Here is a 61,111-nt window from a genome sequence, read left to right on the forward strand (position 1 = left end):
AAAAATTGAATTTCTCACAGTGAAATCCGTCAGAAAAATGGCAAAGTACGACTTAACCACGACCTACACAGATGGTGGCGTCGGATTGTAATTTGAATACGAGAAAACCTAATTCTGTTACGAGGAAACTCAAACACAAACCCCTTTTCCAGCATTTTTACCATACCACCAGCGGCGCGCTCGGGTAGGTTACTTGCGAAAATCGTATCCAGATGGCGCTTGCATCCTCGGCAGGGCAAATTGGGACTTAGCCTGCCTAATGCGTTTTGGACACGCGCGTGCGTCAAAAAAATTTAAAAAAGGTTCTAGGGTGTTCACATTTTAATATAAGACGACTTATATTGCCCCCTAGAAAAATATATTCCCAGCAATGTATTTCTGTTTAAAAGTGAAGCCAACTTTAAGGGGATTGGTGTAAGCTTGGTCTTTGTAAGCTGGCTTTCCCATGTTCTGTGTTGCAGTGAAGCCTACTCATAAAAAAAATGCGCTCCGAACGGGGCCCGATGACGCCATCGCGTTCCACTCTTAAAGGCGAAGCTTAAGCGTCCTCCAATTTTTCGTGGAAGGGGCCTGGACGACGGGTAGGGGGAGGGGGGGGTGTCTGCTTTGCTGGAGGTCAGTGAACTATTGTGTCTGAAAGAGAGAATAAAAGTAGTGGCAGTAAAATGGTGCTCATGGGAGAAAAAAAAAAAAAGGTGGGGGTTAAATAGATAAATAAAACAACGAAAGGAATGAGTGAAAGGAAAGGGAGGTTGGAATATTATTGACAATCGAAAAAAAAAAAAGCTAAGCAATGCGATAGAAAATAACTAAGTGCTGTTGCCTATACTTTGTTTAGCATAGCGGATAGATTTGAAAGCTCCCTTTGAAACGTTCATGCCTATTGGTTGCAATGTCTTGAACCTATGGATGAGGTACAATTCTCTCTATTTTCTGTCTCGTGCAGAACGAAAATTTGACTGTAGTATGTAGAGTTTAAGTTCTTCAAAATTATGACCTGGTTGGTTGAAATGCTCGGCGACGGCTTTTGGAAGCTTTTTAGCTGTGTCCACGCGATGTCCGGGCCGTTGAACCGTACGTTCATTGATTGTCCTGTTTTGCCGATGTATTGTTTCTTACAGGAAGAACATTCAAGCATATAAATTACATCGGAACTAGTGCAAGTAAAGCTAGTCCTCACTTTGTGTGTATAGCTATTCGCGGTGATTTTAATTTTGAGGTCACTTTGAAGGTGCCTGCAGGTTTTGCACCTGGGGCGAGAACATACATTTATTAAGGGGGAATGATGTTGGCTGACTTTTGCATGCACTAACATGTCTTTAAAGTTTCTGTTGCGGCGATAGGTAACCCTGGTGCATCCAGGAACGCTTTTCTCAAACGCTCGTTACTTGATAATATTGGGCGGTATTTTCGTAGGATGTTGTTTATGTTTGGGAGCGCATTAGAATATTTTGCTATAGAGGCTGGCGGTCTATCAGATTGTGGTGTAGGTTGTTTCTAAGCTAATGCGGACTGCCTCTCTAATCTTGACACGACGTCATAAGCCCGGTCGAGAGGAATTTGTGGATAGTTTCGTTTCGCTGGTGTTACTTTAAGGTCATTTGGGTGGTTGATATAATCGTTGTCTTTGCTACAGATTCTTGTTATTCGCTTCGCTTTTCGGACAAAAATGCCTCGCTTGCAGTGTTGCGGGTGATGACTGGTGTAGTCTAAATATTGCTGGCTATACGTAGGCTTCCGGTGAAGTGTTGTTCTCAGTTTTCCATTTTCTATCTAGACCGTCGTGTCGAGGAAGTTGATCTGACTAGGAGAATGGTGAGCAGTAAACTTAATACTTGGGTGAAAGTGGGTGAAATGTCGTCAATGTAACGCAGGTAGGTGTGGGGTGTTAAAGGGTATGATTTTATCAGGCTTGCTTCAAGCTGACCCATGAAAATGTTGGCATACCTGGGAGCGAATGGTGTTACCATGTTTCTTCTATTCTTTTCACTACCTACAAACTTTCGGCACAATAGACGCGATATTCAACTGACCTCCAGTGGAGCAGATACCCCCCCCCCCTCCCCGCCATCCAGGCCTCTTTTACGAAAAGAGGAACCTACAATGACACGTCAACTGGCTAACACACAGCGCTGTCTCAAATTCCTCCACCGACTATCAGTAGCGCATTATCTTGTCAATTCTACAGCCTTGCCGCTAACACACCCTCGCCCACCCGCCTTACCTTCTCTCCCCTTTAGAAGAACCCTACCTATATATACTGTGCCGACGAGAGCAGATCGCCTTCAAAAAGACAAGTCAATGAAGGCATATGTGAGCACAAAAACAGACTAGAATTGTTGCGAATTGGAACACCATGCATCACGGCACGAATTATAGGTTTTAGTAAGCAATCAACCTTATTGCGAATCAACCAAAACACTGAACAAAAGTAAAAAGAAACTCCGTATCGCAGCACACCGTATGCTAACGCATGAGCTATCATTTTCCTTACATAAATTGGACATAATGATTTGATAGAGTATAGCAGATGCGCTACCTTGCGCAGCCATTCACAAACGTTAGCCAAATGACGTTCCCAAGGCATGCTGGAATCGAAATGAACACCCAGATATTTGACACTTGGAAGGTATGGAATAGGAGAGCAGGTGCATTACACTGAGGATAATAAAGAAAAAAAGAAATAATGACAGGAATACGTTTCAGGAGATTGTTCAAAGATACGAGTTTAAGGAGTGTGCTGGTCTGGGCTGGTTGGTACATCATTAGGAAGGGAACAAACAGCACTAGGACGGGACGAAGTGAGCAGACAGACAAGGCGCTGAACTAACAACCATTGGTTTATTGCTGGGAAAGCAATATATACAAAGCACAGGTTCAGCGCAGAAGGCCAGAAAAACACGGTTTCTACGCTGGGAAGGGAATAAAATCACATCACGCGCGTCGTAAAGGCAGGTTATGTTTTTAACAAGTAGTTAATCTCGTAGCTATGTAGAAAAACAGAGGGTACGCTGACGCAGGAGTTTTCGTGCGATTGAATGCAAAATGCTTCCCAAATCTCGCGTGCTCTTTGATCTTTATACCTACCTAGTATTGTGCAATCTTCAAAGAGAGGTTTGCAGCCACATTCTTTGGAGTGCTGGGCTAAATGGCTCGGTACAGACCCTTTCATTGCGTATGCATGCTCCCTCAGCCGGTCATTCAAACATCGGCCTGTTTGGCCAATGTAGCAGCGTTTGCACTTGAGCGGGATCTTATACACAACTGCACATGCGCATTCAACATGAGGTTTGAGGGAGCATGCAACACGGCTGAGGGAGCATGCGTACGCAATGAAAGGGTCTGTACTGAGCCATTTAGCCCAGCACTGCAAAGAATGCAACTGCAAACCTGACAACCATGACTATATGAAGTTTACAAAGTAAAAAATAATTGTTCATGGAATCAAAAGCTTTTGATAGGTCTAAAAATAATGTGCAAGCAAATTCGCTGTTTTCGAGAGTATTAAGGAAATCAGTTAGGCTATCTAACGCTAGCCTAGTGCCACGCCCGGAGGTAAATTCATATTGGTTACGCGATAGGAGGTTATGAGGATCAATGAAGCTTTGCATTACATGAAAAATGTGCTTTTAAAGTATCAGAGCAATGCACGAAAGTATCGAAATAGGTCTGTAGTTTGTGACAGAATTAACCTGTCCGCTTTTGAAAAGGGGAACTACAAGAGCTTCCTTGAGGCCAGGTGGCATGATTTGTGTTGCTATAATGTCGTTGCTGTAAGCTCACAATTACAACACTTCTTAATGTTTTTATGCGAAAGCATTATATGCCCTATTTCGCGAAAATTCGGCGGTGGCAGGACCAAAACATGGGCACCAAAAATGGCCGACGACGCAAAGAGTAAAAACATGTTAAGAAATGCTCGGATTGACGTCAAATTTCTCAGTGTCTTACAGAACCCAGCATCGTGTCTTCCCTTTTGATGGTGTGCTGGTCACCGTCGTCATCGTCTTCTTTCACGCGCTAATGATCCTTCAATACGAAATGGCACTGCGGTCTGCGTGTCCATTTCTTAGAAGGCCAATCCCCCATAGTGGGTAGGAGCCACATACACGACAGGAAACAACAACAACACTCTCGACACCAAATCATGAGTGTATAAAATAAGGTGTACCACTGCTGTCACATCTCAATAGGAACACCGTGCAAATTTACAATGTGCACGAGGACATGCGGATGAATAACTAAGCGAAAACATTTCACCAAAGCGTCTACAATGCTTTCGCATTCTCACGTGTAAGCCGTCTTAAGTGTCTCTGCCGAATGTTTAGATAAATCTTGGCATATATAATTAGGAACGCCTTGCCTAAGCACCTGCAAATATTAAGAAATGTTTGTTTAGAGGAACTTGAGAAAATTACAAATATCTCTGTATGTACCTACCATCCCCACTTAAACCAAGTGACGGAGTAGGAATGAACTTGCATTTTCCACAGGCGGGATAAGAAGAAATGCTCTGGAAGAGCAATTACTGCAGCACAGGACACTTAATCAAACCTTTACAGCAGTCATTTGTAATAAGTCATGTAGTCAAGCCTTGTTATAACGAAACGGGTATGACGAACTAATGCATACAACGAAGTGAACGTAAGTTCCTTTGAAATTCCTATAAAAATCATACTTTTAAGATTAGTTTTAAATGCTTACTGACATGCCTTTTTTTCTTCTTTTTTTTTCTTTTTTACTTTTGGAGGTATAGTTGTCGACTCCATGATTACGGTACGAAGCCTCAATTCCTCGAGATCGATACAAATAACTAATTACAGCAGATTTTTATACGACCCGTTCAAAATACACGTCAAGTGCAGCGCAGCTTTGGACGTAACAAAGGAGACTCAACACGTCACTGAAAGCGGAAGTGGCGGTCACGTGGTGTCACAAACAACTTGGTACGTGGTCAGCCTGTTGCGGGTGTTGAGATGATCGCGACGCTGCCGGAATGTGTGCGTTAGGAAAGAAGCGAGTTGTTTGCGCAGCAGTTCTCATATGTATATGTTATTGTGTATGCAGGGAAACGATAAGATTTTGCAGTAACTGAAGAATCGTGAATGTATCAATGCACCCGCATTAAACACTTAAATGCATAGAATTGTAAGTACAATAAGTGCAGCAGCCTGTTGCTTCGCCAGCGCGAGAGCACTGACGGGATATTGTCGTAAAGCATACAATTATCATGCATACGGCCAAGTGCGAAAAATCCTTGGAGAAGCACTGTGCTGTGCTCTTGCCTGAATTGCACTCCGCAGCTCATAGTGTTATAGTGACAGTGCTCAACGATGGTCGAGGACTGTCAAACTTGTCATCTTTTGTCGCAGTGTATTACGAGTATGAAGTGAAGATGAAAAGGACGAAGTGCTCGTGTAAGCGAACAAAGTAGTCAAATAATTACGTTTTGCACTTTGCAAAACGTAATTATTTGACTACTTTGTTCGCTTACACGAGCACTTCGTCCTTCGCTGCGCGCTCTCCTCGACGAAGGTCCCACCAAGACGCAGCAACGGCAACACATCCGTCGATTAGCACACAACTACGACGGCTCGGAGGAAGACCTACTCCGCGAACTATGCAACAAGCTCCGCGGTCCCTCCCAACCAGCGGCAACCCCGCCACTCAAAGAATATGAAGGCAGACCCAACGCTGACTTGGACCGGCCCTTCACACCAGCAGAGCTCCAAGCAGCCATCTCCAAGCTCACGAGAAACACGAGCCCAGGCAAGGACAGAATAGTGAACAAGCACCTACGACAGCTGCCCCAACAGGCCTTGACGGCTCTCCTCCGGTATTACAACGAGTGCTGGGACAAAGGAGAGCTGCCGGCCGCGTGGAAGCACTCGGAAGTGCTCATGATACCAAAGCCCAACAAGCCCACAGCTCTCGAGAACCTGAGACCAATCTCTCTCACTTCGTGCGTTGGTAAGCTGTTTGAGCATATGGTCCACGACCGGCTCACATCGCACCTCGAAGAGAATGGGCACTATCCAGACACTATGTTCGGCTTCCGCCAGCTTCTTTCTACGCAAGACGTCTTTCTTCTCCTAAAGGATGACCTCATTGACCACCTCAGCAAGAATAACAAGTCGTGCGTCCTTGCCATCGACGTGAAGGGCGCATTTGACAATGTCAGCCACAAAGCGATACTACAAAACCTCGAGGAGACCGCCTGCGGTTCAAAGACCTACGGCTATGTCCGTAACTTCCTCACCGGCCGGACGGCCACGGTGGGGATATCTAACTTACGCAGTAAGGAATTCAAGCTGCCGAACAGGGGAACGCCGCAAGGCTCCGTCGTGTCGCCCCTACTATTCAACGTGGCACTCCTCAAGCTCCCCCGGCTTCTCGAAAACATCCCAGGCCTGCGTCACGCCTTCTACGCGGACGACATCACGCTCTGGACGCGAGGAACGAGCACCGGAGAGCAAGAACGTTGCCTTCAAGAAGCGGTTGATGTTATCGAGCACTACCTTGATAGCTGCGGCCTCCACTGCGCACCTGAGAAATCGGAGCTACTCGTACTCAAGGCACGCACGAGGGGTAGACCTCCCACCTACGAAGCTCCAGACCCATGCGTCACGCTCAACGGGATCCAAATACCGAAGGTCGCCTCGCTTCGAGTACTCGGCTTGCACCTCCACCGAGATGGATCAGGAGTCGCCACGCTCCCACGGCTCCAACGCACAATCTCCCAACTTACACACCTCGTAAGGAGAGTAGCTAATCGACGCAGTGGTCTCAAGGAGCAAGACACTCTGAGAGTCGTTCAAGCTCTACTGACCAGCAGAATAACGTACGCAACCCCGTACCTGGCTCTCAAGAATTGCGAGGTCGACAAGCTCAATGTCATCATCCGCAAAGCTACGAAGCTCGCCATGGGTCTACCACCTGTGGCATCTACCACCCGACTTCTCAAAATGGGTGCTCATAACACCTGGCAAGAGCTGGTGGAAGCCCAGAAAACCAACCAACTCGAGAGGCTGAAGCTCACGCCGACGGGCAGATCAGTCCTTGCGCGCCTCGGCTACGCAGAACGCTACATCTCCGACGCGGACCGCAAGGTCAAGATACCGCCATGCTTAAGAGAATCCCTGAGCATCGGCAAACTACCGCGCAACATGCATCCCGAGCATCATCGGGGACGCCGGCTCGCTCGAGTCGACGCCATCCGAAGACGCCATAAGCACGATCCAGATGCTCGCTACGTAGATGCGTCCAAATACCCGGGAAAAACCGCTTACGCCCTGAGTGTGGTTGACTCGAGAGGCAAAGAACTGACATCCGCCACAATCAGGGTGCGGAACTCGGAGACAGCGGAAGAAGCGGCGATCGCCCTCGCCACCACCACGAGCACGAACGCGGTCGCAGTCTTCACGGACTCCCAATCCGCAGTGCGCAATTACACGAGAGGCCGAATATCGGTGGAAGCAGTCAAAATTCTGCAGAAAAGAAGCACTCCGCTCCCTTACACCTGCGTCACGTGGGTACCAGGGCACGAGGGGCTCGAGGGAAACGAAGCGGCACACGCCGCGGCCCGCGACCACGTCAACCGGGCCTCTTTCGACGCCTCGCGAGACCCCCGACCGCCTGGTGACGCAACAGAAACGGAGACAATACCCCCCACGTATAAAGCCATCCTCCAACACTACCGATTGGGACGCAGGGTGTACCCGCCACCTCATCCAAAACTGACGAAAGAGGAAAGCACCGCATTGCGAAGACTGCAGAGCAATACGTACACCCATGGGATCCTCATGCATCGCATCCACCCGACACTACACACATACAACTGCCCGATCTGCGCCGTGCCAGACACTCTGGCGCATTTGCTACTAGAGTGCCCGTGGCGCCCCGAAGACGCCGTTACTAAACATACAACGTCTGAAGACGTGAACCTCCTAGCCGAGACGTGGGAGGCCAAGATCTCCACCCCGGCCCTGGACGAACAACGACGTCTTGTCGCCAGAGCCCGGGATGCTATCGCGGCCAGAGGATTCCTGGAATGAGGGACCCTCCCACCTAGAGTGATCCACAGCTCAAACGCTCGGGAACACCGTCTCGAAAATTAAAGTTTATATCATCATCATCATTGCACTTTGCCACCGAACCGGAAAAGCGACTATGGAGGCATATCCGATCCCGGGCGATGTGTCTTTATTGCGTTCCCTTTCGCAGGAAACAGCCGAAGACTCGGACAAGTTCTGCAGTGCACAAAACCAGTGCAAGATCAAAATATAGTGATTTTTAAAAAAAGTTGCCCTGCTGTTCGATTCTACTTTCTCGGTATTTGAGGAACACAACGTAAAAAAAAACAATAAATGGGGTCTTACATGCTACGCCCGCGATCTGATTATGAGGCACGCTGTAGTGGGGGACACCAGATTAATTTTTACCACCTGGGGTTCTTTAACGTGCTCCTAAAATTAAGTACACGAACATTTTTGCATTTTGCCCCCATCGAAATGATGCTGCCGTGGGAGGGATCGGACCCTCGAGCTCAGCAACGCCATAGCCGCGGTGCGCGTGTAGGAATACCAAAGACAATAGAGAGGGACGACAAAACAGTGGGAGGATACGATATAGCGGCTGCGGGAGATCTGAAGGTCGGGAATTGTAGGAAAAGTACTTTATGGTCGATTGAGACTCGAAATAATACGACGGGCCATTTCAACACAGTCCTTAATTTCGTGTGGCGCACTGCATGTAGCAGCTGCGCGTGACTTTCGTTCCTCCTCACTCGATGTTTGATAATTATTTCCTACAATTTAGTTCACAAACTAATATATATATTCTCACAGGCTATCCCGCACTTATCCTCTTTTAAAACGGTATTGACATGCAAGTTGCCTACGCTTATTTCTGTTCATGACGAGGCAGCAGTGGCCGGTTCCGCAGTAATGTTAGTTAGTTAAATGGGGTTCAGTGGCGCAAGAGCTACTAAGGCTATGCTGCACCAAACACAGGGTGTTATAAACTAAGATTTAAAATCAGAAAAAGCTGTGTTGATCTATAGCTTGTGTAAAAAACCGGTGTCATCTAAAAATTTAAGCATGTCAGGTAATGACACTAGTGGATCATCTCCTAAAACTAAAGTAGGGTGTAAAGGTATGTGTGATTTGTATAAGTTCTGCAACAGTTTTCGTCTGTATGCTTCAATACCTGTACATGTCAGTAAAATGTACTCAACTGTTAGCGGTTCCTGGCACTTCTCGCATGTTGGTGGGTCTTCTTTTCTACGTAAAAAGAATTGTGTGTAAGGTGTGTGTGCCCAATCCTTAGACGGCATAAAACTACTTCAATAAATCGTTCCTGGTGATTGCATGACTCCCACTCGCCAAGTACGGGTTTAGTAAGATGTAGCTTGTTGTTTACACAATGGTCCCATTCGTGTTGCCATTTTTTCATTAAGGCCTGCCGAATCGCTCGGATACTATCTTTGTATGGAAGTGTTTTGTTCGTTATGCCATTGTACATTGCTATGGATGCGCATCTTTCTTCTACTTCAATACCTGGTATTAAGTAAGTTTCGGTATATCCCCTCTTGTCACATCAAGTGCTGAACGGTCACGGCTTTTGGCAGCACGGCCATAGTGTGTGCGTTCACGTGCTATTGGTATCTGGTACCACTAGACAGCCACAACAGGTTTCGATGATGTGGCGAGTGCTTTTATACGTCCGAAGCGCGACCCTGTATTTGACGCGCGTTTTGAACTGGGGTACTATTCTGGATTTTGTTGAATTCCGCTATATTGTCAAATTCTGTAATGGCGGCATTCTTAGCCAATCGGAGAGGCCGTAGCAGCCCTCTAGGCGCCTCTGATTGGTTCCGCCACCAAAATTCCGCCATACAGAATTTGACAATGTAACGGAATTTGACAGTGTTCAGAGCAGTACCCCTGGTCACATTAAAAGGTAACGTAGTTAAATATTTATTGCGCTTTCGTGGAATAGGGGCTCCGTAGCATAATTACTGGGTCGACGGCTAATCCAATAAAGCAATAAAAACGAGATAAAAATGTTCTGTCAGTACTCCTTTAACGAAGCAAAAATTTCCTACAAATGGATATAGTGAACCTTTTGCATCGGCTTTTGCAAAGAACCTTTCCTGTAGTTAGGGTTTTTGCACCGGCTTCGGCTCATTTTTCATGTTGTGGATGTTTCACACGCAGTTTGACAGGAGGTTGTTAATTATGATGACCAAAGTATTGTTTTGGATGAGGGCTTTTGAAAGCTTGGATTTGTTGCGATGTTTGTCATGATGTGCTGTGAACTTGTGACTGACCCAGCACGTTTTTTACGCTGCTATGACTGAGGCGAATTGACATGCATATTCCATGCATCCCTGAGGTTATCACTGTAATGCAACATTGATGAAAGAAATATTCCTTACATTGTTATATGGAATACTAGTCCAAAAATTACATAACAAGAGGTACGCTCAAATTTGACAACAGTACATGCATTATATCTTTTCCACTGTGCACACCATATTCTGAGTATGCAGTTGAAAGTTCTCTGTGCATTTTGGATAGATTGTTTTCTTTCTCGGAAAGTCTGTTTATGTTAAGGAAGACAAATGATGTGGTGGTGACACAGAACGATCTTAATTGCCAACAAAATGGTTTACTAAAATTTTGTTACATATGTTCATCGCTAAACAATAATTACTAAAGAGCGAAACGCCTTACTGATTTCACTAAACAGAAGCCCGTGCTAAGGCTTTATCTCGGTGCGCACCTTACCTGAGCCTGCTCCTCATCCACCTCTTTGATAATGGCAAGCCTCCGCTGCTTTGAAGTAGCCATGCCTCCGCTCGCTGTCCATCTCCTAGATTTTGCAAGAACCTGCATGTAAAAACACTTAGCTTAACGTCGCTGTAATAGGAATTCTGTTGAAAAAAAAAACACTAAAAAATTGAAGTGCAATTTGAAATGAGGAATTTGCGGGCGTGATGGCTCTGTATAATGGTAACTTCTTCTACTTAACCCAGAAATATAATGCTGAATAAGCGGGACTCATGAATGCACTTAATTACAGGAGGTCATGAGCCGCACTGTATCCATTTATAACTTCCCAGTTTACCCTTCCAGCCCTTCTTTTAAAACCCGTCATCTGTTTGACAGTGATGCGTACAAAGCGCGTCATTGAACATGGCTGCCACTTAGCCATAACGGGCTAGTCTGTTTTAACGTGCCCTAGGTGACAGAAGTCCCGTGCTTTTCGAACTGTGACGTCACTGGGGATGTCTATACAGCCCATTAATATTATTCGCGGGCCTTGGTGGCATTCAGCAGAGTAATTTTTCCCCCGAGAGTGGTTTTCAGTGGGAGCAGTGGCCTTCTCGTATGTCACCACAGTTACCGAGTTTGCAGGCCTTTGTTATGAGCACTGTTGCTGCGAGTGGAGGAGGCTGGCATTAACCAGCGTTACGGGTCTGTGTGAACTATGCATCAACGCATGACACGTGTAAGAAATTGTCTGTTTTAGAGCGCAGCTCTTAGGCGCCCGTTCCTGCGTTGAGCGTCGGCGTGCCTCGGCAGCGTAACCGAACGAACGAGCACAGCGAACGCGAAGCGCAGCGGGGGATGAAATACGGCGAGAGCAAAGAGAGCGCGAGGAGGAAAGCGAAGGAAGCCTTCTTGAAGCACCACCAGATGACGCTCACGTGCGCGCATCCGTACGCATCCGCGGTACCGGCGGTGCGGGCGGGGGGGGGGGGGGAAGAAAAAAAATGAGCGCAGCTTCAACTAGTGGTGCAAGGCTGGAGCAAACAGCGCGGAGCTTGTGATCGACCAAGCTACAGCCAGGGTTGCTATCCCGACGACGCTGAATACTCAAACGCAGACTCTCGCGTTTTCGTTCTCGAAACTCGGCATCTTCGACTCGACGACGCCTCTTCCCGGCTGCAGCTTCGGCACGGTATACCGGATCGGCTCGCCGCCGACGCACAGATTCTCGCTTGGCCGCACGACGCGCTTCAAGACGCGGCCTGGCGAAGCGTTGACATGTCTAGGCGAAGCGAGGCACATGTGGTGGTTCTAGGCGACGCGAAGTGACGTCATGGCTAGACGGAGCAGGTGCACGGTAGTAGCAGCTCGGCAAGGCGGTGCGGAGCGGCGGCGAAGCGAGGCGCAGCTGTGCGAAGTGGTTGCTAGGCAACGCGCGGTGACGTCATCGCCAGGCGCAGTTTCTGGTCTACGCCATACGGGCCAACCTCCGGCTTAAACAGCTCCGCTGTTAAAAACAGAACCAGAACGCTCGCCTTCACACATAGCGTTCGCCGCAAGCGCTTCCCGGGGAAGATTACGGTTGCATAAGCTGCAGTTGCCGGGACGCGGCAACTGTGTGGCCGGTTTATATATAGCGCCGCGCGTCGTGGCTCTGCCAGTCGGGGCGGTGATCCGTGCGATGTTGCAATATGTCGCGAAATGAAAACACGTATACAGCTGCGCTCAAATTTCGCATTTGGGAGCATCGTGATCGTCGCCATTTTTTTTTTTGTGACTACTTTTATGAGTGATTTGAGTATTAATCGCGGTCTGGGGGTAGGGGGCATTATGAAAGTTGTCTCAGTATGGTCATATTATAGCCCACTCCAAGTACATCTTGGAGTGGGCCGAGCAGGTTTTTCTAAGGGATGGTGCTTTTGCCAAAGAACACTTTTATAAAGAAAAGTGGTTTGTTTATAGAAACACCCATATAATCAAATCAAGCCAAACTTTATTTTAATTCTGCTGCGATGCAAATTGAAGGACTGAAAAAAAAGGAGTTGTATTAGAACAGACTGATTGGTCCGCAGCCCCTGAATAAATTACACACATAATACTGACAACGAGAAGGGTTTTTCAATGCTATAAACACCCTTAAGGATGCGGTTCACAGTGTATATGGCTGGGCTGTATGAAAATATACGAAAGGGCGAACATAATGCATCACGGCCGCGATGGTTTGCTCAGCTTATTAAGGAAAATGTCACGAACTTTTGGAATGAACGAGTTCAAAGCAAATATTGCACATTTTAAGGCTGTAATTTTTCACGGCTATGTATTCTGTGTTGCAACTTTTTCTTTTTTGGCGCGATTGTCCATCAGTATATGTTTTATCCGTCGTTAAATTTGCGGTCCAAATTGTTGAACTGACGCCTTCTGAAAGGGCGACGCACCATCTTTGTGCATCGTCCTCGATTAGTAAGGTCTTTTCAGCGTCTCTTGTAACTCTCCTTATTCAGCTGCGCTTTTTATTCCCACGCATAGCCGCCTAGCCGTATGTACCTCTCGCCTCACTAAGGCGCGAGACACGCTGATAAAAAAATTACAGTTTAGGATTTTACGTGCTAAATTTATGATATGATTATGAGGCACACCGTAGTGGGGGACTCCGGATTAACTTTGACCACCTGGGGTCCTTGTGGCAAAACCACAATATTGACCACCTGGTGTCAAAACCACAATATTAGTGCACCCAATGCATGGTACACGGGAATTTTTGTATTTCGCCCTCATCGAAATGCCCGCCGCGGCCGGGATTCGATCCCGCAACCTCGGGATTAGCAGCGCAACACCAAAACCACTACGCTACCACGGCGGGTACGCGCTGATTTCGAAACGAAGCTGATGCACTGCAATCTTTAGGGACGGAAACCTTGACGCAAAATATGCAGTATACGCATGCACTAAGAACTTGGTAATTAAAGAAGCCGCAGCAGTGTGTTGTCAAATTTATCATTGCGATTTGGGCCACGTTATGTCCGTCTCTCCGTATAACCCAGCTCTAAATACGGATTTTTATTTATGGACACTCCAAGCGCATTTCTGTCGTCGCCGTCGCCGTGAGGTTCCGTATAAAGTCCAACGGCTATAAAATCGTCGCCGCGCGCCGTACGCTGTGTGTGCGAGTGAAAGTGTACGAAGATGAAGCGTACGGGGGTGCGTTCTGCACAGTCGGCTGCTGCTCACAGCGCGGCCGCGCAGGCGCCGTATCTTGAAAGCGATCTGCGATGTGGACGTAGTGCGCGTCCGCGCGGGCCTAATCTCCAAAGCGATCTGCGATGTGGACAAAGTGCATGCGCCGAGTGCCGGTAGCTTTGTATGCACCGTGCTTTCGACGTTTAGTTCGTGTTGAAGCGAGACGAGAGACATCGCGAAGGTCAATTTGCCTGCTGCTGCTGGCGCGCTTTCTCACTCCGGCGTTTTGACAGCGAGTTTCCGGGCCATCGAGTGAGATGTGTTCATGTTTACGCGTGCGCGCGTGACACCGTTCTTGTCTATTTAGTTAGTAAGCGAATGTTTACAACTTGTACAGCCCATTAAACTATCTTTGCTTCGTATAGCTCTCTACTAATTTGCTATCGCAATCGATGCTTCGCCTTTCGGGCGAAACTGCGACTTAAAAAAAATTAAACACTTTTATTCGCTTGGGCTGCCACGCGGCGTAACTTTAGGGCGAAATTAAATGTAAGCATTAAGGCCAGTTTCATGCAGATACAACAAAAGCGGCTTATAAAACGTGTTGTGTGTGATCCATCTTTCGTAGTGTTCAGGTTGGTCAGTTCTTTACTTAACACCCCTAAGTACACTTTCGCGGATTGTCTTTGTCCCAGGGCACGTCTAAAATAGATGACGGGCATCCGCTGCCGACATAGGAGCGGATCACTTCGAACTCTGGGCTTCGTCTTCGCAAGGTTTACCCCAAGCACAAGTGACGAGGTCATGCGTCACACCGAAGGATAGGTTTTCGGGCAATGAGAACTGACCTGGGGTCATAGGGAAGGCTACAATTAAATTCTGGGGTTTTACGTGCCAAAACCACATTATGATTATGAGGCAGGCCTTAATGGGGGACTGTGGCTTAATTTTGACCACCTGGGGTTCTATAATGTGCTCCCAATGTTAGGTACGCGGGCGTTTTTGCATTTCTCCGCCATCGAAATGCGGCCAGCGCCGCCGGGATTCAATCTCGCGCCCTCGTGCTTAGCAGCGCAACTGGTGGCGAGAAAGAGTGTGCGTTGTGATCGGCAAGGACAGCGTTGTGGTCATCACCATGCGCCTGCACCCAGTTGACAGTAACGTTCACATGTGAAGTGTTGCGAATTATGTGGACCTGCTCACAAATGCCACTGTGGAATGCCACTGTTGAAGATTGTCCAAGGTCGTAGTCGTGGCAAGATCTACATACAAATAGGTTGCACGGTTGCACAAACTTCACTGTCATTTTGGCGTCCGTTCAAGTAATGTCGCGGCGCGTCAGCCTCTGTAGTGCTCACCATCAGTTGGTCGAGGCTTTTGGTAGAGAACCGCTTGCAAAGCCTTTGGTAGCGCGTCTTTATCATGTGGTCAGTGCGGGAGGTCATTTCGCTCGCAATGCGGGACCACTTGCCTGAAAGAGCACAGGAGAAAAACAAAGCATGGAATGAACTATTCGGCCTTATCTAAGCTTGTGCAGCAAATAAATGATAAAATTACCGATAATTTTGGCGCTGAATGCGCGAAGCTCCGCGATTGAGGTTCATGGGATTCGGACACACAGGTTGACGTCGCTCTTTTGAGGTCAACCCCGGTCCCGGTGGTGCGTTAACCGTGCCTCTAAGGGATTAAGCCCTATAAGCAATCATTTAAATAATGTATACCTGCGTGAGCAATTAGCTGTTCCCTCACCATTTATGGCACGTAGACGCAAGGGGTGGCATCAGCCACGGTTTGCTGCAAGGACTCAAAAGGATCTGCTGTAGTAGAATGCTTCACAAACGCGTAAACAAAACGGGGTAATAGAGTAGTCGGGTGTTATTATTCCGTGCCCCAAAACAATGGCGTGTACCCGCAGTGAGGATGAATGACCAAGAGGTGGGTGACAGATGCGAGATACGAGCAGACATTCATCTGCTTTCACCCGCGCGCAGAGAGGTAAGAATCGTCGGAAAGTGTGAGGGCGAGGGAGGGCGACTGAGGAGGCTAAATGAGGAAGTCGCAATTCGAGCCGCTACGGAGTGCTATAAGGCAAGTGCTTTGCATTTAATCGTGAAGGCGTGGTCACACTATATATAGGATGACAACTCGCCGATTTCTGTCGGCCGTCTTCCGGCAATAGTGGTATCGCCCCTGGCAATGCACCGACGCTCACAGTCCGCAGACTACCCCGCTGACAACCATGTTGGCAGATTCTGACTGTCTGGAGACATGTAAGATTTTGCTTTAACGCTATACAACGACGCGACCGCCCTATTTCCTAGTTGACGCATCTGCCTTGGAGTTTCCTGCCCCTGATTTGTACACATGCTACTCGCTTTTTTTTTTTTTTTTTTTTTTACGTGTTGCACACCTTCTCAAAAACATATTTTTACCTGCTAACTCGAGCTTTACCCTGTAAATCATGATGTTACCTGGTGCGTAAGTCTTTTTTTTTTTTTGAGCTTACGCATCTTACCGTCATGTAGTTACCGAGAAACTATGTATAAATAAAATTGGTTCTGCCTTTACGTAACTTCCTCTTCTACGCGCACCACGTCTTGTAGAACAGCCGGCTGACATGAGACTTGGAACTGTTGTAGGTGTTGACTTAGGTGTAGACAACCCTTAAATTTTGTGTCAATAAAGTGTGGAGAAAAGAAGATATATAACGCGCCAAGTCTTTCTGACTGGTACGTTTTATTTTTTTTTTCTTGGCACATCAGTGGCATCACACAGGTACGGTTTAAAAATAATGCGCGGCACCGGGGCACGGAATACGATTGCTTCTCCGTCGGAAATTTTTTTCCCCCATAATTTGGGCTGCCAAGTTAGGGGTGCGTTCCTGACACGGGTGCGGTCCTTGCACGAGTCTATACGGTATTTGATGAACCGCTTCACTAATGCTTCGTTTCACATACATAGATGCCTACATGTGCGTTGAATCTGCATAATTTTTGGGAGGCGTACCTGCTGGCAGAATTGTTTGACAACAGGTAATACATATGAAGAAATTGCGGAGCTATCAAGAGAACACTTCGTGGCTGTAAAGTTTTCTCAAGCAGAATGGAATTAATGGCAGTGATTTAGTAACGCGCCCGAGTAAAGCGGCTCCTGGAGTGCCTTTTAACTTCGAGCTTCGGTTGATTTCGGCTTGTTCGGCGAAGCGAGGGTCCCCCCGGGCTTCACCTTCGCTCGAACATCGGTTGTTTCCGGAATGGACATGTGATACATTGCTGCTAATTTAATAACGTTAAAGGCCCGCTTGAGCGGGCGCATTCAGTTGCGCTAACTTACCATGCATCGAAGAAACGCGGAAATTTTATGTTTGATTGATGCGTGTCATCACAAACAACAATAGTAACATAAAGAAAGGACGCACCCACACAGCTTTCATTGCCAGACGCATCTAAGGCTTGTTTGTTTGTTTTTTCTTGTTTTTTTTTTTTTTTCACGCTTTTAACAGAGAGAGCGTTGCATGAAGACAACAATAATAGCTCACCTACGCCATGCTTTTGGACCATCATAATCAGCCGGGCATCTTCTTCCGGACTCCAGTTACCAAACACGATGTTTCCAAAAAATGAATTCATGTACCTACATACGAGTTGGAAAGAGTAAACGGGAAAAAGTAAAGACGTGCATCAGCTGGGCATCTTCTTCCGGATTCCAGTTACCAAACACGATGTTTCCAAAAAAATGAATTCATGTACCTACATACGAGTTGGAAAGAGTAAACGGGAAAAAGTAAAGACGTGCATTAGATAGTTATCTGGGGCCCAATTCACGAAGCGTTTTGTTCGTAAGTGCTGCTTGCCATTGGCCAGCCGTCTTCGCTAATATGTCGAATAGCAAGGTTGGCTGACACTGGCTTCTACGAACACTTTTAGCGTAAGAACGTTTTTGTGAATCCGGCCCCTGTTTAATATATCGACACCCTTTCGTAAACTTAAGAAATAACGTTCCTCTTGCGCCCATTCTGTCATTTTGTAAACCCAAAGCTTTGAACAACAGTAATGCGCGCAAACTCCTTTTCTTCTTAGCGTACACAAACGCTGATGACGTTTAGAGCCTTTTCGCGGGGCAGTTTGCTCTAGAGGAACGAGATGGCGCTTTCTACGACGCGCCACACGTTGCCTCAGGCGAAAGCCGGACGAATACAAAACCATTACCGCTTCTGCCCTGCTTCTGTGCTATCATCTGTCAGAAACATAGAGTTAATATAAACAACTACTAACTCTATGTTCGGAAGCGCAACTGGGTATTCGCTAACGCACTCTGCTACATTTGTGCCACGAAATGTGGAGTGGCATATAGAGGGAAGACGTGCGCTGTAGTTGGCTGCAAGAAGCAGTGACTGGCATATAAAGGAATGGAATGAATCTGTGGGACCAAGCTGATGGACTGCGGCTACATAAGGACTGCCTGTGTTGCCGGGCCCTTTGTGATGCACTGCTTTCCTCGAGGATAAAAAAAAAATCACCGTCCGTAGCGTTGTATCGCTAACCTCCAAAGAAAAGATGTGGCGGCGCGTCAGCATGCGCTCGTCCTGCAGAACACACCCTACAAACAATTTTTGGGGTTTTACGTTTTAAGTCCACGCTGTGATTATGAAGCATGCCATGCTGTATTGGGGGGGGGGGGGGGGGATCCGGAATAATTTTGACCACCTGGGGTTCTTTAACGTATCCACCCAAACCAAGGAACACGAGCGGTTTTTTTTTTTTTTTTTTGCATTCTGTCCCAATCGGAACGCGGCCTTCGCGGCCGGGATCGAACCCGCGACTTCGAGCTCAGCAGCGCAACGTCATATGGCCACTGTACTACCGCGGCGGGTGACCCTAAATCACGAAGCCGCGCTCCATGTAGCGTGCGCTTTGAACTGGCCGCATTAAATAATGATAAAATGAATGATTTGTTGCGCGATCGAGAAGTTGAGGCCCCAAACAGTGATTACGAGTTCGATAGCTATCTATAAAATAAAAATACTGACGCAAACCTTTTCTGCCAGTATTCCATTACGAAATGCAGTAATAACTACTTTGGCCACATAATCGGTGTCATCATATATCTAATGAATAAATTGCTTATCGTACCTATAGTGGTAAAATTGAGATGAAAAATCTTCATTGCTAGAGCCGCGCTGCGTGATGGAAATTCCAAAAAAAAAAGTGCGACCAATTTGCACCGGTGGTTTACCAAAGCATAATTTGTTTGCCTTTTCATGTGGAATATTTACAAAAAATTATACGAAGCCAGCAGACAATAAAACCACGGAAAGCATAGGGTAAATTAATTTTTTTAAAAACTGAAATGTAGAAATGGTAAAGTAAAGGAAAAATGAACGTAAAAAAATTACACCGTCTTCCCGTAGGGGAACCCTGAGTAATATGCGAAGCAGCCATGGGGTCGACTTAAGTTCCCATTAGTTTTCAGTTCGTCGTTTCCGTTAGGTTGAGGTACGTAGCTACCGTTATATTTACCGTGCGTTGCGGGAGGAGAATGAGAGGAGCGGAGCGCGCGCGCGCGTCATTATACCGCGAGCTACAGTGGCGCCCCCCAGTGGAGTATGCAGCGCCTACCGTCGCGCCTCTAACCCAAGCTGCTTCGCATTATAGCGCGCGGAGCCGCAGGTGTTGCCATTAGTTGCACAATCCGGAGAGGAGAGGAGCGTCGCAGAGGAGAGGAGGAATGCCGAGAGGAGATGAGACAAGGAGAGGAGGGGGAGGAGGATGCGAATGCGCAGTGCGGGTGTGGACGCCGCACGGCGGAGGGAGGGAGGGAGTGACATAGCCCCGACCATAAGCTGCTTCGCATCTACAAACAATTTGCCGTAGGTGGTAGGTAACGCAGGTAATGCGAAGGGAAGGCGAAGTTGTGGGTTCGGTTCTCACCAGCGGCAAGTTTTTAGATGCGAAGCAGCATTATGGTCGGGGCTATATCACACCATCCCTCCCTCCGCCGTGCGGCGTCCACACCCCTACAGCGCATGCGCATCGTCCTCCCCTCCTCTCCTTCTCTCATCTCCTCTCCTCTCGGCATTCCTCCTCTCCTCTGCGACGCTCCTCTCCTCTCCGGATTGCGCAACGAATGGCAACATCTGCGGCTCCGCGCGCGATAATATATAGACAGTTTTAGTATAGCGTACGCTATACGACCTATAGCGTACAGCGTACACACGCTATTTCTCAGATTTAGCGTTACCGTCTTTGCGCGGTTTGCGTAGTTTACGTAAAACATGGCGGCGGTCCCCGCTGCCCGCTTCGAATTGAATTTGACGTGGCTTTTGTAGAATTCGCTTCGTTCGTAGCAAATGACTGCGTAAACAGCTTTCGCTTAGTCTCACGCCGTTTCGATGACAGTGTATTATGGATAACCTTGCGGAGTTTTCGAGATCGCTTCTCGTTTCAAACGACACGAAGCCTAACGAGGGCAAACGTGATGATGATGATGATTTATTGGCGTCCCCTTTGAAACGGGGCGGCGACAAATAGTCACCTAGCCTGCTTGATTTAATCAGGTATACTATACATGTTCTTTATCTAGCATGTTTGTATACCTCTCATTATTATTTTTCTTTTTCCAAAAATTTACCTTGTGCCGCTGCCTATGATTTTAAGAGATCAGTTCGTATCCATCTTTTCCCTGCTTTTTTTCCACCAGTACTCCAATCGTCTCTTGCTGATCTCTACGGCTGATCTGTTTATGTTTCCTTCAACTTTGAAACCAAGCGCTTCTGGGAGTTGCACGTCACCTACGGTTCTCGCTGGGTGGATCCCGTCGCATTCCATCAGGATGTGCTGAGTGGTTTCCGGATCTTTACTGCAGCATGCACATGTCTCATCTAGTTCCGAATATTTGTTCCGATATGTTTTCGTCCTTAGGCAACCGGCTCGAGCCTCAAATAGCAAGGTACTGCCCTTTGTGTTATCGTACAGATTTTCCCTTCTAATTTCTTTCTTCTCATTCTTGTAAATCTCCATTGTCCTTTTTGTTTCCATTCTTTGCATCCAATTCACGGTCTCTATTTCTCTCACTTTCTTTCTGATGACTCCTGGTTGTCTATTTGCAGTTTCGATTATCCTGTACTTGGTTGCCAACTTCCTTGACCTCTTCCTCCATTCTGTGTCCACGTTTTTCATGTAGAGATACTTGTGCACTTTAGCCGCCCATTTATTTTCATCCATGTTCCTGAGCCTTTCTTCAAAACTAATTTTGCTCTGTGCTTCTCTGACTTCAATAGAGGTCCAACCCATGTCACCCTGCACTGCCTCATTTGTGGTATTACCGTGGGCTCCCAAAGCCAACCGGCCTACTGATCTTTGGTTAACTTCCAAACCCGCCAATATATCCGATTTTAAGCATATAATGGCATTTGCGAATGTTAGCGCTGGCACCATTACTCCTTTCCAGATTCCACGCACCACCTCATACTTATTGTGGCCCCACAGTGCTCTGTGTTTCATTATTGCTGCATTCCGCTTCCCCTTTATTTTCAGATTATCTTGGTGGTTGTTTGAGTAATTCTTTCCTTCGTTTATGTGTACGCCGAGGTACTTGTATTGCTTCACTATGGGTATTAATGGTGTAATTAATTCACTTGCTGTTGAATTGACACCACGAAGTTACTCGTGTGTTCATTAAAGATCATAATTCCTGATTTCTCTGTGCTAAACTTAAGGCCTAGATTTGTCGCTGCATTCCCACAGATATTCGCAAGTATCTGTAAATCTTTTTTATTGTCCGTTAGTAGCACAATGTCGTCTGCGTACATCAGTCCGGGGACCTTCTGTTGCACCATTTGTCTATTACGCATGTAGGATAAATCAAAACCTAATTCGCTGTTTTCCAGTCGTCGTTCTATACCCTTGACGTAAAGCGTGAACAACAATGGTGACAGAGGGCATCCTTGCTTCAATCCTTGGTGAATTCCCACCATTTCATTTCCTTTTCTACCTTCCCATACCACTTGTACTTGGTTGTCTCTATATATCTCCCTCAGCAGCTCCACGAAATCGTCATCTATTCCTTCGTATTGAAGAATATCCCACAACAATTCCCTGTCTACATTGTCATAAGCTCCTTTAATATCTAGAAATGCTATCCATAAAGGTCTTTTCTGAGCTACTGAAATCTCTATCCACTGAGTTAGTACAAACATATTGTCTTCTAAGCGTCTGCCTGGCCTGAACCCATTCTGTAGTTCCCGCAATACATCGTTTTCCTCCAAGATATGTCAAACTTCGAGATATGTCAGCGCCGCCTATCGGTGAAGTCGGGAAATAGGCGCGACGATGGCATATGGCCTCTGAGATCTGAAGATCTCGCAGAACAACTAAAACTGTAATAAACGTGCGTTGCTTAGCGTACGCTGTACTATAGCGTATACCGTACGGTATTAGTTGCGTACGCTATGCTGAAACTGTCTAATGCGAAGCAGCTTAGGTTAGAGGCGCGACGGTAGGCGCTGCATACTCCGGTGGGGGGCGCCACTGTAGCTCGCGGTATAATGACGCGCGCGCGCGCTCCGCTCCTCTCATTCTCCTCCCGCAACGCACGGTAAATATAACGGTAGCTACGTACCTCAACCTAACGGAAACGACGAACTGAAAACTAATGGGAACTTGAGTCGACCCCGTGGCTGCTTCGCATACTACTCAGGTTTCCCCTACGGGAAGATGGTGTAATTTTTTTTCTCCGCTTTGATTTCTCTTTTCTTTACCATTCTACATTTGAATAAAAAGAAGAGCAAAATTAAATTCTGGGGTTTTACTCGCAAAAACCACAATATGATTATGAGGCATGCCGTAGGTGGGGCCGCTGGATTAATTTTGACCACCTAGGGTTCTATAAAGGAACACTAAAGGCAAATATTAAGTCAACGTGGACTGTCAAAATATCATCCCAGAAACCTCGCAGCGCTTGTTTCGTGTCAAGAGAATATTTAGTTCACGAGCTTAGCCTAGCGCAATTCAAATCGCGCGCCCCCAAGCGGGGGAGTGGTGACGTTGCATACGCCATCACCGCCCTTTACTGCCGTCGGTGAGCGAAACTACAGTGAACTAGATATAGTAGACTATAGTAAAACGGCGCCCGACGGACGGTTTATTGGGCTTCTTGCGCAAAACGCAAGCGCGCGGCCATGGAGCAACCGAGCCAAGACAGAGCGGTGGATTCGCCGCTGCAGCTGCTTTTTGTCAAGTGGCGTGGACCGTTCGGGCATCCCACGCCATCACATGGACGTGGCATTCTCTGCTACTTGCAGTTTGTGCGAGTTTCGCGAATCAGCAAAACCAGCGCTGCACTACGCGATGCCGACACTACTGAAACGAGAAAGCGCCGGAGGCGCATATTCGAGCGAAAACGAAACGTTTCGATCGCCCGCGTTCTTGTCAAGAGTAATATCAATGATTTATTATTTCTAAACATTGAACATACTGGACAAGTAGCATTTATTCCCGTCCTATAATGCAATGCAATGATCTCTTTATTACGAGAGGTTGAATACTAGCAGGGTCCTTCAATACTGGAGAAAAGTATTGAAGGACCCTGGTACTAGTGACAGAATTATAATGAGGAGTGCCTGCGTCATCGGGCTAGTACTTGAATGTCCCGGGTGAGTCGCAGATCGTGTGCTGTATTTACCTTAATTTCTCGATTACTAAAACTTTGTTTGCGATAACATTGACGCCTTGGACGTTCTCGAAGATTTATATATCACTTCAGCTTGACTTATTATTTGCCTTTAGTGTCCCTTCCAAAGCGCGCTACGCGAGCGTTTCTGCATTTCGCCCCCATCGAAATGCAGCCGCCACGGCCGGGATTCGATCCCGCGACCTCGTGCTTAGCAGTGCAACGCCTAGCCACTAAGCAACCACGGCGGGTACAAAAAACAAAAAAGTGTTAATCTAGGCTGCTGTCGTTTTTGCTGATATGCTACGTGGCTAGGCGGACATTAGCAGCAAGAAAAATCTAAACGATAATTTTGCTAAATAACCACAACATGCAACTTTTTAAATTATTGCCATTAGGAAACAATTGCGAAATTGACGCCGAGGAGTAGTGAAGTCATGTCTGCATAGCAAAAATTCTAAGACTAGTACGACCTTCGAGATATGCGACCTTAAAATGTGCTACGAAATACATTGCCGTTCCAGTTAACAATTTCCAAAAGCGTGCCCTCTAACAGTTCGATGCCATCTTAAATAAAACGCCGAGACATTTTTTTTTTTTTTTGCAAATTTTGGGGACGAATATCTCGAAAGGGTGCTAGTCTTAGAATTTCTGCTAAACAGACATGACTTCACTACTTCTGGGCTTCAATTTCGCGGTTACGTGCAAGCTAAAGTTAGCAATTAAAAGCTAATTAGCATATTTTAGATAATTAGCAAAGTTATCATTGTAATGTATATTGCTACTAATGTCGACTAGTGGCGTAGATATTAGTTCTTTGTTTTTAAAGTTGTTCTGCATAAATATAAACACCTGGTATTAGTCGTAACCACCACATGACAAGGGAATGCGGGCTAACAAGGAGAATATGCCGCTGCCATTAGCACAGCAGGGCACTGAAACGTTGGCAGTCTCTATGAAATGGTCACGTCAGTTGGTTATATAATTCGCCTTTGGGTGTTTCGCTCGGGACAGATGCTTTCAACCACTTCACGCTACTGGGGCGCGCGAAACGCGCGCTGTTTATAGGAGCCATCGTCCTGAAAACACTGCTATATAGGATACAAGCTGGAACGCTTCCGCTTTGCCTCACGCTGTGATCCTGCATAAGAACACGCGAAACGACGTACGGAGTGGATGTATTACTACACAGAATAGGCAGCAATGTTATTCGGGCGGTGTACTGAACCTGCTGCATTTATTTTTTTTTTTCCGCGGGGCGTTTCCAGCCCGCTTTGTGTAGCCTGCTTTTTCTTTCTGAAAAGGCTGTTCTCGCGGGTATTAATTAGAATTACGAGGCTTGTTCGCGTACCGAAACAGCTCTCTTGGGCGAATTCTGTTTACAGACTAGCCTTAATATTACGCTAAGTGCGGTTAGAAAGCATCCATCACGAGAGGCTCCCCACCCGAGAGCGCAACTCAAGTCCGCTTGTGTGGCCTCTCGCGTATACGCGAGAAAGTTTATTCACTTGCCTCTCGCGGCACTGGTGGGCAGTTCTTCCTGGCAGGTACTCCTTGACTGTGACCCAGTCGTGGCCATATGCCTCCACAGCGATCACCAGCATCTGTATGGATGACGGAGTGCCAGAAAGGAGCGTGATGAGAAGGGAGCACCTTTCACTCGGTGCACTAAAACACCGGAATGACAGGCGACCTGAGACGTGGCACGCAGCTCTACTCATCCCAACTGGTGTATACAGTGGAGGAAATGGGTTATGAGAGCACGGCTCGCCCCCATGCATGCAGTCACCGCTCACGGGTGCACATAAAACTATGGATACCAACTTTGACTGCTGCATGGTAAAATTACCTTTCGCTCCCGTTAACAACTCCCCGGTGGAGAACTTTATCGTAATCCACTAGGCGCAGAACTTACGACGCTTAATTCAAATCTTGGGACGCTTTTCGTATGGTTCTTCTGAAATGAAGGTGACCGTCTTTGACTGAAGTGTTCTTTGAATGTTTTATTCTTGTTGACCTTCCCGAAAAGCACGTGGTGACTTGAGAGTGCCCGTCCCTATGTTGTGCCGCGCTGCAATAACAGCGCTGTCTTTGCGCAATTACTGCACCGCGGCGCTGCGCTATTGAAGCCCATTAGCGGAGTGATAAAAATAGGTACGTGAGCGTGGTGGTGTAAAAATTAGAATAACTTGTGAAGTATGTTCTCCTGAGCAAACGTATATGAACTAGGGACTCCGTGACAAAGCCGATTTTCTTCTCCGTTTATGGATTTAGGCTGTAAATTGAGCACTGCAGCCCAAACTTGGCATTGGGGACATTTCAGTGCACTCTTCATTTGCAGATTGTGCATCTTAATTACGAATAAGTTCAGTTTTTTTGGCAAGCCTGTGGTCTGCATAATTTTTGCTCAAGGGTGTACATTACCCGACGAAATAGCTCAATCTTGGAGAGAAGAGAAAGACAAGGGGATTGGGGTTGAGACTAGGAGTCGCCGTTATAAACATATCAATATTTTAGCCCACACCTCTTTGTCGCTCTCCCATTAGCCATGAAAAGTGTCGTGGACGCCCGCTATGTAGGGGTGTGCGAATATTCGAAACTTTCGAATAACACATCGAATCGTTTCCTATTCGATTCGGTCTTCGAATCGAATAGTCACTGTTTATAAATGCGAACATTTGAGAGCGCAGCTCTTAGGCGTCCGTTGCTGCGGCGAGTGTCGGCGTTGTCACTCGTAACCAAGCGAACGAGCTCAGCGAACGCGAAGAGCGAACGCGGAGCGCAGCGGGAGATGTAAAAAGCGGCGAGAGTGAAGAGAGCGCGAGGAGGAGGGTGCAGCGGAAGCATGGATGGGAAAGCGGTGGAGGGTATGGCGAAAGCGTGAGAAGTGCCGCGCAAGATGCGCACTGCGGCGACGATGGATATGAGATGGCGCCAGAGTAGCGCGCTTCGTCTCGGAGGTCTGTCTGCGGTGGTTGCTGTGAATCGCGCCCACGCGTCACCCACGCACTGCCTCTCGCGATCTCCCGATTAGCGAGGCAGTCGCGCCACACTTCGCTCCGTTTGCAACGTGCCGCACAGACAGGTCCGCGCCAGCCAATATATCGCGAAATGTAAACACGTATAGAGCTGCGCTCAAATTTCGCATTAGGGAGTAACGTAATCTTCGGTGAATTCTTTTTTGAATACTTTTCAAATATTTCAAAATGTCAACTATGCCCCAAAAACAAAACTGGAGCAATGGCTTGGTAAATTTTCACCCCCGGAAGCATAGTATAGGCATAAAACATGAGAACATGCGTAGTGGAGCAGCTTACGTCACTTAGGTAGCCATACTTTACAGGCTACCCATCTATCATTTGCACTCTCTGAAAAGCCATGTGCGTGCAAAGAAACTACTTGTTTGCTTATTATGCTTCATTTGTGCATTTAATAAACAACGCTTCATGTAATGACAAAACTTGATAACTTCAATAACACTGGGATGTGAACATCGATTTATAGTGTTTGTGATAACGGCTCTTCATTATTCGAAAACCATTCGAAAAGTATTCGATATTCGACTCGATTCGTTTCTAGCACTGTTCGATTCCTATTCGATTCGGTCTCAAAAATCACTGTTCGCACACAGCTACCACTATTCATGGTCCTACTATAGTATATTTTAGCCACTATTGTCGTATTACGGGTCTGACCTGTCCAATAAAAAATAATACTAAAGGGCTTCAAGTCTCATTATCTCTGCGAGCGCAACTGTTCGTACTCTTAAAACCTCCCTCACCTTCATCATCCTTCTCCCGTACTTTCTCCGCAGAGAGCGCGAATAAAGACAATCTCGGACTCCCTCATCTCGGTGAGCGGAGTCTACATAAACCCTCCCAAAGATGACCCCAACTATAAGGAGGCTAGAGTTGCCTTGACAAAGACAACTACTATTGAGACGTTGGTACTGCACTGAACAGTCATCTGCTCTCCCACATTCCACTGCTGTGGCAAGACGGATGGAAGCCTGGCAGCAGCAGCTCTTGCCCCATACTCTCCACACCTCCACGTCCCTCCTCTCCTCACGCTGATTTCTAGAGCTCACACCTCCGTAGTGGCTAACTGTACAAAACAACAAAGTGAAGGAAACGGGCGCTACAATTTTGGTGCAGTAGATTCTGTGTTAAGCGAGATATCCAAACGCAAAGACGCAAATTTTTGCCCTCCCCCACACTGCTGTCAGTTGAAGGGAGCCATCGATTCAATTACCCCTTTCCTCTACCATTCGGCAGACATCTACGTCTGTTGCACCCATTCAACCGTGTTGTAACATTCTCCAGAGCGCTGGACGCCGTACCTTGTCCTCATCCTCGCTAAACTTGCCGCGGCGAAGATTGGGACTCAGCACGCGCTCCCATCGGTAGCACAGCTGCATCCTCGTGCGGGATGGCATGAAGAATGTCACTGCGTAGCGATTGTAAAGGAAAAAAAGGTTAGCTGTGCTACGGCCCCTTATTTAAAGCCTAGACGGCTTAACATGAGTTCGCGAGCGCGTGTGAACACAGTTGAATCATGTACCAAGGGAAAAAAAGTAATAAAGGCAGTTAAACTTAACGGCAGGCAGATGCCTGCCGTTAGTGCTGTTCACATTGGGCATTAATGGCAGACATCTTTTGTTCATTCTAGCAGAAGCGTAATTTTTTTTTTGCTTCCTCTCAAAACTTCTACATAATTCTTCAATATTCTGCCACCTGGTTAGTACTCGTCGAATGCAATGATTGTACACTTTTATGTTCAAGGATAACGGTTAAATGCTGGTCATGACTTGGGACTGCCTGCCATATTTGCGCTGCAACCCAATTTTATTACCTTTGAAATTTCATTCTCACGGTCTGGAACGACACTGGAATCACCCTCTGAACGGCAAAGGCATCCCTTTGTCAGAATAGAATTTTGCCACTACCCCTCGCATGAATCTCACAAGTGGCCCGCAGTTCCCATCGGCTGCGGCGCACCTAACTAAGTCGGTGGTCCAGGAGTAGTAGAGGTTTCAAAGAACCTCAGCATCAGGACGTGTCGCCACTGAAAATCCCGGCAAAGGCAAAAAATCAAGCCAGCTTAGTAAACTCTTTGGATATATAATGGGAATTGCTTGAGATGTCATAGGATTTCGCGAAGTTGGAAGTATTGGTGGAACGTATAGTGTATTTAGTAATGATCGTGCCTTGCCTATGACGATCACGCCTCAAGTGTCATACGAGGGCGGTCAGAAGGAGCATGGACACATCGCAAAATTGTGTCTTTCTTAAGGGCGATTGTCACGTTGTAAAGAGACAAGCTAAGGCACTGTCGAATCCGTACCTAAACATGGTGATTAACAGTGGACGATTAAGGGAAGTTTCTCGCTTTCTGGGAAAACTAACCCCACCGCATTGATAATTAACGCCTGCTTAGACGTGGTTGCAGCCACCCCTATTAAAGAAGCGCCTACAGCACCCTCCCCCCTCTCTCAATGTAAAAACTAATCCCTCCGTTTGAGTATTTCACTTTCCTTTACGCAGCCCTCACCTCATTGGAGAATGGCTGAAAGATCGGTGTGACGTAATGCGAACAAAAGAAGACAGGACAGCGCATGACCTGTGTTTTTTCTCGTCTCTCTTATGTTTGTGTTACGTCACGCTGCCAAGTTATAGCTATGCCTCACCTTATTCGTACCCGCATGAGCTCCTCGCCTCTCGGGGGAGAGGGAGCTACATAAACTTTGCAAGGAAAAGTAGTTGACCTGACGAAGGCAAGTATCCTTGTCTAAATTCCGGCTCCAGGCTTACGCTTCTCTTGTTCGCCCTCTGTTCATCACCTCAAGCATCCATCGTCCTGTGATCACGTTGTCTTGCTTTGACTTGGAGTGTTAAAAAAAAAAAAAATGTGCTCGAAATTTCTTAAGAACCGGGAAGATGACATAATATAATAAAGCGATTTCCTCACAATTGCTTTTACCGCTACGGTATACATAATATAATACCTATAGATAGTAATTAAACAAATAACTATAAAATTAGATGAATTAACTTTTTTATCGTAAGAGTCAGACAATCGCGAAACTTCGAATGAAGCTCGTCGTTCGGAGCGTTGCTAACCGTTTGCCGATTTCCAAAACGCTGACGCTGCTAATTTTTGTGGAGTAATACATTTCTTCTAATTTCACCCAAGAAAGTGAAAATAGCAGACGTCCGTGAGCGAGGTGACCGTTTCCATCTACCGTCGAGTGACTGAGTTTGAAGCGAGGGCGATCGCACGCTGAATGACCGGAATCTAGGTTATTTTTTTTTTTTATGGGCTCATGCAAGCACGCACGAGAAACTTTGTCAGCGTGAGCTCACGAAGATATCGCTTGATTGCCTGCGAATACGCTCGATTTTTTACAGTAACTCACCTTTATTCCATTGTATCTCGCCGTCCACCGTATGTTCGTTTATCAGCTTGAGCAACTTCATATCTTCCTCTTTCGTGAAGGCCCTGCAGAATTGTGAATGTATATTATATATTCTCACACTCGGGCAGTCACATAATAAGACTTGCTGCATAACACCGCGTTTGACGCCGCAATTACCCATGAATTGTAACTGTAAATTTTACTGCGATCGATCTTACCTCTAGACCTGATAAGGAATGACGAAAAGATTGCAACCAGCGTGGCTGTTACCATCATAAAAACTATGACATGATTGTCACTTTCAAGTACGAAAGCGTGTCTCCGTCATATAGGTATCATAATTAAGTGCATGGAAGGTTTGCGCACGCTGCATGCCAACATTTAGACGGGACAACTCAATACATCAGGACACATGTAGCTCCTGCTACTATTTGTAATTTTGCCTCCAAAATTGGGTGCAACGATGGTGCATGCATGCGGTAGAGAAAGACAGTTCGACTGTTATGTATGTGTTATCTACGGTGTTCACTTAACACAAGGACAAGGATTTCTAACCTTCACCCGGTTAGAAATCTCACTCCATGAGATGGTTACGAAACACTCATTCAAAGTGCCCTGATGCCTATGAGCCCGTCACATTTCTCGTAAAGCATGGCGGTCCCCACCTAAAAACAATGTTTTGGTAGTGTGGGCTTGCTTTCTGAAGCCGAGCGTGCCGCATTTTCTTCTCTAAAGAGAGTTTCTAAACAAAGAAAAAGGTTAGTACGCTACAAATGGAACGAGGAAAGTATACAATTAAGAGATTACTGACGCTGTAATCTTATTTCTCGTCTTTATTTAATTTTTTTAATTTATTAGGAATCTGTTGACTCCTTAATTACGGCATAAAGAAAGCCTCGATAGCACAACGAATGATTACGTAATCTTTTAATGCGACCACTTCAAAGCCTTGCGCCAAGTGCAGCGTGGCTTCAGACTAGATGGAAGAGGCATACGTCAAGGAAAGCGGAAGTGGTGGTCACGTGGCTTCACAAGCAACTCGAGATGTTCCAGTGACCCTGGCGTAGTGCTGGAAGGCTACACAATGACCGTCTCGCTGAAAGATGGCCGTATGCAGCCAAATCGGCCCTTCTTCATTTGCGCTTCTGCCCTCAACACCAGTTAACTAACCCTGGTCCGTTTCTTGTACCTTCTCTGGAAACACGTACGGGGTGTCCCGCTCACCCCTCTCCCGTTACGCCGTCGAGTGCTCAACGGCGCCACGGTCATGGTGTGGGAGCACACGTCAGCAGGGTGTGGTACTACGTGAGAACTATACTTATGGCTTCCGTGACGTCAGTTTGGCGCGGGTGAAATTTGGAAATGATGTAAAGCGGCTGCGTGCGCTGCAGCGAAAGTAATGAGTCGCGTGAGCAAAAAAAAAAAAAAAAATAAGAAGAAGAAGAAGAAGAAGGGCTCTTCCACTGACCACCTCTGACCATCCTCCGCGCGACGCCGACAGAATGGAATGTGACAGAGTGACACATAAGGATTACTAGCGCACAGTGTGCGAGGCTGCGAGCCCTCGTCTCTTTTGTGGAACATGCAGCTGGCTTTCGTAAATAATTGGCCGACAAGAGCCTTATAGCTTTATCAGGGGCGTAGCCAGGGGGGGGGGGGGGGTTGGGGGGGTTCAAACCCCCCCCCCCCGAAATTTTTTCCGCAACCCCCCCCCCCCCCGCCCCACTTACCCACCCTTTGTTCTCGTCGCTTCGCACTGACATAATTCAAGGAACCGGTGCTACTATCACAATTTCATTCCTCGGCGCTTCTGTTTGGGTTGGTAATTTACAGCGCATCATTTCTGCATATGGAAAAAAACTGTCACGGTGTTTGTCAAGGCTTTGACACTCTCTGAGGTTTTGGACGAGAATGTGGCGGCCGCATTCTGAAGCAAAACATGCGGCAGCCGCATTTTAGATGAAGGCGAAAATGGTCGAGGCCCGTTTACTTAGATTTAGGTGCACGTTAAAGACCCCAGGTGGTCGAAATTTCCGGTATACATTTCCGCCGCTTCCCTTCAGGTGCCGGTGAGGCCGTGGATCTTAGGCAGCAGGATCTTAGGCTACGTTCACACTAGGTCTCGGAGCTGTCGGAAGCGGCAAAATCTTGCAGAAATCCACCCGCCTAGGCGGCAAAACAGGCAGAAAAACAAGCGGCGAGCCAAATCGGTCTCGGACCGATTTTTTCGCTATGGCGAAGCGGAAACGCGGCGGGAAGTCGTTCTGCTCGACCGGAAGCTACACTAGCATGTAAACAACCGGTCGTAATTTAATTGAACATGGCACCAAAAGTGCAGGCTGCAATGCTCATCGACGCGATCAAGAACCAGCCCTTGCTCTACGACAAGAGTGGTACTAAAACGTACTGTCACCAATACTCGCGATAGTATTCAATATCGCGCGACCGGAGGTGCGGGAACGAAGCCTTGGCGTGACCCAACTTCTCGCGCTTTTGCAAGGCCAGGCGAACCCACCACCACCGTTTCCGAGGTGTTCGCGTCTTCCGTTTATTCATTGTCCATTTCTAGAAAACAAGTAGGTAGAAGTATAAAAGCCATTTCTTCTTCCACTTCCATGGCAGAGAATAGTTAGGCAGATTCCTCGTTGGCGCTCTATAATTCTCCTCGCACGTGTACGGTATATTGCAGAAGTCGCCGGGTGCTTTTCTCGTCGCGACGATAGACTGGGAGCCTAGGTCTCACGTAGGACGCGCAGGCTTTGGCGAGCCCCAAGACAAGGGCCAGCCAGGGTTTTAGCTTTGGTGTTCCCGTTGCCGCTTTGGTGTCCTGGAGGCGCCGACAATAATACGAAATGATGAAATGTTATTACAACTTGTAAATAAAAGGTATTTAAAGAAATATAATCACGCCTAGGCACTAACCTCTGACTCAGCGCTACCGCGCCCGTGTGAGGAGAATCACGGAACGCCAACGAGGACTTTACCGAAGGTCGCAGATGACACGCGAAGTTGCGTAAAATGATCACTTTTGATGACGGTACGTGGGTCAAAGAATGAACATACCGCTCGAAATAATGCGATAATGAGCGCCACCACGCCGACAAACGTACGCAGACTAGATGGATGTGGACGAAAGCGGCAGCGGCGGTAGCAAAACAAATGTGAACAACTTGGACATGCGCGGAAAAGATTTTCCAGCCGCTTTGGCCTTTCCGCCCGCTTGCCGCTTCCCAAGTGTGAACGTAGCCTTAGTCTGCGCGCGAAACGTCTCTTGTTTGCGATTGCACCCCTACGGAAGGCTGGTAGTTACTAGCTGTTGTGTTGAATCCCAAACCAGCAATTACGCAAGGCTGGTAGTTGCTGTTGTGTTGTGGAATCCCAAACCAGCAATGTACACACGAAGAGGTTGATGCCAGCAGTGAAATTCCACCGACTCGAAACAGAATGCACGAAACAGACAGCCGCCAAGCATGGATTACTGTTGTGCGCAGTACAGCGTAAGGAAACTCTTGTTGCAGGCGCTGACAGTTCTCGTCGGAGTTCACGCCTCCTGCGAAATTGATTATGTGCACTATGCACTGAACAAGACTGGAGTTCATTCCTGCATCGCTAGTACACTAAACAGTCGAGATTCTGTCAGGTACGAGGCCGCTTCCTGTTTGCACCGGCGTAAGTGAAGCAGAAATGAGATGCACGCACTAGAGCACTGCAAGGGCTCGGGCTTACCCGAAAGCCCGGGCCCGGGCCGGGTAGAGCAGTTTTTTCACGGGCTCGGTCCAGGCTCGGACCGGGCTCGGGCTTTCTGGTGGTGTGCATGTAACGTGCAGCGAGTTATCCTCGCGCGTCTGGACTCTGAAAAACTTGTCTTTTTCGGTTTCGGGCCGGGTTCGGGCCGAAGGTAAAGGGGTGGCGGGCCGGGCCGGGGGGCGGGTAACGTAGAAAAAATTTCCGGGCCCGGGCCGGGCCCGGGTTCCCCATAAATTTTTTGGTCGGGCTCGGGCGGGCAGGCCAACGTAAAATAATCGGCTTAAATAATCGGCCCGTGCAGTGCAGTGTCTCTAGCACGCACTACTTAAAATGCGTGCACATGCCATGTCTATGCTGTGCGGTGAAATATTATGTACACATTCTGAATCTGTTGACGTAAAGGCAAATGACGGCTGCACGCTTGCACACAGCGGAAGACACAGCGGCCCATGCTCTTGCCGCAGGAAATGCAACCCTCTCGTATGAGGGAGCAGGGCGACGAAAGCTTCGAAAAAAAGAAAAAGCATTACGCGTTTGTGCGCGTATTTAAGTCTTCTAGCGCAAAGACGCAGCGAACAAGCTATTGCTATGGGAGTAGGTGTAGCCTGGTCACACGTGCATTTTCACGTGTATAGCCGGCCTTGACTTGTGAAACGCACTTCGCCCCGACGAGGACGACGCCATCTACGCTTAACGAAGATTAACAATTAATGATCTCTTTTCCGATCGGGCGGGTCGTCTCAATGATGCGTTTTCGAAGACTGGTCCATTCTGTGGCGCGATGCGAGACCGTTGCTCCTAACGCCCACTGTACCTGTCGTACTTACTGTATTTTACTGAGCTTACTTTACTTTTTAGTTAATTTCTTCACAAGCACACGCGAGGGGGGGGGGGGGGGGGTGCCATGTCTGTGAAATACATGTATAGAGGCTGCTTAAACTACCGATATTCATTATCGAGCACGTCAGACGCTTGCCCCCCCCCCCCCCCCCCCCCCCCCGGTCGGGCTGGTGAACCCCCCCCCCCCCCCCCGAAAAAAATTTCTGGCTACGCCCCTGAGCTTTATAGACTGTTTCAAACTTTTCAAACTACTCGTTTGTGCTGTAGGTTGTCTCGGTTCCCACGCCTGAATATTTGTTCGCCACCGCGGCATTGTTGGACAACTGGGGTACAGTGTACTAGAATTCTAGTACGTTGTAACTGGGGTGTACCGCCTCTGCGTGTCGATCGGTTGCAAGAGATTTATTTCTTGATGTGCGCAGGAGCGACGGGCACGCGCATCACGCTTTTGACTTGCGTCTGACTATAGCGTTTAAGAACAGCCTCGTGACACTGCGGTACGCGTGAGGACCTATGAACATTGCCTTTGTAAATGTCGAGACAGTCTAGGAGGTGCGATGGGATGGCTTCTACCGGTTACCGTAACAACCCGACAGCGCCTAGGCTGTTTACTTCGATCTAATTCGCCCTTCGCCGTGACAGCAAAAAATAATGACAAAATCAGCCTTCGCTGAATCTGAATTCACACTACGTGACGGGTCGCCGATTCAGTCCGTAGACTATTATACCGGGACGTGGCTGAGCTGCAGTCTGCGGCGTTCTTGTGTAGACGTGATTCGACGGCATTGAGCTACGTCATGCACATCCACTAGCTAAAGGGAAACTGAGACATCCACCCAAATGTAGCAATTTGCTACAATGGAAACCCAACCGGGTTCCTCGAAAGAAAGCCTCGCAGTTGAAGAAAAATTCGTCCTGGTCCGGGACTCGAACCCGGGACCACCGCCTTTCCGGGGCAGCCGCTCTACCATCTGAGCTAACCAGGCGGCTAGCAGATGGCAGGGCGAAGCCGAATTTGTCGACAACTCGAAGCAAAGGCAAGTTTACGACGTAATAGTTCAGCGGAAATCCGCTAGGTGGAGATAAGTAATTAAAGGGAAACTGAGACATTCACCCAAATGTAGCAATTTGCTACAATGGAAACCCAACCGGGTTCCTCGAAAGAAAGCCTCGCAGTTGAAGAAAAATTCGTCCTGGTCCGGGACTCGAACCAGGGACCACCGCCTTTCCGGGGCAGCCGCTCTACCATCCGAGCTAACCAGGCGGCTAGCAGATGGCAGGGCGAAGTCGAATTTGTCGACAACTCGAAGCAAAGGCAAGTTTATGACGTAATAGTTCGCCGTATTTTCACTTCGCGTTGCTCAGTTTCGTTCACGCCCCCTCGCAGTAAACCTGATGGACGGTTGCGGCAAATATCGTGCGCGCGGCAAACTTTGCGCGTGTGCAGTCGGCGGCAGTTGGTATCGGTAGCGGTAGAAAAGTAACGCTATGCCGAAATACGTTAATATGAGCTTTGGATAACTGCAAAGCTTCTATTTTTTTTTCTCAAAAGTTTTCTTCTAAGCAGTGGTGACAGTAAAGGTGTAGAATGGGAAGCTGGATAATATACCTGCAGCTCCAGTTTGGGAATGTTATCAGCATCGGCGGGCGTTTTTCTTTCATTATTATTATTATTTGTATGTGCGCTCTCGTTTTTCTTTGTCTGCAGATATCGTTGTAATAACCTATTAAAGCGCAAAAAAAAAATCGGAGGATAGTCGGTGAAAAAAATAAAAGATACGGACTGATTCAATGCTTAAATTAAGGAAATCAGCGAACAGAAACAGGCAAAATTTTCATCTTTTAAATTGCGCTACGACACATGCTTCTATTTTGATATATTATGCAGCTTACGTCCAAAAGGTAATACAGCATTCAAATGTTTCAATGAAATCTGCTAGATTTCGGATAATTTTTGGCACTGCCTAGGTGACCTCTGTCGCAAGCAACGATCGTGACACTATTCGCGCCGAGCATTGCTGTGATATACAGTAAGCTTAGCTATCGCTAGCGACTCCACGTCCTCGAAGACGAGCGCGTTCGGCCAAACTGTAAAGCAGATGACACGCGTGCTGTGAATAAATTGGTATTGTGAACTTGCTCCGAAAAAAAAAAAGGAAGAATGGAACAATGGAACGCTACAATGAATATACGTATACCTACTGCACAATAGGTATAATTTTGTTAAGGGTACCTTGCGAAGAGCTGAGTTTTGCACGTTGGCCAAGCTGTCCAATGCGGGGAATTCGAAATGACAAATATTGATTTGACGCACTACTGAAGAGGGTGCGGTATTCATACGGGCGTTGCTGCTACAACCTTCCTAGGAGAATCCAGCTTTAGGTAGATGCCGCTCAATTTGTAACCGCTGTAAATTGGAAAACCGTGAAATGGAAAAACTGGCATTCACCTGTCTTGCAGCACGAATCTAAAAAGGAAACCCGTACGGGTTTCTCAGAAAGAAAGCTTTGCAGTAGAAAAAAAAAAAAGGCATCCATCTTGCTGGTTTCCTCAGCACTGATTTTCCTAATCAGGTTACCATAGCGATGCCCCACGTTAAGGCTATTATGGAGAAGGCTGAACGGTTGATTTCAATGTGGGCGTTGGATCATATGCATTCATTAAGATGAAACATCTTCTCACGACAGGAAGTGCCTAAATATCTCGTTTCGTTTTTCCGGCTCAATTCAAAAAGTGTCAATGCCCCAGTTAGGGGCGAAGTGCAGAAAACACCCTTGTACTTAGATTTAGGGGCACGTTAAAGAACCCCAGGTGGTCGAAATTATACCGGAGTCCCCCACTACGGCGTGCCTCATAATCAGAGGGTGGTTTTGGCACGTAAAATCCCCTAATTTAATTTTTAATTTTAATGCCCCAGTTGCATCGTATTTTCTTTAACTATCGCGTGCCGGCAGGCGCTACCCTAATGTTTGCTAAGGCTTCGGCCAGAAATTCATTTTACATCGAAACTGCTAGTACAGCTAGACATGGTATAAAACCTTCGTTCGAAACGGCACTTCATCTAAACATATCAGCTGAATTTCTTCTTCAGAGAGCAATTCGCGCTAAAAACAGAAACCGGTAACTTGAAGTGCAGGAACCGGAAAGGCGTCTTTGGCGGGAAAACGCTTCGAGGCTTTAAAATGACAAGAGAAACTCTTATTGAATTTAGAGAGATAAAGTATTCTTTCAGAACTTAATTTTCGTTCATTCATGATGGGGAAACTTTTTTTTGTTTTTTTTTTTTTCAATTTTGCGCCTAAGCCTCACCGCCGGCATGTCAGTGCAGTCATGATACGCAGTCATGGATTTTAATGTATCTTCCCGCATATGAGCCGTTCTGGCGGTGCTAAAGTTCCAGAAATTTCTTGCTGTTTTTTGTCTTTGGCTCCTTTAGAATAAAATGTAGTGCCACCTTCACGAATAAAAAAAAAAAAAAGAAAACAAAAATAACTATATAGGTCCCAGCATACGCCGTCAGAATCTATGACATCGCGGCGAGGTGGTATACGGGAACTTGACGGCGACGTATAGCCATCGGCATTTCATTTTTTTTTTTTTTTTACGTCTTTATTGGGCTTACCAAGCTGCGTAATAGTGGCTGCCTTGGTACTGTAGGAGCGTAATTCACCAATAGAGCTCAGCTTACTTTTCCATTTAGTGTTTTTTCAAAGAAGGATTGTGCCGTAGCATGGCAACCGCGCACGCATAGGCGGTATAGCTTGGGTCAGCTTCGCTGGAATTTGTGTTACAATTCCGCGAGTTCGGCCGTGTCTTTCTTTATTTCTTTTTTTTTTTCTATTGTCACGTGAGGCAACCTTGGCGCAGTTACCCTTGCGTAAGTTCACAGGAGGTATACAAGCAAGTAATTTAATTAATTATGGGTTTTTACGTGCCAAAACCACGATCTGATTATGAGGCACGCCCTAGTGGGGGACTCCGGAAATTTGGACCACCTGGGGTTCTTTAACGTGCTCCTAAATCTAAGTACACGGGTGTTTTCGCATTTCGCCCCCATCGAAATGCGGCCGCCGTGGCCGGGATTCGATCCCGCGACCTCGTGCTCAGCAGCCCAACACCATAGCCACTGAGCAACCACGGCGGGTTACAAGCAAGTAAAGCTTTGATATTAAGGGCTGTCGGGCTATTTGGTCCTTGCAGCGCACGACAACGGGACAGATACGCAGTACCTATGATGGTGTATGTTTGTAATATCTGTTTGTCCCGTTGTAGCGGCCCTGAAAGCTACTTATTGGCTGTAACAAAAGTCTAAAGCTCTGCTTCCCTTACCCAGATGTGATGTGCTTGCTAAAGTGCTGCATGTACCTCTCGGCACACTGGAATGGCGTCCGTCTTCCCTGCAGCCGGAAACAAGAGCGTGTGCTTTAAAATCATGCGGTAGCAGTATAACACAACAAGAGAGAGAGAGCAAGCAAAAAGCGCATTATTCGTCAGCAGGCTATGACTTCGTTGTGGAACTGACATTTTAACATATGAGCATTCCGCGATAACAAATTTTTATTTTAAGAATATTAGGGGGTTCGAACTGGCGCTGTAATCGTTGGGCAACCATTGGAATAGCACGTGAATGTTTTTCTACTATTTGGCATATACATTCGTTGAGAAAGCACATTGAAGCTTCTTTTATTTTTCGCTCACGGTTGTACATTCACGAGTCTATCTATCTATCTATCTATCTATCTATCTATCTATCTATCTATCTATCTATCTATCTATCTATCTATCTATCTATCTATCTATCTTTTACGCAAGTTTCAGCGCACACATAATCCACGGCACTTTAATTTAAGTACACTTGCTGGTGACGCAAAATCTACATAGGTGGCGCGCCCTAAGTAATAATTGCCATGCGTATTATTTTTTATCGTGTAAGCATTTTTTCTTTGCACCGTCTGGAATACCGGAAGGTACAAAGTAGAGGCTAAACAGGACTAACTGTTCCTATAAAACAAATTTGCGATGGAAAAAATTCACCGACGATTACGATACTCCCGAATGCGAAATATGAGCAGCAGCTCTATACGTGTTTTCATTTCGCGATATATTGGCTGGCGCTGACAATCTGTTTCGTGCGGCACGCTGCAAACGGAGCGAAGTGTGGCGCGGCTGCCTCCCTAATCCGGAGATCGCGGGAGCCAGCGCATGGGTGACGCGTGGGCGAGGTTCACAGCAGCCGCGGCCGACAGACCTACCAGACGACGCGCACTACTCTGGCGCCATCTCGTAGCCATCGTCGCTGTACTACGCTTTTCTCACGCTTTCGCCATACCCTCCGCTTTCCGCCTCACGGTTCCACTGCACCCTCCTCTCCGCTTTCCTCCTCGCGTCTTTAATCCCCCGATGCGCTCCGCGTTCGCTTTCATCTTTCGCTGTGCTCGTTCGCTCGGCTACACTGCCGCCGCTCGCCGCAGGAAAGGGCGCCAAAGAGCTGCGCTTAGCATTGACCCACGAAACCATTCGAAGCCAGGAGAAAAAAAATTGAGGCTAATCCAAGCACTGCATCGCTACCATGCTAGTTTAACAGTCATTCTTCCCCTTTCCCTCTCCCCAAGCGTAGGGTAGCCAACAGGGCACGTCCTTGGTTAACCTCCCTACCTTTCCCTTCTCGTTTCTCTCTCTCTGGCGGCACGCACAGACGCCAATTTCCCTCGAGCATATTTAGTCTGAAACTCTACGGACGAGACATCCGCTATGTCCACCTAAAGTTCGTGGCAGCTAAGCGCGGCACAAGTGCACTGGAACTAACAACAGTAGCGGATTTTGCAGCACCATATATATACGTACGCCCAACTGGGCGGCCACCTTGTCCCATTCGCGACGGCCAAGTTTCGCGACAAGCTCCTTGAGTGTTGCATCTTCCTTCGCTGTCCATGCGCTGATATTCCCGCTCAGCTTGTTTTTCCACATCAGCTCGCACTGCTGCGGGGTGCGGTTGACGCCAACCTGCGTAGTGACGAACCACGCGTCACATTCGTTTGCATGAACCCAACACGGGTTCAAGTAAACAAAGACATTAAAAACGGTGGCGGGCAATTATTCTGCCACGAGCGACTAAGAAAAGTGCTGACTTGAGCTAGATGTTTTACTAGCTAGCTTGGCATACATTGATAGGGCTACGGCATCATCGTTCACATAGACTGAGGAGACAGCAGTGATAAAGAGCTGCGCAAGCCACTGCAAAGCTTGTCATCTTGTTGGCTGGCAACTTACGTCGTTGATGGAAATGGAGAGCCAGTCGATGCTGTGGTTAGTCATTCCACACAGCTGGTCCAAGCTCAATTTCCTGCGAAGAGTGCGGTTGGTCATTACCGGCGCCACATTTCGCATATTGACTGCTACTCGGAAGGTTGTACACCATTGCCATCGGTGGAAAAATATAATGTGTCTTCGCAGACAGAAACTGCGCAGCCAGGTATACTAGAGGTGCCCCCTCTATAATTTATACACTTGCATCTCCAGCTCCACTGTCGCCCAATCAAGCAGAGCTTTTGGTGTTATTCGCTTTCAGGACGCCGCCTGTAGAAGTGGTAGCGCACAAACACAGTTCAAGAACGCAGAGCGAGGGGGTCTCGTTAACTACGACTAACATCATGTCCATATTTGTAATCTAACTGCTGGTCGAGTGGTACGTGGTTATCTCCAGCGCACCTTCTGCACTTCGAAGCTCTGCAGTGCAAGGACTCGTTTTCAGATGATTTAAACGGCGGAAGTGGCACGGGACTGCAAGCACCGCATGGCCCAGCAGCAGCTCTGGGCACGAGTGCACTGGTTTATAAACTCTTTGCAGAAAGTGAATGTTGGCAATAAGTGGCCTATCTTCTGCGTGGTCTGAAGCCACGCTGCAACGCCAATCGAAAGAAACAATAAGAATGAAAGTGCACAGCGCAGCCTACGCGTCCATTGCAAAGCAGAAGCCTTGACTTTCTCGGCTCCTTGAGAAACAGGGGTGGCTCTTTTAACGATAGCTGATGATATCTGTCCGGCGACATGATTTCTACTGCACACTACTCCTTGAGACAGTGACGACGCAAGTCGGGAATGACCCGTACGCAAAGCACAGTGTACTCGCACAACAGACACAGACATGCACTCCAAAGGCTAGGTAGCCCGTGTTGGCTCGCTGGAAAACTGCCCACGTCACGCTGAAAAACTTACTCTAGGCTGGCCATTTTCGCGTCCAGTCCTTCCACTTTCTTCATAGTCTCGCTGTGCGTTTTCTTAAACTGCAATAAATATTTTCGTCTGCGGAGAAGAGAGAGAGAGAGAGGAAGAAAGAAAAGATAGTAAAAGAAGAAGCTTCATATTTGTCATAACTGACAAGTTTCCACTTTTCACACACGCACACGCACACGCACGCGCGGACACACAAAAAAAGGAAACGGAAACGAAGGTTGAAATAGGGAGAGACACACACACGCACGAACGCACACACACATACTCAAAAGCAGACGGAAACGATGGTTGCAGTAGGGAGGAGAGTTCATTACCTCTCCATGCATGATTCCATGATGGTCTTAATTAAGTTGTTCCGGATGCTGGTTTGAAGCGAGGCAATATCCTTCTCAAGCCCTGTGCAAAAGGAACAAAGCTTAAAATACGGGAGACAAACGAAAGCAAATAACCACGAGTAAAGAAAGACGCTCATATCATCTGTAGCTTAAGAGGTAGCTTTATAGCTCGAGGGTCCTAACTAAATACATCGAAAATGAGAAGTAGTTTTTCTTGGCAACCACTGCACAACATTTGATGAGGTCTGTTGCATTTAAAAGAAAAGTGTAAAATCTAGTGACTGCTGGTAGCGAATTATTGATATAAACCGTCAATTTTTAAATAAAAGTCGTTGGAAATAAGACATTTTCAGAAAACGACACTATCAAGTTTACCACTCTGTAACTCAACAATGGAAAATGATATCACAATTCTGTATACTGCATCTAATAGTACATATAAAGCGGACAAAACTGATGTATTATACATGGCTCTTAAATAGACCACTAATATGCGAGTAGGACTTTTGCGAAACCCTTGTAAACAATGTAACAAATTCACGTAGGATGTAAATTAATATTCCAAATTTGTCCGCTTTAGATGCTCTAACGGATGCAGTGTACAGAACTGCGATGTGTGTTCTTGTTGCAGAGCTACGAACTTTTAAACCTTGTGCTTGTATTTTACAGCGAAGATGGCTAGGATTCCATGTATTTTTCGTGTCTGTGCGTCAACAGTAAAAAAGGTGATTTTACTTCAAGCGGACAAGGAGGGGGGGGGGGGGGGGGTCGTCCTTCCCACAAGCACTTTCGGCGAGAAAGCTTTGGCTGCAATGGCCAAGAACTTCCTGCTTACACAACGGAAACCCTCAAAATTGAAGTTTTCTGCTGTTAGTTTCCTAAATGCCAACAATTTGGTAACCCTGTCTCAAAAGGTAGAGAAATGCAAAGGTAATCATGCATCTCCAAGTGTTATTCGCTGCAAAAACCCGCAAGGTTGAGTGCCCGTTGAGAGCTATTGTTACAGAGGCGGATACGTGGCAGAAGTTGGTGGGCCAGTATTTGTAGCATCATTTGCAGTCCCTTACCGTGCAGGACCCTTACGGCGTAGTGAACGCGACGGAAGTAGTTGAAGTGCTCAGCAACGGCATTCCTGGTGCCAATAGTGCCTTTTCTGTGGACATAGAGGACTTGTTTTACAGCATACGTCATGGTGAACTGTTTGCCGTGGTGCGTGAACTGATTGATCAGAATGGTCTAGTCGCCTTCCAAAATGCTTGCGGAGTCTCTGTTGATGTGTTCTTGGAACTGTTAACTGTCTATCTTTCCTCCACCGTGGTGGTTTTTAAGGACTCCCTGTTCCTTCAGAAGAAAAGAATCGGTGCTTGCGTTGCACCAGTCCTATCCCAGATATTTTTAGCGAAGTTTGAAAGCATACTTCAAGGCGCTCTTCTTGATAAACGTGTGTGCCAAGTTTTCAGATATGTTGACGATTTCTTGATTATTTTAAATATTTCACCTAATGACTCCTTGCCTGTTGTAGTAGACCAGGTCTTAACGGTCTTTAAAGCTTGCTCGAGTGCCCTTTGTTTTACACATGAACTGCCCACTAAGCACTCGATTAGATTTTTAGAAATTGAACTTTTTTTTGACGATGGCCATGTGTGCTGGTGCTTCTTACCTTGGAGTAAGAAGGCGTTGTTACCGTACTTGTCCGCACATTCAAAGTTCGTTAAGAGAGGGATTGCTATGAATTCTTTCCGTAATGCTGTGCTAAAGAGTTGCCACCACAACATAAAATCAAGTTTTGTCAACCAGTTCGAGCGTTTGGTTGGCGCTGATTTCCCAAAATTGCTTTTGAACTCAGTGGCAGGAACGTTGCTGCAAAAGATTACGAGGCGAGAGAAAAAAAGGACTGACCCAACAGCGGCTGAACGGAAACGACTTGAAGTGATGCCCTATGTACATAGGGTTTCCCACAACGTCAAGAAAGTTGCTGTGAGGCAGAGTGTTAGCGTTGTTTTTCTGCTCCATGCAAACTTTCAGGCATTTGCCACGTGTTGCGCGTGGCAGAAATAGACCCCCCGCGTGTCATGACAGCCGTTACATTTCTTGTGCGACACGTCTGATGTACGAGCTTCCGCTGAATTGTGAAAAAGTTTACATCGGTCAAACAGGTCGGTGTATTAATGAGAGGCTGCGAGAGCACTACAATTCTTGGAACACCTCTGATGGAGCAAATTTGCCTCGCCATTGCCGGGAATGCGGCTGCGTCCCGCTTTTTTCCAATGTTATAATCCTTGGTAGAGGCAAAAGCAAGACGGAGCGTGAAATTCTCGAAGCCTACCATATCAACATGCAAGGGGGTAATTGCATCAGCACTACCTCTATCTCACTGATGCAGAAGGAACTAAGTTTCCTATCGCACAGGCGCTGGCAACTTGGCCTATCGCAATCAACGTTAATTTGTGTGTGGGTGTTGGCTCTTGAGCTGCGCATGCTCGCTTGGTTTTCCTGGGAGACGAGGTTTTTCAATAAAGCACAGTTGCTAGTCCAGTCATGTGTGCCACGTCTCTTCTCTGTCCTTCGTCTTTTGACTGCTTTAATACTCAAGGATATGTACCAACTGACCGAGATCGCAACTCTAATGCAAAAAAAAAAAAAAAAAAAAAAAAAAAAAGGTGAGCGTGGGCTGATCCCGGAGATAGTGCGATACCGGGCCGACCCACGGCGGAGGTGAAGCAGGTTTCAAGCGCTCCGCCAATAATAATAATAATAATAATAATAATAATAATAATAATAATAATAATAATAATAATAATAATAATAATAATAATAAATCAAGATGCATTGTTTCAAGTCGATTGGTATACTGGAATCGTTTGTGAACAGCACATGGACTCACGCGCAGGCGGTGTTGCCATATACGCAAAGGACAAAATGTATGTACAATCATACACCCTTGACTCGCAAGAGAACAATGCCACCGACTAAGGAGATGTCTGTGCCGTACAAATGAAAAACAGAATTGTGATATTCATATATCTCCAGGCACACCCAGGTGTGATATCGAGAAGTTCATGACCACGCACTTTGCATGGGTCAGCCGTGACGACACTACCCCTATGGTCATCGTTGGAAACTTGAATGTGGACATTTCAAAACCAGACAAGAAATGGTTCAGAAGAGTTTGGTTTGAAGTGCCACACCAATCCAAGTCACTCAACTACTCAACAACGGTCGTACGTGTATACATAGGTTTAACTTTCCCCACGAATCTGTCTATAAGGTTGTAACCGCACTAATCAGTGTATATCACAGTAATCACAAAGCTATTGTCACTACCATTACTAAATGATGAAAATAAATACATGTATCCTTGTCTAACATTATGTGATGAGCTACAGCTTCGCTGGTCATCCACCTTCACAAAGTGGAATGGCCCTTCATTTTTTTTTTCATGCATACCAATTTTGAAAATTCCTTTAAAATAATTCAGATATTAAATCAAAATTTTGCTTGCACCAGTCACTATAATTTAACTTGGTCTCTCAAATGCAACAAATGCCAATAAAATCGGCCCAGTGGTTATCTCAGAAAAGCGTTTCTGCGTTTTACATGTATTTGAATAGGTGGCATCGGAGTTGGTGCCCCGAGCTAAAGCTTCCTCTTAAGAGGAAGACTACATACGTTTTTCTCTGAAAGCGAAAGTAATTATACACTAAGTGTGACTGCACACTAGCACACCATCTCATGTGCAGAATGAGAGGATACGTGGTTGGTGACGTTTACTGCAGTGTAATGAAAAGCTGGCGATTTTGACACTAAAATATGCGTTCAAGCTGTGCGACTGGGCCTATAGGGCAGAAGTTCCAAAAGCAACGATGCTCAAGGGTTTGCAAAGCTAGAGTTGATTTGCACCTGGTTAAAAACAACCTGTACTGGATAACGCTGCCGCAATGCACGAACTTTGCTTTCTCTTGAGCTTTCCGTGTTTACGCAGAGAGACCGCACGTGTACGAAGTGTGCTTTTCTTAAGCAAGCTTAGTTGTAAACACTTTCCAAAGGGCTTTTCACCAGGCTCCATCGCAGTTTTGTTATACACTGGAAGTTGGAAAGCACCGTTCAGGGAGAGTTTAACCGCGAGGATTTTAAAAAAGAAAAGGTTTAGCAGTAGCGTAGTCCGAAGCAAATGAAACATAATCCCCAGAATAAGTTCAATAAAGGTAGCGTCATCCTTTCGTAAGATCTGACCAACGAGGGCAGCGCCTGAGGCACGGTCAAGCGTAGCGCTCCCCGGCCCGGCTTGATTGCGCTCCCTCCCGGTTGTCGCGAAAGAGATACCGTTATGATCCGCGCCCATAACTTTATGCTCAATTCCTGTAAATCTGTCCAACCTCGTACTACCACTACCCACTACGACCAATAACTGTATATGAAACGGCGACGACAGAGACCGACGGTGACATGACGACGACACTATTCGTTGGCTAACGTCAACGCCAGCGAAGAGCCGTGCTGAGGACGACTTGGGCATCGCTCACCAGCTATGCTGCGTAAGCGTATAGCCTGCGGTTGCCTCCAAAAGGTATGCACAGACTCTACCACTCTTCCGCATCTGCATCGCACACACTATACAATTCCGCACGCACCACTGACTGCGATAGCTTGGCGGTTAGCGCGTGCGGCTCGGAACTGCAACTTCATGCAGAAGCTGTAGCTGGAAGTTTCTGCAGAACTTGCGCCACTGCATGCAGTGGCGCGAGTTCAATTTCAAGTTGCGACGGATCGGTCAAGTCCGCCATATGGTTAGGGGGTTCGCATGACGACTGGAAAGAACGGAAACGTGCACGCTGTCTCGAGCACTCAGCTGCTGTCGCATGCCGTAATAGGAATGACGAAAATGTGCGTTCTGGACACGCATGGCAGCTGCGCGGCCAACATTGTCTGCCTTGTTAGGTCTCGATTGCACGGCCGCTTTTTTTTTTTTTTTTTAAGAGCAGGTGCTTAGGCCAGTCTCTTTCCCCGAAAACAGCCTCACCCCAGTAACAGCGCTCGTGCCAGCAGCGGAAGGCAGAACGCTATCCTAGCGTCGCCACGGAGCCGATTGAGCGAAGGGTTGATGGTGCGTCTACTTGACTTCGTCGTTCTTTTTTTTTTTTTTCAGCCAAACGCTTTCTGCGTCTCTGGAGACCCTCCAACCCCCACCGCGCGCGTGAACAGTGCATGTGCCGTTGATAGCTGGACAGGACAACGGCGGGGACGGCGGAAATGCGCCTCGAGCGTCCCTATTTAATTGTTATCGCAATAAAATGGCCATAGTCAAAAAGCAAAACAACGTACGCGTGATCAATAGATTACTATTACTCTATAGTACACGCTGCTGCCGCACATTGGCAGACCCATCGCATCGATGCGAAAGTTTCCACGAAGTCTGAAATTCACCGTGACGCCGCATTCGCGCGCAGGACCGGTTTCTGCTACCGCTTCGACTACAATAAAGAACCATTTCATGCTTAAGCCAATGCCTGTGCACTGGGTAGACTGAGACATTGCGTTTTCTCTTTTAGACATAGTCGAGCGTCTCTCAAATATGGAGCGCACGTGAACACATGTAGCAAACGTTCTCTTAATGTTGAAACCATCACATTTTCCAAGCAACCATGCTCTCCAAAGCGATACGATACAGGCGATAGCGACTCTAAAGATTTACACGCAACCATAGAATTTGGCGTGTCTGCTTATATTATACTGCTGTTAATGAATCTTGGTAATTTCGCCTGAAGTATAGTGCCATGTTCCAATGCAAATGCGGGGAAAGAAATAAACAAGACTCAGCGCCCTGACTTGTACATTCAGTTGTACCGCACGCGCTGAAAAATATAGCACTATGTGGAACAAACTGGCCAAACAGTGCATTCATGCTTCTGAAATCTAGCAAGCGTTTCAAGATGACCTCTTTATCTCGCGTCCTCTCTTGAGCTCCGCAGTGGTTCACTATAAAAGGAAAAACCGAAGACTTGGCCGTAGTTGATAATGAAGGAAGAGGATAACGGCGACTCTCGATCGAGGTTTTGCTTCAGCGCTGGCTGAGGCTAAGTGCAGTCTGGTAAGAACACTCGCGAGCAGCATTTCACATCCGTAACGTTGCAGGCTGCGTATAGCCTGTATGTATACGCACATGGTTTGGGCCTACGCAGGTATGGGTCCTGCAGACAAAGTCTTCTTCTGGATACCTCGTCCTCGTTCATCGGAGGTCCCTGGAGAACCGAAAGGAGCGGAAGGCGAATCTTGCTGGATGTCGGATAGATATAATGTCACAGTTCGATTAAACAGCTATACGTAATTCTAGTGCGCTTCGATTACGAGTAAAATTACGTGTCGAGACCTGCTATAATCACAGCCCAGGAAAGGCTGAACACGCAACCCGTACCCTCGAGAACGTTAACCATTTACACATACTAATTTTTGCAAGTGAATATGCTCCTAAGTGGCTTTGATAACGAAGGAGCGCTGCTAGTTGCACAGGTGCATATTGCCCGAACATCGGCTGAAGTTGGGGGAAAGTAGGCGTCGCCGATGGCGGTCGTTTAGTATACATTTTACTGCATGGCACATGGGTTGGTTTGGCAACCTACAGCAATAATGAAGTTATCCTGCAGAACAAGAGAGCTAGAGCTTAATTTGTGCTCGTTTCCCTGGAAGGTAACAATGTGTAAATATAGGGGGCGGCTCCTGTATTTACGCGACACTAATTATTCCCTGGGAGAAATAGCACACTTTAACCTCCGTGATTTAACATTGGCTGCCACTTACTGTACACCAATATTCGGCGAGATCATGGTGTAGGAGCTCTCGTCAATTCATAGCCCTGAAGTACCTCCCAGCCTGATCGATATTTTGGCAAGGCTTGTCCTGGAGTTAGGTTCAAATTTAACAAACAGCTTCATATTGAACAATCAGTTGTACCTTGAAATAAGTGGCGCAGCAACAGGCATAATATTGGCACGAAACTACACTAACACAATCCTGGGCTAAATGGAGTCCCATTTTATTTTAACTTAGGGTATCAGACCATTTTTATAGACACGCAGTCTAAATTACATCTTCTATAGGAACTGGCCTCTGATGAACTTGACAAATTCACAGGCGCTTTCAACCAAGTACACTGCACGAGACCATTTCCTTCACGCACACTTTTCCCCGCAAATAAATAATAATAAATGAAATAATAAATAAATAAATAAATAACTATAATAAATAAATAAATTAAATTAAATAATAATAAAGAAATAATAAATAAATAAATAAATAAATAAATAAATAATCAATAATAGTAAATAAATAATAAATAAGTAAATAAATAAATAAATAAAAATAAATAAATAAATAATAAATAAATAAATAAATAAATAAATAAATAAATAAATAAATAATAAATAAACAAACAAACAAACAAACTTGCTTCTTAGATAAGTGGACGCCGGTTCACTGCTGACTTACACATGCGCAAAACACAAGGATAGACAACAGTATTCGCACTTTAAAAGCAGTCACCCGCGTCACTATAAGACCAACATTTCTTATTTTCAAGGCGCACATATTATTAACCATTTATTCCCGCGCGAAAGGATTCCGAGAGAACGCCGAGTCGGTGGTGTGGGGGCGCCTATACGATGGCCAAACCTACCGGCCTTCTATCATTCGTGACGCGATTACCAAACAGGCAAATTTCAATCGCCTCAAACTACTCTGTGACCAAAACGCGGTTTAGCAGCTTCGGACAAACCTCGTGCTAACCTTCTCAAACAACGCTCTGAATGCGAAATTCCATAAAGAGCATTTCAACATCAGCGCACTATAAGCGCGTGTACTGCCAAAAGAGTTCGCTGCTCCTCCTTAAGCCGAAAAGTATCAGGTGACTAAAGCTTCGTGTACATGAACTCAATACGAGGGGCTCGAGTCAGAAGTCAGGTTGACCTAGACCGATCCGACAGCGTTCACGGGCATTTCGCCATGGGGGTGAGCGAGTCAACACAGCCCTTGTAGTCAGTCTGACCTAACCCACCTCGACGTTCCCTTGGCCTCTGACCCGCGCTAGCGTTTACAGGAAGCCGACGACCAGATTTCGTCTCGACACGCCGACTCTTCCCGACTTTATCGGGTTCATGTAAGTGTAGCTTTATATCATACACTCAAAAACATAAACGACACCATTGCGTTAGTCGCTGTCCTTGCAGGAAAAGCGGAAGTGAAACATGCAAACACGTACAGACTACACAATATCAAAAAGCAGGCACTCCGGCTTTAAATAAGTGTGGACTTGGCTGTGATTCACCGAATGTTTATCGCCCCGAGTATGAAGCGCATGTAACATATTTTTACATTGCGCAACCTGACTTCCATATTGTCTATGTCTTTCTTTGTCTATATCCTGTTTGTGCACTCCAAGGGTCCGCAGTATGTAAAATAAATAAATAAATAAATAAATAATAAATAAATAAATAAATAAATAAATAAATAAATAATCACTTTAATATACACCGCGGGCTTCAGTGACGACTATCTATAATTATTAAAAATAGGTGACTCGAGACACAATAATAGTTTTGCCGGACAAGATTCACGGCAAGGACGGACAGAAGGAAAGCGCTACAGAAGCTCAACACCAAATCCGCACTGGGACCGGACGGTATCGCCCACAGAACTCTCCGGAACCTAGATGGTCAAGCAATAGAGAACATCACGCAATATATAAACGAGTGTTGGGCCACAGGCGCCATCCCAACACAATGGAAAAATGCTAAAGTAGTCCTTATCCCCAAGCCTGAAAAACAACCCGATCTGTCGAACTTACGCCCCATTTCACTCACGTCCTGCGCTGAAAAGCTGATGGAACACGCCTTCTTCAATAGAATCAGTAACTATATTGAGGAGAAGGAAATTTACCCAGACTCCATGCTGGGGTTCCGCACCCATCTATCCACACAGGACGCCATGCTGCAAATCAAACAGTAGATCCTAGACAATAAAACAAGATCGACTAGGGCGATATTAGGATTAGACCTCAAAAAAGCCTTCGACAAAGCAGCGCATGCAGCTATATGAAATCAGGTCAGCCATTAAGCTTAGAGTCGAAAGCATATAATTATTGTCAAGGACTTTCGAACGGACAGAACGGCATCCCTCGTAGTGGGAGAACTCAGATCTGAGGAGAGACACATGGGCAGCGTTGGCACCCCGCAGGGTTCAGTCACATCGCCCATGCTGTTCAATCTAATAATGATAGACCTCCCGGAACGATCAGCTCTGTGCATGGCATACATCACTCCTTATATGCAGATGATATCACCATCTGGATGCCTGAAGGTAGCGACGGAGAGATAGAGCAGAGACTCCAGGAGGCCGTCGACACAATCGAGGAGTATCTCGAAGGTACTGGCCTCGAGTGCTCGCCGGATAAATCTGAACTCCTCCTCTATCGACCCACGCTCAAAGGCAGACCACCCAAGGGTTACAACCAGGACCGAGTCTACGAAGAAATCCAAATTCGCACCAAAAACGGCAGGAATATCCCCATAGTGGAACAGATCAGAATCATAGGACTCATCATCGAATCCAAGGGCACTAACGTAGGAACCATCAGGAGGCTAGTAACCAATGTCACCAACGCAATAAGGCTAATCAAGAGAGTCACAAACAAACACCAGAGAATGAAGGAACCTAACGTCGTCAGACGTATTTATTCCTTCGCCATAAGTCACATTATACGCGTATACGCGGCGGCATACCTCAATTGGTATCCAACCGAAAAAGCCAAGATAAACGCACTCATACGAAAGGCGTACAAGCAAGCTCTAGGCCTTCCAGATAGTACCAGCACCGAGCGACTACTTCAACTGGGCATACACAACACGGTAGAGGAGCTGATAGAGGCTCAACAGATTGCTTAGTTGGAGAAACTAGCCGGTTCGCGCACGGGCAGGAGTATCCTCGGCAAATTAGGGATAAACTATCACAATCAACAAGGATGTAAAGTGTCGGTTCCCAAGGTAATCAGGGAAAAGATCCAGGTCCCCAGTCTGCCCAAAAATATGCATCCCGAACTTGATCAGGGCTGAAGAGAAAGCAGAGCTAAAGCTCTACTCAAGGCATACGGTTCAGACAAGGAGGCGTTGTTCGTGGACGCAGCGGAGTACCCGAGTCACGAATCATACATCGCGGTAGTAATAAACTCCGACCACGATTGCATAAGCGCGTGCTCGATACGCTCTAATAATACTGAAATCGCCGAAGAAGTATAGCTAGCGCTCAGGCCTTAATTTCCCCCAAATGTAGATACGTCATCGGCGACTCGCAGTCGGCCATCAGAGACGCGCTAGGAAGAATATCGCCCGAGGCCGCTAACATACCCCACGGGACAGCCCAGCTCATATCGTCAGAGAAATTCGAAGAGAGATACATCATTTGGTTCCCAGCTCACACCTCCTGTGAGTCCCCCCGCTCCCAACCTCAACAAGGAAGCCCACCGCGTCGCGCGAGGTCTCATTTACCGCTTTTGCGAAGAAGCTTCCCCCGAAGGAACGGGAGGAGAGGCCTAGAAGGAGAGGGACAGAATGTTCAGATTATGTGACATCACCGGCTTCTACCATAAGTCGAGGTGCAGATGCCCGTGCACCTCCTAGCTCCAAATTAGCCAGATCTCAGGTGGTTGACTGGAGGCGACTTCAAACCAGAACCTTCCCCAACCCGGTGCACCTACATCGTATCTATCCCGAACTGTACGCAGATGACTTGTGTACACTACGTAGGACAGAACAAGCCACCCTAGAACACATTCCATGGGAATGCGCACATGTACAGGATAAAAATGCAGTCTCCTCAGAACACCTTGGAACGCGGCGGAAAGCCGCGCTGATCAGCTCAAATCTGCAAGTCCAACTATGGGCCAACCAGCGAGCTCGAGAGGCGGCTGGGAGACAGGGTCCCTCTACCGCCCCTGGCGCGGCCTAGGCCCAGGCCTCAATCCGCTGGTCTCTTCAATAAAGTTGTTTCACTCGTAATTTACTGGCTTAATTAAAGGCAGTATAAAAATAACTTTAAAATTTTATAAATGTCAGGCCACCAATGCAAATTTCATGCATGTAACTTATGACGAGCTCATGGGAAATCAAGGGCCAAATTGAAAAAGCTTTTCGTTCGTAAGTGCTTTTTCCCACTAGTCAGCAGCCGCTAATAATATGCATGTCCGGCATCACGATTGGCTGGAGTGTGCTTTTACGAACAAGTCTAACGTGAGTGCTTTTATCTGAATACGGGCCCAGGGGCCCTATGACGTAAAACTATTCCAATGTGTTTTCAATTCCAATCAGCTGACGTCAAATTTACGTAACCGCCGAAGCAAGCATCGGGCGGTTACTCGCAGCGTTGTTTGAAGATGCCAATGAAACGCTCCCCTCGTTTATAGGTCACTTGTGTTTGCTTTCAATGCTAATAGCACTGACTTACTTGACAGGTTTTTCTTATCTAATTGGCTGACCAGAGGCGAGGCGCACGCAGAAGTAGAGATACTTTCGGTGGGGCCGAGCTAGCGCAGTGAAAGTAGATAACCGATGAAGAGGGTGGTGCCGGCGTCTTTGACTGGCCCGCTTCTGCTTTCGGTGTCTGGTAGAAAATCGCGGCGGCGTGCAACGGAAGGGTAAAAGTGCAGCTAAAACGGATGCTCAGAGAAGACAATTTGGCAGAGCGATGTCGTGTACGTGCCGAAAGGGCTCGACAACGTTATACTGTCACGCAAAAATTATCATACGTAAACAAATCCATTCTCTCCGGCAGCTCCGAGTAGCGTTATAGCTTCAAGGGACAAGCGGCAAGCGTTGTAACTTAGTGATCGGCGGGCAGCTATCTTCTATTCATTTCGGAACGGGGGCAGTCTCCGGCTATTCAAAAAAACAAAAAAACAAAAAAAAACAGTTTTGTTCGGCAAGTTAACGCATCGTTTAAACGTACACGTCACTTTGACGCTGTGAATTTTCGTGGTTTTGTAACGTCGCGTGACAGACAGGGGAAGTGGGCGTAGCCCGAAAGCTTTTTACCAATAGCGGAGGGCTGTAATGGCAAAAAAAAAAAAGAAAATAGGCGTAGAATCGTAAATAATTATTTTTCTTTTATTTGGTATAATCATGCATGATCAGTGTTACACGTCATATCAGATGAGGAGCTTTCATGGTTTTCCTGACGTCGCGTGACAGACAAGCGAAGGGGGGGGGGGGGGGGGGGGTGCACGGCCCGAAAAACGTTTGACCAATCGTGGAGGACTGATTGCAGAAATGGTATAGAAAAGTTTGGAATACCTTTGTGTTATAGCGCTCCAGGACACGTATTCACAAATTTATCCTACTCTAGAACTGTTCGTAAGAGCAAACTTCCGCCAGCCAATCGTGATGCTGGTCATAATATTTAGCGAAGGAAGCCGACCAGTGGGAAATAGCACTTACGAACGAAAAGCTTTTTCAATTCGGCCCATTAATTTTAGCCTGACGACGATGCGGTGCAGTCGGGCGCCAACAAGTGCTATACCGAGCTCGACGTCACACAGAATGAACAGAGCACAAGGTGTAACCACCAGCGTTGTAGTTCACTTGAGCAAGAAATCGCGCTTCCACGGGCCGAGGGAACGTCGAGGCGGGTTTGGTAAGCCCGCCATTGAAAGAATCGGTTTGATTCGCTCGACCAGCTTGGCCAAATGCGCGTAAACGCCGTCTGGTCAGTCCGGGTCACCTCGACACCCGACCCGACTCCCTCGTTTCCAAGTTCAATAAACGAAGCTTGTACTATAGCACTGTGAATCAGCATCCACTGCGGCTACTGCGGATATGAGCGCAACTTGCGTGAGTGCAAGATGAGAGAGAGAGAAAAACGAAAAACAGAGCTGGCAGCAGCTCACAATTCCGCTGATGTCCTTGAAGTAGGGGTGGGTAAAGACCACCCGGGAGCGCTTTCTAGGTGCAAGTTGGCCCGGGCGCTTCCTAGGATTGGCAGTGTTTACCCGGAGCATCTCCTGCAATATGCGAGGGCGTCCGAAAGACGAAAAACAGTGGTTAGCATTTCGATGGTCGCCTCCCGCGGAAGCGGAAGATCCCTAGCACTTTGATAAACCCAACACAGAAACTATACTTCGTCTTGCCAAGTCCGTGCAGTACAGTGAAAGCTCAGGGGCCGTATCCGCAACACTTTTTTGTTCGCAAGCGCTATTTGACATTGTCAGGCCGTGTTCGCTAATAATATACCAGGATTGACTCGAATTTACTCTTTCGAACAATTCTATAGAGTAAGAGCTTTATACGAGTCCTGGGCCCGTATTCAGTAAAAGCTCTTCCGTTAGAATTGTTCGTATTTACGAGGAAGTGCCAACCAATCCTGGTGCTGCACATATTATTAACGAAGGCCGCGAGTAATCGAAAGAACACTGTCGAACAAAAAGCTTTGTGAATTCGGCCCCAGAAGAATGGCTTGTCCGTCGTACACTACTATTCCTCGCACGCACGACGACGGTTGAACAGAATGATTGTCAGTGCACCATGAGCGTGCCGTTCTTTCTTATTTTTCCTTCTTTCGCTCGCTCTCAGCAAGAAAAAGACAGCATCTTCACAGCTTCCTGTCTCTTTGTCAATGTAGCGTAAAAAAAAGAAATAAAAAAATAAAAAAAGTGGAGTGGTTGAGAAGTAGAGGCGTTGCTTAGTACAGGGGGAATCCAGTCTTCTTTTTGAGCGCAGTCGTTATCGCTCCGCCTGGCTTCTAGGCTGCGTGCTATAAGAAATCAGCCACGTCATAGTCGGGGGGGGGGGGGGGGGGGGAGGTGGTTCCTTTTTGTTTCCAGATTCCCGCCTTTGAATGCAAAATTAGCGTATACTGAGTGCAAGATTTGTTGATTGATATCGCGGAACGCAAACGCTCCGGAACTATCAAACAAAATAGACTTGCCTTCTAATGCGACTGTTTCAAGTATGTAATATAAACGTACACCAAGGGACACGATATTAGAAAAGTTGGTTGAGGTTATTCACTCACTCTACTTGTTCGCGGAAATTGTGTGTGTCGAAGCGCATGCACCACCTGTGCCAGTATAAGATTTGCGTAGTTAGAGTAGCATTTTCATTAACATTAACGAAACTTCAGCTTTGGAGCTATGATATATTCCTGGACAATTTTCGTTACGAACCGATGATTGTTATTTATTTTCCGCGGCTCAGGTTCTGTTCGACATCCTGCTCAAAAGTGCGATTTTCATCACGTGTCCATGACTGCCTGTTTTTCACCTTGTTCTCGTGATTCATGGCGAGAAGCTCCTCCAGCTTCTTGATCGCATGCATCAGCTCGTCCTGGTATAGTCGGTTCACTCTGAGGCAATCGTTTAAGGACGGTGGCTCCTGCGCGCCCAACTCGAAGGACGGTGGCTCCTGCGCGCCCAACTCGAAGGACGGCGGCTCCTGCGCGCCCAACTCGAAGGACGGCGGCTCCTGCGGGCCCAACTCCGGAAGCGGAGCAGAGGGCATGTGGCGATCCTGGCCGTTGTTCCTATTTGGGGTCGGCGAGCCCATGCCCTGCGAAATTGTTTTCGGTAGGTTTTTTTTTTTTTTTTTTGTTAGAAACGAGAATAATCAGATAAGTTGGCGATATCCAGCTTAATTCAACCGCACAAAACGTGACAAGGGCTCGGAAAGGAAAAAAAAAACAAAAACAAAAACGACCACATGCGATGATTTCCGATCGCCGGATACCATTCGGAAGCCACAGCTTGTGTTGCCTTGCGTTTGCCACTGCGGCGATTGAGTGTTAGAGACGCCCATGCATATTTACTAAGTTTAGCGCACCTTTCACTTTCTTCCTGATTTAGTTATTGAAGACAATTGCATGTCATTTTTTCAACGGATACGAGTTGCGTCGCTTATTATTATGTATTATTATTATTATTATTATTATTATTATTATTATTATTATTATTATTATTATTATTATTATTATTATTATTATTATTATTATTACGTTTTTTTTACGATCTACCAAACTTTTGAATATCGCCTGTGGCAGAGAGCGCAATTGCCCTTGAGTTCTTGAGCTGGATTACTTAAAACGGCGGACATTACTTGCAAGAGAAATCAGAATGCATAATCGACTAATTAATTTTCTAAATAATTACTTTACGGCACATACTGCGCTTTACGAATTGTAGTCGGTGAGATCACAAGGCGTATCCACTTGGAACGAATTTTCAAGACGACACCAGTTTCGAGATATTAGTTACAAAAGTTGGCCAGAGTCCCATTGGCGTCCCAGTTACTTTTGTGCTTCAATGCATAAAACGACGTATTCCCAAGAAAGTAAGTGGAACAGTGCATTTTCCCGCAATTTTCACGGCGCACATCTCGAAACCGGTGTCATCCTCAGTATTCACTATAAATGGACATGTCTTTCTAACTCACCGGCGACAACTCGTAAATAATAATATGGGCTGTAAAGTAATTAAGACGCTAATTAGTGAGTTTTTGTTAGCGAGTTCATTACGCATTTAAGGTTTCTCGTGCAAGTAATGTCCGCCGCTTCGAGTAATCCAGCTCGATGACTACAATTAGGCTATATGCCACAGGTGGCTATAAATTCTGTGAGGTTAAAAGTCACCCCGTGTATTTGTTACATGTCCTCAGCACAGAACTCGGCTCATACGGCCAAAATGTGCGGACAAGAAGGGCGCGACAACAGATGCGTTTGCTATACAGTGAAGCGTACGCAATTTTCGTATTAGACTGCACAAGATACGATGGAATTAATTAAACTGTGCGTCGACGGGCGTACACTCAACCGTATACAATAAGTCTACCATTTTACTCGCCTTGTGCCTCGATCAAAACACGCAAACGCGCTATTCAGTAATGGGCATTAAGACTGCATGACGGATCGTTATTTGTCATTGCGTTTATTGTGCTGAACTGTTCTTGGGAGCTGTGTCTGACCCATTTCTGTTAAAACCCCTCACCAGAAAATACATCACGCCTCAGTTTATTTTTTTTTTTTTGGCATCTTTTTCGGTTTTTACGAAAAACGTAAAGTTATTGCTGTTCGTACGCAAGAATCAACGCCAAATTCTTGGCACTCCGTCTTGAGGAAATATTTCCGGCGACGTACGTCGAACGAAATCTGTCATTTATTTCTGATTTCCGCCTTTCAACGGCGAGCAGTGATGTACTGTTTCGTTTTCAAACAATTATCAGACCCTGCCGTGGTTGCTCAGTGGCTATGGTGTTGGGCTGCTGGGCACGAGGTCGCGGGATCGAATCCCGGCCACGGCGGCCGCATTACGATGGGGGCGAAATGCGAAAACACCCGTGTACTTAGATTTAGGTGCACGTTAAAGAACCCCAGGTGGTCTAAATTTCCGGAGTCCCCCACTACGGCGTGCCTCATAATCAGAACTGGTTTTGGCACGTAAAACCCCATAATTTAATTTTTAATTTAATTTAACAATTATCAGCACACCCTTAACATTCTTCTCGAGACGACGGCGAAGTCGCGACATTGAAATGCATTTAACTAACTCTGGAGGCATTTGAACAAACACTCGCGGAATATTAGAACTTAATCGGCAAAAATATTTATCTCTGCATCATTTTTCGCAAAAAAAAAAGGCTTACTGACCCTGGAATACTTGGTCTATAACGGGGCGTTGTTTCAAAGCACGGCTTCGGTTTCTGAAAGTACCGAACTATAGCAGTGCCGGATTAAGAAATTAGGCGGCCGGGACTACATTTGCATTGGGGGCCCAGCGATGATGATGATGATGATCATGACAACGAACTTCTGTTACAGGTTCCACCTTCTGATCTGATGCTCATTCTCAGATAAAAAAGGTTAAATGCCTATGAATTTACATAATGAGAACATCTTGAGTCTTGATATAACGTTTGCAACATTTCTGCTTTGAGAGAACGTATTCGTTTTCTTCTTGCAGGTGGTTATCTAATTCTCATTGTCTAACGGGCGCGTCGCTATCACTATACCGTGAAGTTTATCAAATAAAAGTCGCAGTTTCGCCCGAAAGGCGAATCATCGATTGCGATAGCAAATTAGTGGACAGCTGTACAAAGTAAGGCTGGTATAGTTTTATCAGCCGTACAAACTTGTAAACATAGGCATACTAACTGAATTAACAAGCATGATGTCACGCGCGCACAAGCAAACATGAACGCATCTCACTCGATGACCGCGGAAACTGGCTGTCAAAACGCTGGAGTGAGTCAGCGCAGCAGCTAGCGAATTGAGCTTCGCGCCGGCGCTCGCATCAATGCGATCTTAGCCGCGAAAACACAGGGAAGGCGGACTGTGCCGCGCCGCCGATGGCTTTCACGATACAGCCGCGCGTGGCGCAGACCCCCCACCGATCCCCCGAAGCCTTCCGGCCCGGCGGGAGCGCGCGGCCGCAGTAAAACGTGACCCCCCCCCCCCCGGGGACTTCCGGCGGGGCGGGAGCGCCGGAAGTCTCTCCGGACCCTCTCTCCGGAGCGCTGTGCGCGACTGGAAGGCTGCGCTTCCTAACCGCTTCCCTTCATTGTGTGCGCATGCCGCGATAGGTGAATAGCAAAATGACGATGTCGTCAGCTAGCGACTTCCGGTTCGCGGGTTAGCGCTTCTGTTGCTTCGTTCAGCTACAGTGGCACTGTAAGTTCAGCCTTGCCAGCACTTTCTACAGTGCGATTTCCCGCTGTTCGCGAAGAAAACACGTTTCAGCAACGTGATTATGGTTGGCTGCTCGGCATTAGGGTGCTCGAAGTCTTCCGTGAAAGGAAAAAAAAAAGTGTTTCGTTTTCCATGGAATGAAGCGCACAAACGTAAATGGGCAGTTGCCGTCCAACGAGCGACCGTGAACGGCGAGCTGTGGGTACCGAACGTAGGAGCCAGAATATGTGAAGATCATTTCGCCACAGGCAAGTGTTTTGGCGAATAACTTCGTCTTCTAACGTTCTAGTTCAAATACCCCCTTTTTAACAATCAGGTAAATACACACAGGTGCACCCAGCAAGGATCCTCAGCACACTGATTATGTGCCGTCTTCATTCCGGTACGTACAACGAAAAGGCAACCGAGGCTGCACGAAAGAGCGAGGAGAGGTAACGTCAAAATAATTCGTGCACTTTTGAGATACTTATATCAGTGCTTTCTCTCTGTAGTTATACACGACATGCGTCTCTTGACAAAAAAAAACGGGAGACTGCGAAGGCACAGCAGCCGACGACATGGCGCGCGCTGGGCACCGCTGCAGACAAAACAGCGGACGAAGCGATGGACTGTACCGTTTGTTATGGGAAGCGTTACCAACAGCCACTTATTAGGTTGACTTACCGCTTATTAAAAACTACTAAGTTAACGAACGTTTATATCCGCTCGACAAACGTTTGCGCTTGATAAACGTTATGACTATTTTGACAACGTTATGACGTTAGGGCATGAAATGCCTGCCACATAAAAATACACGAGTCTAGCGACAAGCGACGCGATGGAGATGGCTGTCGCGTTCACTCGTCGCCTACAAGTCGTACCGCATGCGAGCGACGAGACGAGCGACGACTTTGAGCGACGTCTCCCCGGTGTTGCCGGTATGAAGGCAGCAAATACTCGCCGAAACTGGCGTTACGCGTGCTTTATTAATTTAAGTTGATGTGTTTTAGTCTAAAGAGTAGCATTAATATTTCTAAAGGTCTTGCACTACGTTATTATCTTTACACGTATCAAAATCTAGTCGTTTGCTCGTTCCGTGCAGCAATCGGTAGTACTTGATTGATGTATACCCAGTTCCGACTTCGCGCTATTGGCTAGTCGCTCACAGCACTTCCGAGCGACGAGCGACAAATTCTAGATTTCCAGAACCGAGCGATCTAGCGCCAAGAACA

The 61,111-nt window shown here is 46.8% G+C and overlaps 1 protein-coding gene and 1 pseudogene across 1 annotated transcript; both read right to left on the bottom strand.

Annotated features, from left to right (window-relative positions):
• Nucleotides 1-25,048: 25,048 nt before the first annotated feature.
• On the bottom strand, nt 25,049-56,770 carry LOC119437009 (snRNA-activating protein complex subunit 4-like). Its single transcript, XM_049660077.1, has 10 exons — nt 56,489-56,770; nt 55,117-55,230; nt 48,352-48,430; nt 42,171-42,252; nt 40,894-40,966; nt 40,468-40,626; nt 38,953-39,020; nt 30,037-30,119; nt 27,961-28,067; nt 25,049-25,225 (listed from the first exon to the last, which is right to left on the bottom strand). The coding sequence occupies exons 1-10, from the start codon at nt 56,768-56,770 to the stop codon at nt 25,049-25,051; spliced, it is 1,224 nt and encodes a 407-aa protein (XP_049516034.1).
• On the bottom strand, nt 44,853-44,995 carry LOC119437937 (U2 spliceosomal RNA; annotated as a pseudogene).
• Nucleotides 56,771-61,111: the final 4,341 nt, after the last annotated feature.

The sequence above is a fragment of the Dermacentor silvarum genome, chromosome 1 (genome assembly GCF_013339745.2).
Source record: "Dermacentor silvarum isolate Dsil-2018 chromosome 1, BIME_Dsil_1.4, whole genome shotgun sequence".
NCBI lineage: Eukaryota > Metazoa > Arthropoda > Arachnida > Ixodida > Ixodidae > Dermacentor > Dermacentor silvarum.

Coding starts and splice junctions, on each gene's coding strand:
- LOC119437009 (XM_049660077.1), bottom strand. CDS start 56,770: ATGGGCTCGCCGACCCCAAATAGGAACAACGGCCAGGATCGCCACATG. Junction 39,021..40,467: donor AGGTGGCCGCCCAGTTGGGC/GTACGTATATAT, acceptor TTCCGGCTGCAG/GGAAGACGGACGCCATTCCA. Junction 30,120..38,952: donor AGCAAGCACATCACATCTGG/GTAAGGGAAGCA, acceptor ACAATTCTGCAG/GGCCTTCACGAAAGAGGAAG.